General features: G+C 59.6%; 6 protein-coding genes and 1 long non-coding RNA gene across 22 annotated transcripts in view; 3 read left to right on the forward strand and 4 right to left on the reverse strand.

Annotated features, from left to right (window-relative positions):
* Positions 1-3,359: 3,359 nt before the first annotated feature.
* Positions 3,360-7,525, reverse strand: Reep6 (receptor accessory protein 6). The gene is made up of 5 exons (XM_027952764.2): positions 7,327-7,525; positions 4,674-4,767; positions 4,459-4,597; positions 4,059-4,227; positions 3,360-3,496 (listed from the first exon to the last, which is right to left on the reverse strand). The coding sequence occupies exons 1-5, from the start codon at positions 7,439-7,441 to the stop codon at positions 3,459-3,461; spliced, it is 555 nt and encodes a 184-aa protein (XP_027808565.2). The 5' UTR covers positions 7,442-7,525; the 3' UTR covers positions 3,360-3,458.
* Positions 7,526-8,006: 481 nt separating this feature from the next.
* Positions 8,007-14,470, forward strand: Pcsk4 (proprotein convertase subtilisin/kexin type 4). Of its 2 annotated transcripts, none has more exons than XM_027952760.3 (15): positions 8,007-8,548; positions 8,811-8,915; positions 10,183-10,275; positions 10,352-10,480; positions 10,578-10,654; positions 10,742-10,830; positions 11,043-11,215; positions 11,289-11,501; positions 12,014-12,114; positions 12,196-12,299; positions 12,369-12,486; positions 12,707-12,886; positions 13,020-13,144; positions 13,432-13,554; positions 13,706-14,470. In XM_027952760.3, the coding sequence occupies exons 1-15, from the start codon at positions 8,348-8,350 to the stop codon at positions 14,032-14,034; spliced, it is 2,160 nt and encodes a 719-aa protein (XP_027808561.1). In that variant the 5' UTR covers positions 8,007-8,347; the 3' UTR covers positions 14,035-14,470. The 2 variants fall into 2 exon arrangements, with proteins under 2 accessions (XP_027808561.1, XP_027808562.1); XM_027952761.3 differs by having other exon boundaries at positions 13,764-13,892.
* A 1,259-nt stretch (positions 14,471-15,729) lies between these two features.
* C1H19orf25 (chromosome 1 C19orf25 homolog) lies at positions 15,730-19,168 on the forward strand. Of its 3 annotated transcripts, none has more exons than XM_027952766.2 (3): positions 15,730-15,921; positions 16,008-16,139; positions 17,575-19,168. In XM_027952766.2, exons 2-3 carry the CDS (start codon positions 16,010-16,012, stop codon positions 17,799-17,801), a joined length of 357 nt encoding a protein of 118 aa, XP_027808567.2. In that variant the 5' UTR covers positions 15,730-15,921; positions 16,008-16,009; the 3' UTR covers positions 17,802-19,168. The 3 variants fall into 3 exon arrangements, 2 of the variants coding, with proteins under 2 accessions (XP_027808567.2, XP_071460652.1); XM_071604551.1 differs by having other exon boundaries at positions 15,738-15,790; XR_003585125.2 differs by lacking the exons at positions 15,730-15,921; positions 16,008-16,139 and adding an exon at positions 16,251-17,465 and having other exon boundaries at positions 17,575-17,663.
* Positions 19,169-21,810: 2,642 nt separating this feature from the next.
* Positions 21,811-36,111, reverse strand: Apc2 (APC regulator of WNT signaling pathway 2). Of its 2 annotated transcripts, none has more exons than XM_027952724.3 (14): positions 35,956-36,111; positions 35,742-35,832; positions 35,472-35,652; positions 34,520-34,628; positions 34,302-34,415; positions 34,011-34,088; positions 33,716-33,814; positions 32,854-33,244; positions 32,317-32,412; positions 29,343-29,482; positions 28,857-28,934; positions 28,624-28,740; positions 28,189-28,403; positions 21,811-26,860 (listed from the first exon to the last, which is right to left on the reverse strand). In XM_027952724.3, the coding sequence occupies exons 1-14, from the start codon at positions 36,094-36,096 to the stop codon at positions 21,811-21,813; spliced, it is 6,900 nt and encodes a 2,299-aa protein (XP_027808525.3). In that variant the 5' UTR covers positions 36,097-36,111. The 2 variants fall into 2 exon arrangements, with proteins under 2 accessions (XP_027808525.3, XP_027808523.3); XM_027952722.3 differs by having other exon boundaries at positions 34,302-34,418.
* Positions 36,112-46,083: 9,972 nt separating this feature from the next.
* On the reverse strand, positions 46,084-47,329 carry Rps15 (ribosomal protein S15). Its single transcript, XM_027952573.3, has 4 exons — positions 47,250-47,329; positions 46,834-46,919; positions 46,319-46,553; positions 46,084-46,233 (listed from the first exon to the last, which is right to left on the reverse strand). The coding sequence occupies exons 1-4, from the start codon at positions 47,250-47,252 to the stop codon at positions 46,120-46,122; spliced, it is 438 nt and encodes a 145-aa protein (XP_027808374.1). The 5' UTR covers positions 47,253-47,329; the 3' UTR covers positions 46,084-46,119.
* Positions 47,330-47,935: 606 nt separating this feature from the next.
* LOC114105942 (uncharacterized) lies at positions 47,936-50,564 on the forward strand. Of its 2 annotated transcripts, none has more exons than XR_003585116.3 (3): positions 47,936-47,995; positions 48,096-48,148; positions 50,361-50,564. It is a non-coding gene; the product is annotated as an uncharacterized lncRNA (long non-coding RNA). The 2 variants fall into 2 exon arrangements; XR_003585115.3 differs by having other exon boundaries at positions 48,099-48,148.
* Positions 50,324-66,121, reverse strand: part of Dazap1 (DAZ associated protein 1) — a 26,883-nt gene continuing 11,085 nt past the window's right edge. For 3 of the 11 annotated variants that reach the window (XM_027952665.2, XM_071604567.1, XM_027952670.2), the window contains exons 5-12: positions 65,016-65,126; positions 63,598-63,646; positions 60,024-60,106; positions 57,174-57,327; positions 55,838-55,867; positions 55,434-55,574; positions 53,283-53,459; positions 50,324-51,268 (exon numbers count right to left, since the gene is read on the reverse strand). In XM_027952665.2, the coding sequence (XP_027808466.1) occupies positions 51,093-51,268; positions 53,283-53,459; positions 55,434-55,574; positions 55,838-55,867; positions 57,174-57,327; positions 60,024-60,106; positions 63,598-63,646; positions 65,016-65,126 (921 nt within the window). In that variant the 3' untranslated portion in view covers positions 50,324-51,092. The other 8 variants (XM_027952667.2, XM_071604571.1, XM_027952666.2 and 5 more) reach the window with 5 other exon arrangements.

A 66,121-nucleotide genomic window follows, 5' to 3' on the forward strand; every position in this document is an offset into this window, starting at 1 on the left:
CAAACTTGAAACAAGACAAGGACACAACTAAGGACACCAATTAATTAAAAAGGGGAGGCTGGGCTTGGTGGTGAGCACCTGGGTCAGTCTCTACACTGACAATACGTAAGTAGACCCAGACAGGGACCATCCATGAAGATGGAGATGGACACTGGAGCCACGTGGCTGCAAGCCAGGGACGCCTGGAGCCCCAGAGCTCAGGATCCTGCTTGGAGCCTCGGGAGGGACACCCTGAGCACAGCTGGACCTCCAAAGCTGGCCTCCAGGATGAGGGGAGGGTAAATGCCCCTTGTGGTCATCGTGGCCAAAGAAGACTCAGACGCAACAGCCCCTGACAGGTGTGCGCCCAAAGGAAACAAGCCCTCAGTCCACCAAAGGACATTTCTAGAACATTCCTGGTAGCGTGGTCACAGTGGCCAAAAGTGAGGCGTGACTCGGGTGACCCTCAAAGTGGCCCAGGATGAATGGACATGGCTGGACTAGAGCAGGGACATGAAAAGCCCAGGGCAACTGGCCGTCTCCTCACTGTGTCGAGTGCCAGGGGTGCTGCTGGGGAACCACAGAGGAGGACAGGGACGGCTTTGGGCTCCGGGGAACGTGGTCTGCAGGGATGGAGGGAGAGGCGAGACCTGGGGGCTAGTCCCACGGGGGTGGCCGGTGGCACCCCATGTTGAATTAGACAGTGAAGCTCACCACTTCCACCTAGAGGGAAGGCCACCTCCTCGCCACCTGTGTGCCTGCCCAGGTGGACACACCTGGCCATCCTCTGAGGGGCAGAGCTAGGGCCCTTTCGAGGCCTGGGCTGAGGGGTGCCAAGGGGCTCAGCTCCTGTCCTCCCAAGTGGTGCCACACCTCATCTGGAAACCCCCCCAGCCACAGATGAGTACACCTGTGGTCCTGTCCCCAGTGCCCACGTGGACGAGGGTCAACTCACGACCGCCCTGGTCCCTCCATCCTGGTGAACCCTGCCTCCCCTGAGAAGCCTAGAGTCCACTCCAGGGCACCCGTCCAGCCACAGGGCTCCTTGCTGCTGGCCGCATGCCAGGCTGGTCCTGCTGCAGGGCCTGGGACGCTCTGCAGTGTCCGCAGGTCTCCCGTCCACTCCGGGGCTGCCGTGGGCCTTTCTGGCTGAGCGCCCACCTAACCGCCTCACACAGCCGCTGCCCCACCCTTCCCTGCTGTCTTCTCCCCGTGACGCGCTTGTCACCTTGGTCCCCTGGCCAAATTCGCAGGCGCAGGAACATTTCTTTGGGTCTTTGCTGGCCCCTGGGCTCCTGGGACAGGGCCGAGTTCAGAAGGTGCTCCTCAGGTGTGTTGAGGAGATGAATGCCCGGCCACCGTCCCCACCAAGCCCGGCCACCGTCCCCACCAAGCCCCCACTGAATGCGCAGACAGAGGACGTGCGGCTGTTGGTTGGCGGCTCAAAGTCGCCCTGTTCTCTGGAAAAGTGTCTGGGTGTGTGGGGCCGCCAGAGCCCTAGCCGGTCACATGGTAAGGACTGCAGGAGTCCACTGCTGTGCTGGACAGACAGCAGGGTCCCCGGGACACATGGCCCACTGAGCACGGCAGTCACAGCCTGGAGCACGGTAAGGTCGGGTGGGCCTGCAGCCCTGCTTCCACCTGCGGGCGAGCACCGAGCTGGCCACCGCCCTGTGGCCAGGAGGGTCCCCGGGGGAGGCGGGCGTCCCCCAGGGCACCAGTGTCACCCTCGCTGTTCTGCGCTCAGCTTTCTGCAACACGTCTGTCCCCTGCCTGCCGCTGCCTGGGCCTGGGCCTGTGATCTGGCCTGTCCCCCCAGCGACCCAGGGGCCCGGAGGCTGGGGTGCGAGTTCAGAGTGGTCAGGTGCCCTGGGACTTCTTCTTGTCCCCAGAACTCAGACACCAACAAGACAGCCCTGGCCAGGGCCCACTGATGTCCTCACACTGCCCTTGAGTGCCAGGCCCTGGGCTCCCTGCTGGGGGCTTCGCCCTCTCCCTGGCCCTGCACAACTGCAGTGGGCGGTGCCTGGAGTTCACGCCCCCCACCCAGCCCACAGCCCAGGTGGTCATGCCCAGCACTCGGGCCACCTGGGCAGGAGAGTCCCAGGTGTGCACTCAGCAGCTGCTCCCCTCCCCTGCCCTCCGGTCCTCACTGTGTGGGCATCTCCTGGCGTCCCCTTCCCACATCTCTTGGGGGACCGCGGCCAGGCCAGGGGCATGCCCGCCGCTTCTTTGCTCTGGAGGAATCTTGTTTTTAAATGAAGAGTGGGCACGTGGATGCAGCTGACCACAGGCCCGCGACACGGGGACGCAGGAGGGGTCCGGGCTTGCACCTTCCTGGTGGGGCCCTGGCTGTCCTGCCACCTGCGCCCAGGGAAGGGCTGCTCTGCACAGTGGGCACTCGTGCCCGGCACCCGGCGCAGCAGACACACGTGAGCTGGGGCCGGAACTTTATTGGGCACGTCCAGCTGGTGCCTAGTAGGCCAGGCGTTTCAGGAGCCAGCAGGGCCGGCGGCAGGGCAGCTGGTGTCGGCAGTGAGGCCAGCTGTAGGTGATCTCGGTGGTGGACTCCGAGGAGCACTCCAGCGAGGACTCGGAGTGGGAAGGGACGGGCGACCTGGGTCCCGAGGTGCTGGTGGCGGCCTCCTTCTGCTGCCGGAAGCTGCCCTTGGAGGCTGTGTTCCGGGGCCCACTGGGCAGCTTGCTGGGGGGCTGCGAGGGGGTGGTGGTGCTACTAGGAGACTGGCCAAGGGACGGGTCCTGGTTGGAGGTGGTGCTGGGGCCCCGCCCAGTCCCTGAGGACCCCGGGGCCTGTGGGGAGGGCACCGGGGCCGAGTTGGAGAAGCCAGTGCACGGCTGGGGCTGAATCTGTGTCTTTCTGGCCACCTGGGAGCCACTGGTAGAGCCAGAGACTGCCTGGCCCTGGGACATGGAGCTGGGGGTGGTCAGCGAGTGAGACTCTGTGGAGGCAGCAGAGAGGGGGCTCCCGGTGGGCCGGATGGGACTTGAGTGCCCCGTGCGAGGCTCTGCCTGGGAATCTGTGGAGGGCTCCGTGGGGTGGTGGGTGCCTGCTGTGGAGTGGTAGGTGCCTGATGTTGGGTGCTGGGTGCCTGCTATGGGGTGGTAGGTGCCCGCTGTGGAGTAGTAGGTTCCTGCTGTGGGGTGCTGGGCGCCTGATGTGGGGTGGTAGGTGCCTGCTGTGGAGTGCAGGGTGCCTGATGTGGGGTGCTGGGTGCCTGATGTGGAGTGGTGGATGCCTGATGTGGGGTGCTGGGTGCCTGAATTGGGGTGGTAGGTGCCTGCTGTGGGGTGCTGGGTGCCTGGTGTGGGGAGCTGGGTGCCTGGTGTGGGGTGCTGGGTGCCTGGTGTGGGGAGCTGGGTGCCTGGTGTGGGGTGCTGGGTGCCTGGTGTGGGGAGCTGGGTGCCTGGTGTGCGCCCCTTCCTGCTGGACTGGTCCGTGCCAGAGCTGGAGGGCGGCTTCACTTGTCCTTCAGCTGCGGGCTCTGGCTTGCCTTGGCTGTGGAGAGGGCAGGGAGGGGCAGTTGGGTGATTCCGTCCACCACCCCCAGGGCTCTGCCCAGCTGCTGGGAGCAGGACTTAGGCCGTTAGTGATGGAGTCAGCTCCTTCAGGGGCCAGGTGGTCACCCGGGCAGTCGGGCACACACATCCACCCTGTGCCCGCTGACTCCCGTGTGGGCACAGGGACAGGTGAGGACCCATGTCCTACGCACAGCGCCTGCTCACAGCACACTGGCACACAGGGTGCTCACACTCACACGCAGGCACACGTGCGTCCAATGTACATGAGTGCCACCGGCATGCACCGGCCTTGCCCGCCCCGGGTACCTACGGGGGGCTTCCAGGGCCACCGGAGGCTCCGCTGCCGGCACTGGGGTGACGTGCGCCCGGCCGCGGGCCAGGGCCTGAAGCACTGGTTCCCGAGAGCATGCAAGAGAGAGGTGTGTGAGGGGAGCCCCAGAAGCGTGGTGGGGACCCCAGAGAGTGGCCGAGGCCCAGGGGAGGCAGGCTGGGAGGCAGCAGGCCGGCAAGCCGGCGGAGACCCCGGCCCCAGCACCTACCGTCCCTGGCTATTCCGCCTGCCGCGTCCAGGACTCGGCCGCTGAGTTGGCTCACGGCGCTGTCCACGGCCGCGTGGTGTTTTAGGAACACTGGACGCACCACGCGATGATACAGGACTAGAGCCCCGTTCCAGGGCCCCGGCGTCATGCAGAACAACAGGAAGGCGCACTGCAGGGCACAGCCGTCACACTGGGGCCTGTCTCTCAGTGTCCCTGCCAGACACCCACCTGGGCAGGAACTGGGCCTCCACCCTCAGACAGCCCCTGGGACGGTCCGTGTCCCTGTCCAGCCTGGAGGCAGGCCCCAGACCCCACACACCCTGGACTCTTGGCTGCCCCCTCTTCCCCAGGGTGGGTGACCTGCTTGTCCTGGGGTCCCCAGGAGGGGCCGGCCCCCCACCTTGCCCGCGTAGTAGAAAGGGAACCAAAACAGGAGTAGGTCGCTGAAAAACTCCATCAGCCCGAACACAGCATACACCACCCAGTAGGTGAGCCACACGGTATCGTCGTCTCTGCTTGGGCTCTCGATGGCTTTGACTCTGCGGGAGGCGCAGGAGGCTCAGGGGCCACGTGCACCCCCAGGCTCCCCTCCCACGGGGCAGCCAGGGCACTCACGAAGCATATGCGGGGTATACAAATCCGATCAGGTTGCACAGTAGAGATGCCCCGTAGCCGAACAGAAGGTACAAGCTTAGCAGAATGACGACTCCTACAGGAGACAGGGACCATCCAGTAGCACCCGGAGGCCAGCACCTCCTGCCAGAGCCCCAGCAATGCCTCCAGGATGCCCGAGCCGCCACTGGGGCGCTCAGCCCCAGGGCCACTAGCCCTGAGGTGTCTGTGTGCAGATGGTGGGCATGTCCTTCTTCCTCATGGGCTGTGAGCACCCCAAGGGCAGGCAGGGACCTGGGCTCTGAACCAGGGCTCAGTTGTGCAGTGAGCACAAAGCAGTTGCCCAGAGAGCATTTGTTGAGTGAATAAGTGACCATCTGCAATTATAAGAACTTCATTCCAGGTCCTGTGGGAGGTGCTGGGAATAGGAAGGCAGTGCTTGAATCTGAGTGATGCAAAAAAATGTGAAAGTAAGACCCTCTGTCACCAGGACTTGATCCCTGGGGAGCTGGGAGAGCTGAGTGGCTATGACCTTTGTAAAGGCTCCGCCCTGCTGATGCGGGCACAGTCCGTTCACTGGAGTGGCTGTCCTGGGCCCTGCACAGTGCTGAGCAGCACCTCTGGCCTCCACTCACTCCAGGCCAGGAGCTTCCAGTGGGACAACCACAAATGTCCCCAGACAAGGCTAAATATGTATGCATGGGGCAGTGTCGGCCCCTCTGAGAACCCAGGTCTTCCCAGAGCTGGAGGAGCCTGTTCCTTTCCCTGCCACCTGCGGCAAGCCTTTCCTGTGGAGTCTCACTCCCACCTAGGTGGCTGTGGGTCAGGGGACCCTTACTTCCTACACCTTCTGGCCACTAGAACATACTCCCAGCAATGGAGGTTCAAAGACAAATGAGGGAGGGGGACAGGAGCTCAGCCACAAAAGAGTGATGACTGTGGCATCTGCCAAGCGCCCACTGTGCCAGCCTCAGGGCCTCCTCTGCCTTATCTCATTCGGCTCTGAGGCCAGGGGAGCAGCTTCCCAAGCGCACACAAGGAACCTTGGAGCCCCTGGACAGCTTCCCCCCTCCTTCCCTGAGGTTGTTATCGGCAGAAAGAGATAGAGGCCACTTCTGGACCAAAGGGCAGAGCGCCAGATCACCCCACCCTTTCCTCCACCTGCATTAGCCTCTGTCCTCCAGGTCCCGAAGTCAGAGCAGTCAGACAGGGACCCAGGTGGCCCCAAAAGGCCATGTGACCTCTAGGTCACTGCCTCCTCTGAGTTGTCTTATCTGTCACCTGGGGGCATGGAATTTGGCAATCTGGGGTCGGTGAGGCTCAATGTTCCCTATATCTAGGTGAGGTTCAAGGGGGATAGGACTCCTTCCTTGGGTTTGCTAGTGGGGAAGGAGGGGCTCTTGCTCCTAAATCCCTTTAAACCTGCAGTCTCAGCAATGAAAGGATGACCTTGGACATCAGGGTTGTGGGGGGAAGGGACCCAGAGATCAACAGATGGGGTTGGGGCAGGGAGGGGGGCCATGCTCCAGACAGAGGCAGCCTCCCCCAGTCCCTGCCTCCCTGTGCCTGAGTTTTCTCCCTGAAGATACCCAGCCCCCTCCCCTCAAGTGCTCTATGACCTACATTCCCCACCCACTGGGACAAGGCCTGTGGAAAGCCAGGGCAGAGGCCGGGACCTGCACTGGGCAGGCACAGCACACACGTGCCACCTGGCTGAATTGCTGGGGTGTGGGGCTGGGCACCTGCGGGCATCCAGGGTCTGGACAAGGATTTCAGACCCTCCTTGAGCTGCCTGCATGGGAATCCCCCAGCTGGTGGGAAAATGGGAGGAAGGTGGTCTCCCAGAATCTGCCCACAAAAGGTGATCAAAGAATGTGGCACAGCCCTCCCTGCGGAGGCCTCAAGACCCAGACAAGTGTCCTTGTGGTCCAGGGGGAGGGTCTCCTGGAAAAGGCAGTGGACCTCTGAGTACTACAAAAGGGGGAGAAGGGCACTTGAGCACTGACCATAGACCTACTGCACAGGTTTGAAAAGGGGCAATGGAAATGGAATGGAGCTACAGTCGTGTGGGCGGCTTCTTCCTGCCCAGGGAACCAACACAGCTCTCCACAACCCAACTCAACACATAATAAGGACACTAGAGTAAGTCAGGAACGGGGGTACAGGAAGAGGGCTCCAGGAGGAGGACCTGGGCTTCCCCTCGGACAAACGGGAAAATGTCTGTACCCACTGCCAGGTTCGGGTCCACTCAGGAAGGGGTTGGGGCAGACACACAGGTCGTTGGCATCAAGACTGCCCCCACACCTAGTTAGGCAACTGGAAGAACTGGACTCAGCCTGGCAAGTGCCCAAGGCCCCGACGGAAGGGGCAAAGAACTGTTGGGACCACGGCTACAGGGGAGCCCGGCAGGAGCCGAGAGTTGCCCTCACTCAGGTCGCCGGGCGGGCACAAGGCAGGGGCTGCAGGCAGACCCTCCAGATCCCTATCCTAGATCCTCTCCCTCCCCAGGATCTGGGTCTCTATGCTGAGCAGCAGGACGCGCGCCTCTCCCGGACCGGACCCCGCAGCCGGGGCCAGTCGGAGAAGCGTCAGGTCTCGGTGCCCAGCGCTTCAGTGTGCCCGTCAGTGCAATGGGGCAAGCGCCCCGACGGCTCACCCGCGGCCAGATACCGCTTCTCGACACCGGTCTTGGCTTCGAGCGCTCCGAGCGCTTCGGTGACAAAGTTCTTCTGTTCCAGAAAGCGCTCGAAGCGCTGGCGCAGGCCGTCCATGGCACCGGCGGGCCCGGGGCTGGCAGCTCGAGCTGGAGTTTGCCTGCTGCCCCACGCACCGGCCCCGCCGAGCGCGAGCAGCCTTGCCCCCGCTAGGGCTGCCCGGCTCCGCCCCCAGGCTGCTGGTTTCCTCCCCTGTTCTGGGCTCCGCCCCTGTTCCCCCGCTCCGGCCAATGGGAGGGCAGGGCGGACAAAGGAGGAGGGGCCTGCCCCCTCTCCCCCGCCGCATTGCCCTCTGGCCGGAGGCGGGCGGAGTGGAAAGGAGGCGGCCGCGAGGGGGGCGGGGCGCGGAGACCGAGGGCGCTGATTGGCCGAGCAGGAGTGGGACGTAACTGGTTGGAAGGTGTGGCGTCAGGGCCGGGGATTATTGGCTGCATCGCTGAGGAGGGTGGAGCTAAGAGAGGAGAGGAGCGTGCTGATTAGGGCAGCGCGGGTGTTAGGGCCAGAGACAGGGGCGGGGCTGAGCAGAGGAGAGGCGGGGTAAGCTCGGGATAGGGCGGGGTTAAGAGAGGAGGCGGGACTTACCCAGAGAAACACTTCTGGTTGGAGAGGACAGGAGACGGAGCTGATTTTCGAGAAAGGGGTGTGAAGAAAGTGGGTGGGGCCAAATAAAGGCAGCTTCCCCTTCCCCTATGCAACAATGAACCTGCTCCTGTGGGCCGGAGTTGGGTCCGCGTACAAATGAGGAAACGGAGGCTCCAGAGGGCTTAGGTCTGTGGACACGCGTACCCTCCTACGGCTTCGGTCGGGCCTTCCCGCCCCACTTGGGGGAACCGCAAGGCCCCCTGGGAGTTGAAGCCCTCGGGTTGCTATGGCGCCGGCAGTCCGGCGGGCGCCGGGCCGACTAGGCGGTTTGGCCAGAGGGAGGGGCTTTCCGGAGGCCCCGCCCCCGGTCCCGCCCCCGCCATGCGGCCAGCCCCGACTGCGCTCTGTCTGCGCCTGTCCTTGGCCCTTGCCCTGAGCCTGGGCTTCGTCCGCCCCCTGGCTGTGGCCTGGGCCACGGCCCCGGCCCCCATCTACGTCGGCAGCTGGGCCGTGCGGGTGACACAGGGTTACCAGGAGGTCGAGCGCCTGGCACGCAAATTTGGCTTCGTCAACCTGGGGCAGGTGGGTGGGACCCGGCTGGATGGGAAGTGTGGGGCTCGGCGACCCCCAGACCCCAACAAAAAGGACCCGGGTCCCCAAGGCCCCCCAAATATCAAGAACCCCCAGCATACCCCTGCCACGGCCACCTTAGATTCTGGGACTCCCAGAAGCTTCCACCTGGGCCCCTGGTTGGGAGCATGCAAGCAAGGGGGCCGGCCTGGTTGGGGTGGGAGTCCCTCCATCAGGGAGCCGGTCCCAGCAGAGCCGCTCGGCACGCTTCCAGATCTTCCCTGACGGGCAGTACTTCCACCTCCGGCACCGGGGCGTGGCCCAGCAGTCCCTGACTCCCCACTGGGGCCACCGCCTCCGCCTGAAGAAAGACCCCAAGGTGAGTCTGGTCTGGGAGGCTACTTGTCTGGGTCTCAGCCACCTGGGGCCAACCAGCTGCCTTCTGTTATTCTTGTGATTGCTATGGTGGCCGTGTGGCCTCCAGCAAGTCACCAACTCAGCAATTCGCTTTCCACTTGGTCCCCACAGTGGGGACCAGATGAGGAGGTCTGTGTGAGCATGCCACCCCCAGGACCTGGTACAGAGTAGGCACTTATTGCCACTCCCTCTTCCTTCCTAAAAAATGAGGGGCCCAAAACACTCTGGTAAGAAGGGATGAATGGTCCTTCCTTTCTCCCCACCTCAGGATGGAGAGATGGGAAATGGCCCATTTGACCAGCATGTAAAAAGTTGCAGAGTAGGAAGCCAAAGCTGCCCAGTGATCTGGGGGCTCAGAGGGGTGTCTGCTCCCAATCAGTCCCTATCCTATCAAGAAAAGGTCTCAGATGCCCAGATGCAGAATTAGGATGGATTCTGGGGAGCCCTGGGTGCTGTGAAGTGGGGTGGGCTGCACTGGAGGGCTGCTTGCCCATAGCATTGGGGACTGAAAGATGTGACCTATACATAGTTTGCAGGAGAGCAGCCAGGGCTGGCAGATGGATTGGAAGAAATCAGGAGGAGAGAGAGAAATCAGGGCCAGTTCCCAAATCTGGAGCTAAGCAACCAGAAAAAGATGGCCCAGACCACTGAGATGGGGGCTGGGAATATAAGCTGAGTTGGGGGTACCAAGATGGTAAGAAGCAGGGATGGCAAAAGCCAGAAGAAGAGCATAATAGTATGTGCAAAGGTCCTGGGGTGGAAATGGATTCACAGGCTCTTGGAACAAGAAGGCAACCATTGTTAGTGAGCAGTAAGGAGGCTGGTAGTTGGCTAGACAGGTAGGGCTTGTGGGCAGTGGACAGGGAAATGGAGAACCAGAAAAGAAATGGGTGTGGACATTTTGGATGGGGAGGTAAAAGTGGCTGGTTTTTGAAGTGATGCTGAGGGACCCAGGGGGACCTTGACACAAGGATCTAAATCTGGGAGGGAGTAAGAGGCAGCTGGGATCAGAGGGGCCCCACTCATCCTCAGCTTTGGCCCTGGGTCTGTGGGACCTAAGAGTAGGTGTTCTGAGAGCTTTGGGCAGACAGAGGACAGAGGAGATGGGCCTGAGGAGCAGCAGCCCCAACAGACACAGAACCTCCCCAGAGGTCCTCAGTCCTCTAGTCCACCTCCCACACCTGTAAGGCCTCAGAGATAAGCCCTGGACGGTCCGGCTGTGTCCCCAGGTGCAGTGGTTTGAGCAGCAGACGCTGCGGCGGCGTTTCAAGCGCTCCTTTGCAGAGCCCTCGGACCCCTGGTTCTCCAAGCAGTGGTACATGGTGAGCAGCTGGGCTGGGGCAGGCGGACAGGCAGGGCCAGCCAGAGCCCCGCTGACCAGACCCCTGCCTTATGCAGAATACCCAGGTGCAGCCGGACCTGAACATCCTGCAGGTCTGGAGCCGGGGCCTGACGGGGCAGGGGGTCGTGGTCTCCATCCTGGACGATGGCATCGAGAAGGACCACCCGGATCTCTGGGCCAATTACGTGAGACCCTGGGTGGCCAATGGGGGCTGCCCCAGATTCAAGGGTGGCCCCGCCCCAGGGATGCCTCAGACCCTCTCCTGTCCCCACCTGCCTCCAGGACCCCCTGGCCAGCTACGACTTCAACGACTACGACCCGGATCCCCAGCCTCGCTACACGCCCAGTGATGAGAACCGGTGAGTCCTGGTCCTGTGGGTGAGGGGACCCACTGTCCACAGGGCCAGGTGGGCTCTCATGGGTGCACTTCTTGGCCCTGGCACCAGGCATGGGACACGCTGTGCTGGGGAGGTGGCCGCCATAGCAAACAACCACTTCTGCGGGGCGGGTGTCGCCTTCAACGCCCGGATTGGAGGTACACAGGGTCCCCTAGAGCACAGCCCGGGACAGAGGGGAGGGTCAGGCTGGGACATGCGGGCACACAGGCCTTGACAGCTGCGCAGTGCCGACCCCAGAGTGCAGTGCACGCATGGGCGGAGCCCCCAGGGAAAGGGACGGTGGGCGGCAGGCCTGGCGGGTGGCAGGCCTGGCGGGCGGCTTGTGGAGAGGCCCACGCCCCCCGCGCAGGCGTGCGCATGCTGGACGGCACCATCACCGACGTCGTGGAGGCCCAGTCGCTGAGCCTGCAGCCTCAGCACATCCACATCTACAGCGCCAGCTGGGGCCCCGAGGACGACGGCCGCACGGTAGACGGCCCAGGCATCCTCACTCGGGAGGCCTTCCGGCTGGGTGTGACCAAGGTGAGCAGGGGCCCACCCTGTGAGGGCCAGGCCTGGGCGCCAGGCCAATGCCCTGCCCCGTCCCTCCCCACAGGGCCGCGGCGGGTTGGGCACACTCTTCGTCTGGGCCTCAGGCAACGGTGGCCTGCACTATGACAACTGCAACTGCGACGGCTACACCAACAGCATCCACACGCTGTCCGTGGGCAGCACCACCAAGCAGGGCCGCGTGCCCTGGTACAGCGAGGCCTGCGCCTCCACGCTCACCACCACCTACAGCAGCGGGGTGGTCACCGACCCGCAGATCGTGAGTGCCCGTGACCCTCCCCTGACCCAACCGCAGAGGCCCCCGGCTCTGAGGCAGCCGCTCCAACCCCGCCTCGGGCCACCAGGCTGCCTCCCAGCGCCTCTGCAGGACCTCCCTCTCCACCTTCCCAGGCTCCTGAGGCGGGCACCCAGCCCTCCTGCTCTGGCCGCTTGGCCACCCTCCCTGTGACCCAGGCAGGACAGCTACCCAGGTGCCCGGCCGTACCTGAGCCTGGCGTGCCCTCTGACCTGTGCCTCCAGACCTTGGCCATCTGCCCCTTTATCTTCGGTGGCCTGGGATGGAAGGCAGGCCCCGCAGCCAGGGAGCACTCTGCCCCGAGCCACGTCTGAGACGTGAATCTCGAGTCAGGGTCTCGTCAAGTTGCCCAGGCTGGGATGACAGACGTGGCCACCTGGTGTGCTTTTTAGCGCTTTTTGAGTGCAGTTCTTGGTGCGTGTGAACAAGGGCTGCGTCCTCCCTGTGCACTGGCCCAGTCCACCCCCTGCCCCCAGGTCACCACGGATCTGCACCACCAGTGCACAGACAAGCACACCGGCACCTCCGCCTCGGCCCCGCTGGCCGCAGGCATGATCGCCCTGGCTCTGGAGGCCAAGTAGGTGACAGTGGGGGCCCTGCCCACCACCTGGCCCGCAGGCCCAGCCCCCTGCTCACTGCCCCTGCCCTCCCCCTGCAGCCCGTTTCTGAGCTGGAGGGACATGCAGCACCTGGTGGTCCGCGCGTCCAGGCCGGCGCAGCTGCAGGCTGAAGACTGGAGGGTCAATGGCGTGGGGCGCCAAGGTGCGATGGGGCCCGACGGGGCGGGAATGCTGTGCCCACCAGGAAAGTGACAGCCGCCTCTCCACACAGTGAGCCACCACTACGGCTATGGGCTGCTGGACGCTGGGCTACTGGTGGACATGGCTCGCACCTGGCTGCCCACACAGCCCCAGAAGAAATGTGCCATCCTGGTTGTGCATGTCCCCACGTGAGGGAGGCCCCTCCAAGGCCCTGCACACTGTGCACACCTCCCCCTTCCCCGCCCCCACACCAGCCACCACCACCCAGAGAGCGGGAGCCCCAGGGAGGCAAGCCCTAAGGCTTCACCCATTTGTAAAGGAGAGGGTGGCCCCCTCATCTTGGATACCAGACCCTCCTGCTGGCGCCCAACCCACAGGGGGCCAACTGGAGCGTCCTTGCCCCTGCAGCCCCATTCTGCCCCAGATGCACGTGAAGAAGGAGGTGTCCGCCTGTGCCGGCCGCCACAACTACATCCGCTCCCTGGAGCACGTGCAGGTGCAGCTGTCCTTGTCCTACAGCCGTCGCGGGGACCTGGAGATCTCTCTCACCAGCCCCATGGGCACCCGCTCCACGCTGGTGGCCATCAGGTGTGCGCCCACCCCCACCCACCAGGCCCCGGTAGTCACTGCTGCCCTCTGGAGGCCCTCCCAGGGGGCTCTGGCCGCGTGGCCCCAAGCCCGCCTGAGAGGGGCCCTTCTCCCCCTGCCGCCACCTGCCCAGGCCCCTGGATGTCAGCGGCCAAGGCTACAACAACTGGATCTTCATGTCCACCCACTTCTGGGACGAGGACCCGCAGGGCGTGTGGACCCTGGGCCTGGAGAACAAGGGCTACTATTTCAACACCGGTAAGAGCCGGGGCTGAGGTCGGGGGCTCCACCGTCCAGCCCCACCTCGGTACCCCATTGCCACAGTGGCCCCGGGTCTCCCTGGAGAGACCATGTGCACAGGCCTGTCAGGGCCAGCAGGGGTCCCCTTCCTGGGGAGGCCGAGTCCAGGCCCTGCACACAGGGGTGCTGATCAAGCCATCTGGTCTGGGCTCTGGGTGGCAGTGGCTGAGCAGAGGGGGCCAGGGCCTGGAGTACTAGGCCCCAACACCCTCTCCCCTCCCCACGCCACCGTGACCCCTGCCCAGGGACGCTGTACCGCTACACGCTGCTGCTCTACGGGACAGCTGAGGACATGATGGAGCGGCCCTCAGACCCCCAGGTGACCAGCAGCGCGTGTGTGCAGCGGGACACAGAGGGGCTGTGCCAAGGTGAGTGGTCAGCGCCGCATGGTCCACTTGCTGGGAGGCGTCGGCCGCAGGGGTGGTCAGTGTGCGTGTGCGGCCCAGGGCAGGCTGGCGGCAGGTGGGCCCACAAGGCAGGCAGCACCTCACACCCTCCGCGTCTGTGTCCCTCGTGCAGAATGTGACGGCCCTGCCTACATCCTGGGCCACCTCTGCCTCTCCTACTGCCCGCCCAGGTACTTCAGCAGCACCCGGCCGGCAGTGACCGCGGGGCCTGGGCGCGCGGCCGCGCCTGCCCTCCGCGTGTGCTCCGGCTGCCACGCCTCGTGCTACACCTGCCGGGGCGGCTCTGCGCATGACTGCACCGCCTGCCCCCCGCCCCACACTCTGGACGAGCACCAGGGCTCCTGCTCAGGGCCGCCATCCCCAGTGGCCACCAGCAGCCCTTGGACACCGCCTGCTCCAGCTGTTGCTGCCGCTGCCAGGCCCAAGCCATGGTACTGTTGACGGTGGCCTTTGAGCAAAAGTCTCCTCCTCTGCAGCGTCCAAGAGCTGCCCACTGTGGGCTGGGCTCCCAGTGCTGGGGGCCTTGCCCACCACCACCCCAGCCCCAGCTGCTGCTGGAACCTGGGGATGTCCGTCTTGGAGCACGGAAAGCCACCTCCGCCTGGGCCCAAGTGGGCACTACTGCCCTGCCTCAGAAAGCCTTGGCTGGCCACCCACAGTCACTGGCCAGGGTGTGGGCTGCATGGAACCCTGTGGCCTGGACCCAGCAGCTCCGAGTGAGAAAGAGAGAGAGAAGTCTTGGTGCAGGGGTGGGGTGGGATGAGGTGGGATGAGCAGAAGTCAGACCACAGCCACGGGTCCTTCCCTGTTGGGTCCAAGCAGCCCCGAGCACCACATTCGACCTCAGAGTTCGCAAATAAAGGTTGAGTCAAAGGTGCCAAGCTTGGGTGTCCTTTGGGGCAGGGCGGGCCTGGTTGGGGTCCCCCCAGCCCTGCACTGCATAGGGAAACTGCCTTCCTGACGTCAGCCCTGAGGATCAGCGGACGACAAAGGAGGAATCAGCCCCTGGCTCTGGGGACCTGAGGCGGGGTTCAAGGTGGCAAGTGATGCTCACAGGCTGTGGATGCTGAGCGGCCCATCCCGGGCCAAGGCCTCTCCAGCCCATACTCCTCCTGAGCCTTCTCTTGCCCCACACGGTGAGCCCCTATGCCAGCCAGCTGGGCATCACCTTGGAAATCAGTCTGGCAAGTCCACAGACGAATACGAGTTGGCCTCTGACCCAGCAGTTTCACTCCAAGGTGTAAACACGAAACACCCCACAGAAACCCCTCGGGCTCACAGCAGCGTGGTTCCCACAGCCAGACTGCGGCCAGCTCCACGATGCACAGACAGACACAATGTCCATCCACCTGGAGTGTCCCTCAGCCAGGGCAGGAGCCAGGGGACACACGCTGCAGTATGGATGGACCTGAGGACCTCATGCTCATTGAGAGCCAGACACACAAGGCCACAGTGTGTGACAGTGACAGGCGAGTCCAGAGACCGGATGTGAATCATGGGTGCAGGAGCCAGGCTGGGGAGTGGGTGACTGCTCATGGGGACAGGCTTTCTTCTGGGATGATGAGAATGTTCTGGAACCAGACTGTGGGGGTGACTGCATGACTCTGAATATACAACAAAAAACCCAGCACCCGAACCCTGAATCAGAACCACTACAGACACTAGGTGAGTGAACTTTGTGGTGTGTAAATCACGTCTTCATAAAGCTATTTAACACAACATCCTCCCTCTGCTGCTCTCGTTCTCCACCCCAGCCCTCACCGGCCCAGGTAGGGAGGAGGCTGTAGAAATTTGAGGCCAGCAGCCTGTAGGCACAGGCCTGTCGTCCCAGTGACTCGGGAGGCTGGGCAGGAGGAGACCCTGTCTCCTAAAGGGCTGGGCTGTGGCTCCGGGATACTTTGGCCCTGGGCTCTACCCCCAGGGGATACGAACATAAACCCGAGTCCAGATGATTTGTCACCCGGCAGAGGAAACTCCACTCTCTCCCATCCCGTCCGGTCGCTCTCGGTCTCAGATCACACCGGCATCCTCAAGGGTGCCGCCCCTTTAAGAAGGGGTGGGCTCTTGCCGAGAGCCCGAGTCCGAGGAGGCCGGAAGCGCGCATCACGAGCGGGGTCGGCCGGAGCTCCGACCGGAAGCGGAAGTGCTGTGGTAGCGGCGGCTCCGGCGCCGGCAGGAGCGTTCCCGGGCGGTGGAGGTGGGCGGCCAGGTTCCGCGGGGAGACGGAGGTCGAGGTGGAGCGGAACCCCGCGGTGCCGAGCCGCGGTGTCGCGCGAAGGGAAGGCCAGAGCTGGGCGGCCCCGGAGGGCGCGGCAGGGCGGGCGGCGGGTGCGTGCGAGCTGTCAGGGCGGGAGGAACGGTCCGCGCCGAGCGAGAGGTGGACGCCCGGCCAGTGCTCCCTTCTCCGCCTCCAGGGATGGGCTCCAAGGCCAAGAAGCGCGTGGTGCTGCCCACCCGCCCGGCGCCCCCCACGGTGGCGCAGATCCTGGAGGACGTGCGAGGAGCGCGGGCCCAGGACCCCGTCTTCACCGCGCTGGCCCCGGAAGGTAGAAAGAGTCCGGCCCGAGAGGGAGGGACGGTCCCGGGCCCCAGCGGGAGAGGCCGGGTCTGCACGAGCTCCTCCTCGCCGAGCCTCCCTTTCCTCGTTCGAGGTAGAGTGGGTGCATTTTGCGGTCGTCTAAGTCTGTGTGCAAACCAGGCCTGCACCACACCGCCCGCGCCGCCTGTCCGCTAAGGCCGGGAGCGAGGAAAGGATCTCCACTTTATTTATTTTTCATGCTGGGGATGGACCCCAGGGCCTTTTTGCACCTAGGCAGTCGCTCTACCACTGAGCCACATCGCAGACCACGGGTTTCAGTGGGGGTGAGCATATTTCGAGATATGTGGAAGTAACGTGAAGTCATCTTCAGTGTCCGTAAATAAAAGTTTTTGGGTACGCAGCCAGTTTTTCCACTCCTGGGCCAGTAGCTGCTCTCACTGTAGACAGGGGTGGGAACAGACCTACAGAACTGTGGGGCACTCCCCTGTGCCTGCACACCTGTTAGCCTATCCCAGTAGCTCAGGAGGCTGAGGCAGAAGGTCGCAGGTTCCAGCCAACCTTGGCAATTTAGCAAGACTCTGCCTCAAAATAAAACTGCCGGCGTGCAATCCAGTAGGAGCACGTGTGAGGCCCTAGGTTCCACCTAGCACACACAGGAGCTGAGGTGCACCATGTTCAAGGGAGAGAGAAGGGGCGCTCTGGGGCTCACTGGAGGGAAAGGGCATCTTCTCCTTGTCCCATCCTGTTTGCATGTGACCTACCCCCTTTTTATCTAAAACAATGGTGAAAAAGTGATCTGTAACCAGACGCTAGTGTTCCTGGCCTGCGGTGGGTGTTGGAGCTGGAATCCAGACGGTTATGGGCAGGTGAGGGACAGGAAGGATTGGAGGGAGTCCTGACGTGTCGCATGGTACCCAAAACCTGACCTTTGCAGTCCTGCAGCCATGGTCTTGTACCTTCTGGGAGCAGGGGAGTTTTATGTGCTGCTTGTGCGAGGTGCCCTGGGAAATGTGTCTCCACACCCGCAGTTCTGGAAGCACTGGGTCCTGTGGCTGCAGAACCACACAAAGCATCTGCAGGAGCTGGCATATTGCAGCTCAGGCTTCCAGAGAGAGCAGGCCCAAGAGCCCAGTCTGAAGACAGAAATCGGAGCCCACCCAGGGAGGCCCACCCAGGGAGGCCCACCCAGTGGCCTGGGTTGAGCTTTCCTGCGGGCCTTTCTGCAACCAGTCTGTTGCCAAGGTGAAAACCAAGAGGTCTCTCCTAGCCAGGGAGGGAGCCAGCTCAGCTCCCTCCTGCCCACAGCGTCTGCATCTGCCGTGCAGTTAGCTTGGTGAGATGCAGACGCCCACCTGTGGCTGCCCTGTGCGTGGAGGCCCATAGGTATCACATTCTGTGATTTGGGGCTCCTTGGTGAGTGAGGCTTCTGTGTCTATCCACAGACCTGCCAGGCCCCTCCAGGAGGACCGAGGACTCTGAGGATCAGCAGGAGCAGCTCTACCAGCAGAGCCGGGCCTATGTGATCACAAACAAGCGGCTGCGGCAGGCTAGGGAGGAGCTGCGGCAGAAGCGCGAGGACCTCCAGTTAGCCGGACAGGAGCTGGAGTGGGACATCAGCCAGGTGACCCAGGCAGCGCTGCTAGGGACCTCAGCTACCTCCTCAGGCTGACCTGGGCCTGCAGGTCTAAGGCGGCACCTAATGCCACCACCCCTGGCTCCTCCCTGGGGACCTGAGTGCCCCAGGCTGGCATTCCATCTGGGTTCCGGCACCGGGGGCCACCCGTGCTTCTCTCCTCCATTGGCAGCTACAGGTCGTGGTGTCTTCCCATGACACTGGGCTGGCAGGACCCACACCGTGGTCTCGGCTCTGCCTGGATATAGGGTGGAGAGGTTGGATGCTCTCTGGGGTTCTGTCCCCTCCTCCACTCACCACGGCCTCTGCTTGGACATGAGCCTCTGGGGCAGGGCCACCTCCTTCCTCCTTCAGGTCACTGCTCAGGGCACTGTGAACCTGGTTGCAGGAATGCGTGCTCCCCAGGAAGGGCTGGTCTGTCTGTTCACCTGGGTCCAGGTGCTGGCCAGGGGTCGGGGTGCAGGGCTGACCCGGTGACTGTGTTGGTTCGGCCAGGTGGGCCCCCACCCTGCCTCATGTGGCCCAGGGGCCAGCCTGAGTTTCTGGCCCACCTCCTTCCCATGTTCAAGCTCCTGCCACAGACCATGGTGGTCTCACAACTGCTCTGGGCTGCTGAGGTCACTGGCTCCCAGAGAGAAGCCTGAGACTCTAGCCACACTTGGACTATGTCCCTGCGATCAGGGGATGTGCTGGCCACTCCTGCCCAGAGCCTGGCTGGGTCCTTCGGCCCTGTGCCCCGTCCCTTCTGGCCCTGTCCTCTGGGGGCAGGTGGAGGCTGGGTGGGAGGGTCTTGAAAGGAGTCTTCGTCCTCAACAAACCGGCAGAGACCAGAGGAGCCACGGCCTGTGAGAGGTGGTCCACGGCCAGGCCCCAGGGATGAAATCCCCTCTGCAGCGACTGGGCTGCTCTTGTTCAGGGGCCATCCTCAGAGGGGCCTGTGTGGAGCTCTGAGTGTGGCACCGCCACAGTCCCGCAGGGGACACTGCTGGGTGGCTGGAGCCTGGCCTCGTGCCCCTCCTCCCCGCCATTCCCCAGCGGCAGGCTGTCTCCTACACCTCTCCCTGTGAAGGGTCACTGCTGAAGCCAGAGACTCCCTGACCGGACGCCGTCTTGGGCCCACACTGAACCTTTGGGCTTTCTTGTGGATCACCCACCCCAAAGCTTGCTACCTGGACAGCTGAGGACAGTTCTGTTCACCTTCATGGACCCCAGCCCACCTGGGCCTGCCCAGACCTCTGCCCTGCGGCACACTGGAGCTGGCAGCAAGGACTGAGAACCAGAAACAAAGCCCCAGGTGGGCCACCTGCCTGGGGAACTGTCCCCAGGGGACCAGGGCACTCAGCCAGCCCTTCCCTGTCTCTGAATAAACATCACCACGCTTTGGTCCGGCTTCCAGGACCTGACCTGAGATGTCCACTCAGCTCATGGCTCCTGGCTCAGCACAGGGACCCATCGTGGGGCCTGTGGTCGGCACAGACAGCCCCCTCCCCCCCATCCTCGGCACAGGAACCAGGGCAGTTGAGGGCAGTTCACAGCGCAGTTTATTCAAGACGCAGAGAAGCGGACGCCCGGTGGGCATTGTCCTGCCAGACAGATGGCTTCACCTGTGGGGTGGGCAGGGCTGGGCCGGAGCTATTTACAAGTGTGTAACAGGCCTGCTGCTAGAACCCGGCTGGCAGCAGCAGGAGCCGGCAACCAGCTGCAGGTTGGGGAGGGGGGTGGGGGTGGGGTAAGCACCCAGGTGGTGGTCATCCCCTCCAACTGTGGGCCCCGTCTTCAGTTCTCTGGGGCTGGCCCCAGAATGCTCCAGAGGCCTGGGGTTGATTGTCCACGCCACCAGCTGCCCTTCTGGCTCTTGCCTTCACCTCCTGCCTGGGCAGAAGGATGCCCTGTGGCTGTTCCTGCCTCTGAAGGGGACACAGAAAGCAACAGTGGCCGCTTGGTAGGGGGCCCAGCAGGAGGTAGCAGCTGGCAGCACATGGCCCCTTGTGTACCAGCTGTGGTGGGAGCTGTGTCCAGGGCTGAGGACAGCCCCCGGGAGCCTCCCATCACAGTGGCCACTGCTTGCCTGAGAGGTAGCTCCGGGAGCCCCCCCAGGGCCCACATGGAGAGACTGAGGCCCAGGCGGCCCTGTGGGCACCTGGCCTTTGAGCTGGGAAGGCTGCAGTCCATCTGCTGCTGTCCCCTCACCAACAGGCCACGCCAGGGCAAGTATGAGAGGACAGGTAGGCTACAGCTGGGGACAAGGTTTCCGACGCAGCTGGGGACAAGGCTACAGCTGGGGACAAGGTTTCCGACGCAGCAGGCCGAAGTCCCCTCTCCCAGCCACCCCGGGGCCTTTGCTCCAGAGACTCAGAAGCCTGGCCTGGCAGGCAGTGTTCTAGGGGTGGGAATTGCATGTCCCCAGCACCTGCCGCTGGGACTGCAGTTCGGGGGTGTGGGAGCACGGCCATCCTGCCCAGCATCCTGGGTAGGTGGGCCGTGCAGGGTGCCGTGTTTTGGAGAAGGCGCTGGTGTGTGGGGAGGACGGGGTGCCTCATCTCCAGGGTGGGGTCTGTCAACTCCCACAGAGGGGCATCCGGGGAGACTGATGTCTGCCTCCTCCCTGACCTCAGCCAGCTGTGCTGAGGACCTGCCAAGGAGGGACCATGGTGCCCATGGTGGGCAGGGGGTTCCTTCAGAGTGCCTCCCACCCAGCTGCCCAACCTGCTTCCCTCCTCCCACCCGAGGGACTTAAAACCAGCCTGCGGAACAGCACCTGCCCCTTGGGACCTGCCACCACAGATGGCTCAGCAGCAGGTCCTCTGGCAGAGTCAGGTCCTGCAGGAAAGAGGTCGCTGGCTCTCTCTGCAGGAAGATGCCCAAGCTGGTGGAACACCGGCCCCCACAGGCCTTCCTGGTGCCTCTGCACACACTGGCCCAGGTCCCCCGAGGCCTGGCTCCTGGGGCACCCTGTTAGCTTCTCTGACCACCAGGCAGCTGGGGCTGAATTGGAGCAACTGTGGCCCCCAGGCTCCCTGTACCCCCCGACGCATCTGGCACCTTGGTACCCAGGCTCCATACCCCACCGCAAAGCCCACCTGGACGTCGGGCCCAGCCTAGGGCTACCCCTGCATGCGTAATGAAGGAGAGGAAATGGAAGGCAGAACCAGCAGGGGCAGCGGCCATCCTGGAGGAAGAGCTCCCAGTGACCACCCCTTTAAAGCACAGGTTGTAAGCCACAGCCTCCTCCAGGGACTCTCCCCTCCTCATCCATTAGGGCTGGTTCTGACTCCACTGACCACCAGGGCCGCTCCGAGGAGTGGAAAGGACCCCTGACGGTTGGCAGTGGTGGAGACAAGAGGTCAGCCCTCCCCGGCACCTTTTCTGTCTACAGAGGCCTGCCTGGCCCCCATTGTCATCCCCCACGCGGTGCAAGGGCCAGGCTGACCTGGCTGTCCTCTCGTGGCAGTCCCCAGGATGGCTGCTCCCAGCTTCCAGAGCTGCAGTCTGTGGGGCTCCGCCGCACCCTCACCCGGGCTCCCTCACAGCTGGGCTCGGAAGGCAAACAAACAGCCAAGCCGTCATTAACACATTACCCGAAGCAGTAATTACAGGCCTCGCCCTGCAGGCAGATGCCTGGGCCCCAACTGGTGGGCAGTCAAGCCACCCTCCCCCAGCTGGTCCCCACGCTCTCCTGAGGATTGCCCAGGTGCACAGAACAAGGCGACCCAGAGGCTGTCCCACCTAGCCCCCAGGTGAGCCTCCGCACGGTGGCTCCGCCGAGGCAGCTTGAGGTCTGTGCTCGTGACCGGCTTCCCGTCCCGCCCGACCTGGGCTGAAGGGCCCAGCGTGCGCTCGGCGGTCAGGGCCGAGCCTTTCCCATGGAGCCCGCGGTGCACAAGCAAGGTCCTGCCCTAAGCGAGGCTGATGTGAACCCGGGCGGCAGCGCTGAGGGCGAGGCGGTGGCCCTGCACAGCCTGCTCAGAGCATCTACGGAGCGGGCCGCGGGGCAGCCAGACCGGCCGCAGGGCCAGGAGCGATTTCTGGACGCCGGCCCAGGCCGTTATTCCAGGAGGCTGGCAGGGGCGGTGGCCGCCGCTTTCTCTACAGCCGAGTCGTTGGAAGCTGCCGAGGCCATGGGGCTGGGCACGTAGTTGAAGGGTGGGACCCGGGCGGCGCGGCTGGGGGAGCCGTGCCGGCTGGCGGGGAAGCCCCCGACAGCGACCCCCGGGCCCTCGTGGACGAAGGGGACGGAGGCAGATGCCTTGGCGGAGCCGGGCCCGTCCACCTCGCTGCCCAGGCCGGCGGCGCCTCCCGCGGGGACCTGCGGTGGGTCTCTGCTCTCCAGACTCGGAGAGGTGCTGGAGTTGGTCTTGGGGGCGGCCACCTCTTCCGTCTGCACCACAGCGTCGCTGGTCTTGCGCTGCGGGGTCCCGACCGGGCCCTCCTCGGGGGACGCGCCCCGGAGCGGCAAGGCGGTGGCGGGCAGGGTGCTACGCAAGATGTGCGGGACGTCCTCGTCCCGGATGCGCCGCCACGTGGTGCCCGGCGCCGCCACCCTGGGCAGCGGCCTGGCCTCCCCGTCGCTGCTGCGGCGAGTGGCGTCGGCGGGGGCCGGGCACCCGGCGACGCCGCCGTCGGACCTTCGGGCCACGCTGATGTGCGGCAAGGAGGCGTAGCGCTTGACCGCCTCGGGCCGCGGGACGGGCGCGCGCACGGGCAGGCGCGACGGGCTCTCGGAGCTGGTGCGTCGGGGCGCGCGCGGGCCGGGTCCGGGGCTGGGCCCTGGGCGCGCGGCGGGGGAGCGCTGAGGGGCTGGGGGCTGCCGCGGGGCCGCCCGCAGCTCGTCGCAGCGCGAGGAGCAGAGGAACACCGCCGGGAGCGCGGGCCGGCCGCGGCGGGGTGAAGCGCCTTGGGGGACGGAGGCTGCGGACTCTGTTGAGGACAGCTCGGAGCGGCGTCGACGCAGCAAGCCCGGCGACTCCTTGATGAAGGTCAGCTGCCGCCGGAATCCCGAGCGGTCGGAGGACTCGCTGCCGCTGGAGCGGGCCGAGGCCACGCGCACCAGGCCCAGGCGGCCCCCGCGCGTCCCCGGGACTCCCTCGGCTGCCGCCCGGCTCCTGGGACCCGGCTCTGGGGTGGCCCTGGCTAGCGGCGGCGGCCCCCGTCTAGCCGGCCTCTGCATGAACGGGATCCGCACGGGCGACTTCTGTGTCTTGTGTTGCTTGGCCAGAAGGGCCCGAGCAGGCGTCTTGGGTAGCGGGGTCGCCTCGGGGCCAGGCAGGGGACCTGCAGCCGAGGTGGCCAGAGGGGACTTCCTGGGCAGGGGCTGGGAAGCAGGAGAGGTCTGTGAGGAGCTGGAGGATGGGGTCTTGGCCAGGCGGGCAGGTGGTGTGGCGCTCCTAGGTGGGCGGCTCAGTTCTGCCAGCTCTGAATTCTTGCCAGGCCGGTGCAGGCTCCGGGACCGCTGCTGCCCAGGGTTGGAGGCTCTGGCCTTGGCCTCTGGCTGTGTGGGGCCAGGGTTCCCCATTTTCCTGGGTGTGGCACGGGGGCCAGGGATGCCTTTGGGCTGGGCTCGATGGGCAGGACTGGGCACATAGATCACGGTGCGACCCCGAAGGACAGCAGGCCCCTCAGGCACAGTCTTCTGAGCGAGGTGCCCCTTCTCAGGGCCTGCAGGTGAGCGGGGGCTCCCACTGCTCTTGCTTATGGCCAGGCCCCGTTTCTCTGGCCGCTGGGCACTGCCCACCTTGGCCCCTGCTCCGGGCTGTCTCCCCTTCCTGTGCTTGGAGGGCGGCAGGGTGGGGCCCCCTGACAGCCCAGACACCAAGGACAGGAGGGAGTCAGATTCTGAGGAGGCCTCCATGGTGGCCGCTGCCGCCGCCTGGTGCAGCCACGTGACAATGGAGTTGGCCCCGTCCTGGATGGCTTGCCACTCCACGCTGTCCAGGTCCGAGGCTGGGTCTGAGCCTGCCACCTCCTCACTGCACCCCTGAGGTACCTCTGCTGGCCGGATGTCCAGCCGTGTGACTCGGGGCTTGCGACGCCGAGGGCCCGAGGCTTGGGGCCGCCGCCGAGGCATGGCTGAGCCAATGCACCTCCGCAGTAGCTCCTCCTCAGCCCGTGGGCTTGGGGAGCTCTCTTGTCCACTGCTCGGGCCTGGGTCCTTGGTGACTGCTGGCTCCTGACCTCGTGGACCACTGGCTGGCCGCTCGGAGAGCTCGGGCTCACTGAGGGAGCTGGCCGAGGAGCTCAAGGAGTAGCAGGGGGGAGTCTCATCCGCGATCAGCCTGGGTTGGGCCCTTGCAGGTGGCGGGACAGTTGAGGGGAGCTTGGATGGGGCCCGGGCCTCCTTCCTACCCATCAGGCCCTCCCGTTTTAGAGCGCGGGGTATAGCAGATGCCCTCTGGGGGGCTGGAGCTGTGGCTGCCGGCTCCAGGTCCTCATCAGAGTCGCAGAAGCAGTACACAGCCTCCTGGGTGGGCGTCGTGAGGCACAGCGACTGCAGCCCTCCGTCCCCGCTGGACCGGCCCTGGCGCGAGGCCTCTCTGTCGGAGTGCGCACTCAGGGGCCTGCTGAGGGGTAGCTCCAGCCCTGCCCGATTCCTGCCTGTGCCCCAGGACTGCTCCATGCTCTTGCCAATGCCCCCTGCCTTGGTCTGGTGCCCGGCTGCCTGCCTGGTAGGGGCTGCAGGACCTGTGGGTCTCTGCCTGTCTGCCGCCTCCCGGGACTGGGCCCTGGGGGGACCCTGCAGGGTCTCATCGCTGAGGGAGGCAGCACTGGAGAAGTTGACAGGTGTGCCCTCAGCTGAGTCGGTGCCAGAGTCGTCGTCCCGGGCTGGGGCAGGCAGCAGCATGTAGACGGGCACTGGCAGCGCCCGGCGGCCAGGCACCAGAGCTGAGGCTACCTTGCGGAGCCGAGCTGGCACAGCGGCCCCCAGGCACTCTCGAAGCAGCTCCAGCTCCTGGTCAGCAGCTGCACGGGCTCGAGAGCCTCCCGGTGCTGGTCCTTCTGGGCGGCCACTGGCCTCATCTCGGCGGCGATGGCCCCCGCCCCCACTCCGGTCAGGGCAGGCGGGCGGCCTCAGCCGCAGCTCCACGTCCTGCTGCACGTAGAGCTCATGCAGAGCCAGGGCGCTGAGGCTGGACGCACAGGAGAAGTTCTCGTCTGGCTTCTCCACGGTGAAGCGCACACTGCCCGCGTCCAGCTCAGAGGGCGGCCGGCAGCGCTCGCGGCAGTCGGCAATGTCCAGAAAGCGCTTGACGTAGCTCTCCCACTGCAGGCTGAACTGGCTGGCCTCGGGCTGGCCCGACGGCACCGGCGGTGTCTTGCTACGGCTGGGTGGCATGGTCTGCCCGGGGCTGTCGGGCAGCTCACTGGGGCTGACCGTGCCGCTGCCCAGACCACTGCAGGGGTCACTAGGGATGGAGCTGGCGATGGAAGGGCTCTCAAAGCTGCCCAGAGAGCTCACTGAGCTGCAGCGGCTCAGCACCAGGGGTGTCTCTTGCACGCAGTTCTCTGAAGAGCTGGAGGGTGTGGCATCTTCCACCCCCAGGCCCCGGCCGCGGCTGTGGCGGGGTGCGGGAATGGCCACTGGCAGCGAGGTAGACCCAGGCCCCCTCCATGACCCATCCAGCTCAGCCTCCCCAGGGCCAGCTTCCTCCAGCCCCTCCAGGGAAGAGTCACTATCATCCAGGTGGCCACCCTCACTGGGGCCAGGGTGGCCGGCTGAGGACAGTGAGGACAGCGAGCTGCAGCGCGAGAGGGACAGTGGCCCCTCCTGGGCCACCAGCTTCTGCAGCACCTTGCTGGCCACGGGCACCGGGGCAGCCGCCAGCTTCTCGGGCACCGTGCTCAGGCCGTCTGCCGGCACCCAGGCTTGCTTTCGAGCCCCCGGGGAGGCCCCAGGCTGAGCCAGGGGCCGTGACCCCGTCCCGGCTGCCCCTGCAAGCAGTGGCACATGCTGATAGGTGGGCGACAGCTTGATGGTTCTGATGCGGGCATCAGCAGCTGCGATGTCCCTGGCAGGTGGCTCAGCCTGGCTCCCTGGCAGGTTGAGGTCCAGCCGGCTGGGCCGCGCCTGCCCGTTCAGGGGGTCCTCACGGTGCTCGGCCAGTGCAGCCAGTGGACAGGGCTGCAGGTGCTCCCGTGGGCAGTACCCGTCGCTGGTGCTGCCGCTGTTGAGGCTGTCGTTGGAGAGGCTGGCGTGGGCTGCCTTGAGCCGCAGCAGCGGGTGGGCCCGGCTGCTGGCCTCCCTCCTCCCACCCTCGGGGACCCTGCCAGGCGAGCAGGATGGGGCCCGGCCCTCCCTCGGCGCCTCCTGCCCTGGGTCCCCAGAGCTGAGGCTGAAGCTGTCATCGGAAGAGGTGTGCAGGGCGGAGATGTCCTCCACCAGCCGGTCGATCCGGGCCACCGCCAGCGCCAACTTGGCCTTGGCTTTGGCTGCCACCGCGGCCTCCCCACCAGCCTCCTTCTCGGGCTCCCGGCTGCTGTGGCGGACGGGCGGGGTGCGGGCCAGGGCCTGTCCCTGGAGGAGGGGGCTGCCCAGGAACAGAGACAGTACGGCTGGGCTGGCAGGCTCGGCGGCGGCGGCCGTGGCCGCCAGGGAGGGCGCATCGTCGTCGTCAAAGCAGCCCGAGTCCGAGGCATAGTCCTGGGCCAGGCCGTCCAAGTGACGCAGGGACGGCAGCGGCTTCGTGGAGGTGGGCTCCGTCTCAGGCTCAGGCAGGCCCTGCTTCTCCAGGTGACCAAGGGCCTGTGCCAGGTGCCTGGTGTCCAGCTCAGCCTCCAGCGCCCGCTGCTTCCGCACGTACAGGCTGGGCACACAGGTGCCGGGGGAGACGGCCGTGGCCGCTGCCTGGTACTTGGCAGGCCGGTGGGCCAGCAGGTTGCGCAGGGCAGCCGCGCTGCCCATGGCGATCATCTTGTGCTTGGAGTGCACCAGGTTCCGCAGCATGCCCACGGCCCCCAGGTCCCACAGGAGCTCCTGGTCTCGGGGGCTGCGAGCCGAGAGGTTCCAGAGCGTGCCGCAGGCGTTGCTCACGATGGTCAGGCTGTGCGAGGTGAGGTGCTGCAGCAGCGTCTGCAGGCAGTTGTGGTCCCGCAGCACCTGCCTGAGCGGGAGGGAGGGAGGTCAGCCCTGCAGGCCCCGCCCGGTCCTCGGGACCAGAGGGCACTGAAGGAGCGACTTTTTGGGGGAGGGAGTGCTGGAGACTGAACCCCGGGGCACTCAACCACTGAGCCACATCCCAGCCCGTTTTTTCCTTTAATAATTTTAGTTGTAGATAGACAAGATACCTTTTTTTTTTTTTATGTGGTGCTGAGAATCGAACCCAGTGACCCACATGTGCTGGGCAAGCGCTCAACCACTGAGCCACAACCCCCAGCCCTTTTTATATTTTATTTTGAAACAGGTTCTGACTATATTGCTTAGAGCCTCACTGCTGAGGCTGGCTTTGAACTCGCAATCTGCCCCCCAAGCTTCCAAATAATACATTTTGGTTTTAATAGTAGTGTAAGTATGTACCATCCAGTATTTAGGATGTACTAATGTCGCTAAAATTAAATTTGGTTTTCATAAATAATAGGTATTTTATTAATATTATTTATTAAATACTGATGTTATGGAGATGTCACTTATTCATATGACTTAACAAGTAATACTTTTTAGTTTAATGAATATTTTAGCATTTTAGTACAAGTATATCCCATGCAGTATTTGTGATATACTAACATAACTAAATATGTATTCTATTTTCATAAATAATAGATATTATTTATTAAACAAAGAATATTTGGGGTGGGGTAAAGCTTACTGATAGAGGGCTTTCCTAGCATGTGAGAAGCCCTGGGATTGATTCCCAGCACCAGAAATAAATATTTTGAAATAATTAAATATTTCGGGCTGGCATAGTGGTGCAGGCTGAGACAGGAGGACGCAAGTTTGAGGCCAGCCTCAGCAATTCAGTGAGAATTTAGTATTTATTATTTTTCAGTCGGACACATTATCTTTATTTATTCTCATGAGGTGCCCAGGATGGAACCAGGGCGAGCTCTACCGCTGCGCCACCGCCCAGCCCCATAAAAGGAAAAATCCTAAACGATGAAAGGAGCTGAGGCCGTGGCTCAGTGGTAAGGCTGGTCGAAATCCCCGGTACCAAAGGAATGTCGTCCCTCCTTAACGAGGAATGCCACCCTTAACTCTAACAGGAGATTTCAAACGTTCATTTTGTCGTCGGTTCATGTTTGCGCGGTGCCGAGGGTCGCGCCAGCGCCCGGGCTCCCCCAGCTCAGTGCGTCGCAGCGGGAGGACACCCAGGTCACGCCGGGGCTCACCTGCCCTGCGCCCTGGGTCCCTGGGGCGTCGTGGGGGCGCCGATCACCTGCCCTGGTTCTGTCCACCCGCCCCGGCCGCACCCCCGGACCGCGGGGCGGGGCTGACCTGTAGTCCTCGCGGGTGGCGATGAGGCTGGACACGTTGCGCAGGATGCCGCCGCCGCTCTCGATGACCGCCAGGGAGTTGCCCTGGCACCGGTAGGTGAGCGTGCTCACCAGGAAGCCCAGGGCGCCGTCCACCTGGCAGATGGCCGCCTTGTTCTCGGTGCTGTGGGCCGACAGGTTCCACAGGGCGCTGAGCACGCTCTTCAGGGTGGACTCCTGGGCACAGGGAGCGGGGTCAGCACGGCCAGGGCCCCGAGAAGGGGCCGGTTTCCAGCCACAGTCAGATTCCTAAACTCAGCTCCATGGGCCTGCGAACCACTGGGCTGGCCACTCCAGGTCCAGCTGCGGCTGGACCACCTGCTGAGCAGGTCTGGCTTGACCCACCCGGCCCAGGCCAGGGTCTCCCTGCCCCGCAGGGGCCCTCCCCAGCGCCCACCTTGGAGGCCCGCAGGACACACTGCGTCAGTGCGGTCATGCTGCCGACCTCCCGCAGCACCTTCTTGCTGTTGATGTCCGCCCTCCAGGACAGGTTGCGCAGGATGCTGGACACCACCTGGGGCAGATGAAGGCAGGGGTGGAACCCAAGCAGCCCCACACCCCAAGCCAGGTCAGCGCCTGCCCCGGGGCCGGCGGAGAGCCCCAGCCCCGGCTCCTCCAGGCTCCACCCACCTGGTGCAGCTCCTCACTGTCCGAGTCCAGCTGGGCCACGATGGCCTCCATGCAGCCCCGACGGGCACACAGAGTGGCCTGTTGGGGGTGACATAGGACAGTCACCATCACAGCGACTGGGCAGAGGCATGAGGAAGACCCCCCCCCTTCCTAGCTGCACCCCACTGTAGGGACGATTTACCTAGCTGTTGGGGCCAGGAAATTGGGGCCCAGACAGGGGCAGGCACAGGCCTCGCAGAGCCAGAGGCCCCTGCTGTGCCATGAGCGCAGGCCTCCGGCAGGCGTGGAGGCTGGAGTGGAGAGGACACTGCCTAGCCCAGCATGCCCCTCAGCCCTGGCCCTCTCTGGCCTCTGTCTCCCGTCTGTAAGTTGGGAGTGACCATCCTTACCCTTCTTAAGGCTGGCCAGAGGTGGGAAGAGGCCAAGATAGTCCCTGGAACCCTGGCTGGGACAGCAAGGACCCCACCGCCCACCATCCCTGGGTACCTTGTTGGCCACGTCCCCGAAGGTGAGGTTGGTGAGGGTCATGCCGGCATAGCGGCGCAGGGCGAGGTTGAGCGGGTCCCGGGTCATCTTGTGCATCTCATAGTCCACCTGCAGCAGCTCTGCTACTGCCTGCAGCCCACCTGCAGGGACCCAGCGAGGCTGGCCAGTGAGGCCACCTGGCTGGAAGCCCAGCACCCCCACCCCCTCCCATCCCTGCTGACAGGCTGGTGGGTCCCTGGGGCCTCAGTGCCACACCTGCCTGTCTGCCCCCAGCTCGGGGCACAGATGCCCCAGTGGCTGGCCCCTGAGACAGAGCCACCCTCTGCGGGGACCACTCCTTCCTGCCTGCTTGCCAAGGTCCCCAGCTCCTCCTGGGAAGGAAGGGAGCCTCCCTCTCCCAGAGAAGACCCAGACCACAGGTGGGGAGCTGCGTCCCAGAACCCCGGTGGGGTGACTGTCCAGCCCCACTGCCCCTCACCAGGAAAGCAGGTTCCGCTTCACAGGAGACTAACTGGGCATGGGGGGCAGTCCCTGGGAAGTAGGGAGAAAGCCTTGCAATGAAACCCAGAGCCTTCCCCAGTGCCCAGCAGGTGGGCATTCTCCAGCCTTCGGGGACAGCCTTTGAGGGAATAAGTTAAATAAAAAGTCTTGAAGTGAAAGGTGTGCCCCGTGTACACGGCAGCATTGTCCAAACGCAATGACAGGCGGCAGCGCCAGGCCGCCATCCACAGGGGAACTGCGCACCCTCAGACCCACAGACGGAATGGCTTGCTGGGGGCCGGCTGGGAGGGGCCCTTGGAGTTGAAAGGGACTGCATTCCATTGGGGAGGGAGCCGTGGGGGTGGTGGCTCTGCAGCCCTGTGGATGTGCGTGACAGACAAGCTGAGTTGTTTGCTTAGAAATGGGGAAAATGGTACATTTTATGTTATGTATCACAACTTACAAAAGAAGATATATGTATTCGAAATTGGGAAGGGGGAAGCTTCTTAAGCCTTTATGATATTTAATCTGGAAATCTCACTCCAAGGAACTCATATGAAGGAAAGAAAATACAAATATGGAAAAAGCCTCTGATCTGGGCTGTGGGTGGCAGTGTTATTGCTGGTGCTAACCTAAACATCCAGCTGTTGGGGATTAGCCTCATACATGGAGTCCTAAACAGAACAAGAGGCTAGGTTCTCATTGCCTTACCCCGGCGGCAGGCCAGTATCTTGGTCTCAGTACCCCTATGACTCATGATATTTTTTGAGGATCCAAACAAATTTGTTATGTGGTTTATAACCCTCAATTTTTACGGTACTAAATATTAAAGTGGATTTTAATAAACCCCAGAACTCACAGCCCAGTGGTTATCAGGACAGGAGCTCCCAGAGAGCCTTGCTGAACACCGTTGCAGCAAAAGAGAAGAGTGTAAAGGAAAAGTCCTATCTCCATGTTACTTCCCAAATAATGAGGCCTATGGACCTCCCAGAATGGTCTCAGGAACCTCAAAGAACCCCACTTTGAGAAATGCCCCCCTTTTTTGTATCAGGGATTGAACCCAAGGGTGCTTAACCACTGAGCCACATCCTCAGCCCTTTTTATTTTTATTTTGAGACAGGGTCTGGCTGAGTTGCTAAGGACCTCACTGAGTTCCTGAGGCTGGCTTTGAATCTCCTGTTCCAGCCTTCCGAGCTGCCGGGAGTACAGGTGTGTGCCACTGTACCTGGCGAGAATTTTAACAGCTGAATTACGTGCCATGTATTTAGCCAATCTCCTACCATTAGACACTCAGTTATTTCTGGTTTTCTGATTTTATTTAACTTGGGTGTTGCCTTTGTTTTTCGGCAACTTGTACATCCTGGCTGGGAAAGGGACGGTGATTCAAAGGGTGAACAGACTTTATCATGTGTCTAATGTTGCCAAATACCCCTCCAAAAAGCTCACCCCAATTTCCTTTAACCATGAGATTTTATGAAACACTTGAATGTCTGAACCATCTGCAGGTGTAAAGTTGTATCTCACTTTGTAAAACATAGAGTATAACTGAGAAGGCCCTTGGGATTTCTGACCTTTGATATTTTCTGTTCTGTTTCCATCAATCTTAATCTTTTTCTTTCTTTTCTCTTTTTTTTTTTTTTTTTTTGCAGCTCTGGGGACTGAATCCAGGGATGCTCTACCACTGAGCTCTCATGTTATTTGGAGACAGGGTCTCACTGAGTTGTATGGGTGGTCTTGAACTTTCCGCACTCCTGCCAGTCTCCTGAGTGGCTGCGATGACAGGCCTGAGCTGTCACACCCACCTACATGACTTTTTCTTTTTTCTTTCCTCCTTTTTTCTTACTTTCTTTTCTTTCTTTCTCCGTCCCTGTCCCCCCAATGCTGGGGATGGACCCAGGGCACCTGCAGGCTGGGCACATGCTGTCCAGCTGAGCCCCAGCCCCCCAATTCCTTTGCTGTTGACAGAGAAAGCTGTCATGCCCCAGAGCTGACGTGCGGGCTGGGGACGTGGTCAGTGGTAGAGCACTTGCCTGGCACATGTGAGGCCCCGGATTTGGTCCCCAGCATGACAAGTCAGGACAGAGAAGAAAGCAAGCTAAAACTGCACACAGTCAAGACCCCACTGGGTCCCAGAGCACACCTGCCCCGACAGCTCCCACTGTGTGCACTAACTGGGGTCTTTCACCTTTGGACTTCCTTCAGACCCCGGATGTGAACCCCAGGACAGTTCCCACTGAGACCCTGCTCTGGGCAGGAGGCTGAGAGGCCACCGGCTAAACGGGAAGAACAGCGTGACAGTGTGCAACCTCATGGGGACAAGGACCCAGGATGACTGCTCAATCACAGCAGGTGCTTTGTGAGTCCAGGGAGTTCTGTCCCTCTCTGGACCTCACTGTCCAGCTCAAAGTAGACAAACATAGATGACCCAGCCTTGGTCCAACAGCTATGCCGGGGCTGGACGAAGGCTCCCAGACAAGGCCTAGGGGACACTCACCCAGCTCATTCATGGCACGACGGTATTCCTCATCAAAAGACAGCTTCATCACCGCACAGGTGGCCTGGCAGATCTGAGGCTCGATGGGGACAGGAGCTGTAGAGGAGGGATGGGGTCAGAGAAACGCCCCCAGGTGACCCCTGAAGGTCCCCGCGTGCCTGCAAGAATCCTGGGAGCTTGGCAAACTGGACATGCTGGGCGCTGCCAGAGCGGCAGTCCCTTTGGCATCCACTCTCAGATGCCCAGGAGGTCGCCCGTCTCACCAGGCCTTGCGTAGGAACATGGATATGCCTGGCGCTCGCCACACCGTTGTAGCTGCGCCTTTGTCCTATGCTAGCTTTGCCATCGGCTGCAGAAAATAGCAATCAAAATGTGCCCCTGACCTGGGGGATTATCCACCCTCCGCCCGCTCGGGGTCTCCGTCCAGAGTCCGAGTCTTCTTTCCCAAATTGTAACAGGCCCCTTAAGGCAGAGCCTGCGTAAAGAAGGGCCCCCGCCAGTTGTTCCGTGTTGTGGAAACCCGACGCGCACACTCACTGCTGCCGGGGCCATCTCCCTCGGGCGCCGCGTCCCGCGCCTGCAGCCAGTCCCAGCAGGTCTCGCAGTAGGCGCGGATCTGCTCCAGCACATGCAGGACGCGCATCTCCTTGCGCGCCAGGCCCTGGTCCGGCTGTGAGAAGACGATGTTGTGCAGCGCGGCATTGGCTCGCATGCGTGCGTCCTTGGCACCCAGCGCACCAGGGGCCCCGCTGTGACCCCCGGACGCTGCCTCGGCGCCATGGAGGATCTGCAGCAGCAGCGGCAGGCAGCCTGAGCGGCGCATGGCCACGCAGCTCTCGGGCGAGCTGGACATGGCCAGCAGCGTTCGAGCTGTGTCCTCCTGGTCGCGGGTCGCCAGCATGGACAGCAGCCAGAAGACCACCTCCACCTAGGGTGAGGACCGGGCAAGGGTAGCGTCATGGTGGAGATCCAGTTGCCTCCCGCACCCCAGACCGTCCACTTGTCCACTCTCTGCTGTATGACTCCCCTAAAGAAGCTGGAGTCCTGGTACCCCGGCCAGGGGCACTGCTGGCAAAGCCACATTCCTCCCGCCTGCAGGCACCCAAACACGACCTTGGGTGTAGATGGAGGACATGCGGGGCACACACACCCGGCAGAGATGCCCTGGGTCCAGGAGAGCCAAATGCCCACCCCACGGGCCTCCCTGGGCAGTCTTGCCCCCACCTCAACAGGCCTGCAGCACACATGCTGGCCCCCTCCAGCTTCACCTCAAGTGCCACTACGGAGCCACTCTCCTGACTGTACCAGAGGGACGGATGGACACGGGGAGGGCTCCACCTGCTGGGTCCACCTCAGCCCAACTGGCTGCCCAGCCCTCTGGTTTCCTCTTCCGACTCACCTTGCTGTTGCCTGGCTGAGGGTTGCCGTCCTCAGGGTGCGTGGGGACCTCCGTGTCTGGGTCCTCCTCCACGGGCACTGACTTCACGGCCAGCAGCGCCTGCAGGGAGCACACCAGGCCGGGGTTCAGCCTGGGTGCACCCCACAAAGCACCCAGTCTGCTGATGCTGTCTTCTCCCCCATGATAATGTGGGTGGGGTGCAGACTGATTCCTGTGCTCCAGAAGGGTGCTGGGGGTCCCCAGGCAGCCTGGAGCCCCCCCACCCGCGGGGACCCTGGCTTCCCTCCTCCGGTACCTGGGGCTCTGTCTGCTGCACCCGGTCCTGTGCCTCCAGCAACTCCCTGTCAATCTGCTCCAGGCGTGAAGCGCGGATCTGCAGGGGAGGAGAGAACACGCTGCCACCGGCACACGGGGCGACCCCGCCTCCAGCCCTGACGCCGCCTTCTCCCTGGCGGGACCCTGACCCTGACCCCGCCTCCTGAGTCAGACCCCGCCCTCAGAAGTCCGATCTGGGGTTCCTCCTCTGGCAGCCCCGCCCACTCGTCTCTGCCCCGGATCCGCCCGCCGGCAGGTGGCCCGGCCGCACCTGAGCGCGCTGCACCATCTCGTCCGAGGTGCCAAAGCGCTCCTCCATCAGCGAGCGGATGTGCTGGGCCTCGAACTCCAGCTGCTGCCGGATCAGGTCCATCTGCATCGAGAACTGCTGGGAAGGGTGGGCGGGCTGCCGTGAGGGGTGCCCAGGCCAGGGCCTCCCCCTGCGGGCCCGCCGCGGGTGGCCCTCACCCCAGCCCCAGCCCCGCTCACCGTCTCCACGTGCGGCAGCTCGTCCAAGCGCTTGGACAGGCCCTGCAGCTGTGAGTAATACCAGAGCTTCTCCTTCTCCTCCTTCTCAATCTCACTCAGCAGGAAGCACCTGGGGGCGGTTGGCAGAGGGGGCTGTACGTGAGGTGTTTCTTTTAACTTTTCAACAAATCTTTTTTAAATTTTTTTTAGTTACACATGGACACAAATTTAGTTATTTTATTCTTACATGGTGCTGAGGATCGAACCCAGGGCCTCGCATGTGCCAGGCAAGCGCTCTGCACTGGGCCCAGCCCCAGCCCCAGCCCCAGCCCTGTTTCTTTTGATTTTATCATCACTTCTTGGGCACTGAGATGAAGGCAGTATAGCAATATCTCCCCGAGGGGCTCCCAGGACTGGGTTGGGGTGCAGAAAACTGGCTAAGAGGAGAGAAGGCACGTCCTCCTAGACTCCCGGCCTTGGGGACACGGCTGGGGCTGCCTGGGGCTGACGGGGCTCTGCCCCTCTCAGATGCTTGCTCATCTCCCTCCAGCTCACCGGCGGATTCCCATTTTACAGGGAAGTCTGCCGCTGGGCGGGCTGGGGGCTCTGAGCTCATCTGAAGGCTGCTCGGACAGTGCCCCACCTGACTCCCCCAACCCAGCGAGGCCAGCTGGGCCCGGGCCCAGCTTTCTTGGGCTGCATCCCTCTTTGTACAAGGACTGCCTTGACGCACCCTGGCTGCAGGCCTGATTCTGAGCCCTGGCATGGGACACATTGGTCCCTAGAGACGCCTGACTGTCGGGGACCCTGGGGGCATCTGCCAGGAATGCCACAGCCTCTGCCCTCCCACTGAGGTCTGCTGGGCTGGAGGAGCCACACTGAGGAGGCCAGGTACAGAAGCCGTGGGGCTCTGCAGGCGGGGCGGTGGACAGAGTGTTGGCGGTGCCCAGGTCAGGTTCCCGCAGCCTCTCACCGCTCCCGGTCCAGTTCCTCCAGCAACCTGATGGTGGCCCGGCTCAGCTCCCCGAAGCTGTCCTTGGATGGCCCAGAGCCGTGGACCGGGCTTCCCTCTGGGGTCCGGGCAGCGGGCTCTGGGCCCAAGGCAGGTGGCTGGAACTTGAGGTTGTACAAGCTGGCGATGTCCATTTGGAGAGCTGGGTGGGCAGGAGCACCAGGACGCAGGTCAGAGCCCCTCCGGCCCCAAGGCCCAGCTCCCTGTGGGCGGGCCCAGCACCACCCTCACCTTTCAGCTGCTCCAGCACCTCGGTCTGCCCTGAGGACACCAGCACCCGGGCCTCCTGCTCCAGCTTCCCCTGCAGGCGCTTCAGGACCTCCTGCGGCAGGGATGACAGCCTTGGGCAGAGCGCCCACCCAGACCACCCAGGCCCGCCTGCCTCCCGGGCTCTGGTGCTCCTGCTCTTCCTGTGACCCAGCCATGCCCTCCGTCCAGCCCCCACCTTCATGCCTGAGGTCTCCGTCTCCAGCTTGGACAGGTGGCTCGAGTTGTCCCGAAGTTCCTGCCTCAAGTGACTGTTCTCGGCCTTCAGGGCCTCCACCTGCCGCACCAGCTGCTCATAGGACGCCATCGAGCTGGTCATCTTCAGCTCCTGCAGCACCTGGGGCCACAGCATCAGAGGGCTCAGCCTGTGTGCCCTGTGGACAGCCCCAGGGCTGAGCCCCTCCTACCCATGGGGGTGTGGATCCCTGGTGGGAGGGGCTGGCCTGGGGCATCTGGGGGCAGACACACAGGGTGAGAAGAGGAGAGGGAGGGCAGGGCCATTCCATGGGTGCTCAGACACCCAGAACACCTGCCCCTCCACTGCAGTCTTCTGGACACCTGTGCTGACCGCTAAGCAGATAGACAGATGGACACTGAAGGTGCTGACAGTCCAAACCAGTAGGTGGACTAGCCAGCCCGAGGCCACAAGCTCACAGACACAGCCAGAGAGACTTCCAGACAGGACTCTCCTCTGCAGAAATGCAGCCTGCCCAGAGGCTGATCGCCAGAGCGATAGGTGGACAGATTAGCTGGCCCAGCTGACGGACAGTGAGAATACCATGAAGGTCAATGAGCAATGCATAAGAAAGCCATGGGCAGGTGCTGGTGGGGAGGCTTTTGCAGCCGGACCACAGGGCAAATTGGTTCCAGCCCTCCAGGACCTTTCCAAGGGTCTGGACCCAGACCCCTGCAGGCCACCCACCCCCCTCAGTGGTAGCTACCTCCCTGGCTGGGCACCCTCCCCTCTGCCCTTGGCCAGCCTCAGTGGCCCCAGAGCCCCTCCCCCTGGCTCTGCCACTGCCATCTACTCCTTTCTGCCTCTGGCTGTCTTCCCCAGGCTGGTCTGGCCACCCCTCTCTGCCCAGTGCCCCCTCCTGCACTCCCTCTCCCTCTTTGTTCCCTTCCCATCAGCGCTGCCTGCCCCTCCTTCCGCCTTTGTCTGAGGAGCACCAATGGCGATCCATCCCTTCCACCAGCTCCTCCTTGGAACCCCTCCCCTGCCAGCCGAGCCCCCGTCAGCTCTGCCCGCTGGGGGCATCTGTGCCTGTGCCCCTGCCTGGCCCTGCCTCTTCATTCTCCTCCTCCTCCACCCCAGTCACCCTGGGTACAGCCGCCTGGACGAGGGGCGGGTGCCTCAGCCCCAGATGAGGGCTGTGCTCAGGCGCCCAGCCTGTGGGGGGCCTACTGTGTGCCCGGCCATATTCTCTGACTTCTTCCTTGTCATGGTCCCACACCTTGGGGACCATGGTTAGGCTTTCCCAGGGGAGACAGAAGCAATGAGGCAGTGGGCAGGTGACTGGAGCCCAGACCCTGTCCGTTTAGAAGTCCCAGCAGTGCCCGAGGCAGGACAAGACCCTGTTCCATGTGAGGGGAGCCCGGGCTGATGGCAGGGTCAGGTGGGAGGGTCAGAGGGCAGAAGGGCCAGTTGGAATGGAGACAGCCAGGGATGACAGCTTCACCCTGCAGCCCAGCGTGTCCCAGACCCATGGGGGTCAGCTGTGGACCAGCCCGGGCTGGCTCCAGCCACCATGCTGTGACCAGCCGAGCGGAAGCCAGGCGTACAAAGCCTGGCACAGACCCTCGCACACCCCGGCCACACAGACGGCTGCAGAGCTGCTCCTCACTCCAGCCTGGCCCTGCCCAGCTGGGCTCTTGCCCCAGCCCCAGCACTCCTCTCACTCTGCCTCTCACCAGTCCACTCCTGCACGTCCAGAGGGAGCTCTGGAAATCACAGACGCTAAGCCATCCCTCCTGGGCCCCCACAAGACCTTCGCAAACACCCGTCACCAGGAGACACTCTACCTTCTTCCTTCACTTGCACACATGCTGCCTGCCATCCCCAGGCACAACTTCCTCCAGGAAGCCCTCCTGCCTGCCCCTCACCGCCAGGTTGTGTCAGTTGGCCTCCTTGGGGCCTGAGACCACCACAGGGAAACACCAATAACTAGGGTGGATGCAACTGAGCCACCTTCAGGCCAGGGCCACACAAGTGCAGAAGCTAGGCCCAAAGGGGCCCATCTCATTTCTTTAATCCAAACCCCAAAGAGAAAGGTGCAGCAACACCCCCAGGACACACAGCAGCCTGCTCAGACTCTTGCCCACCCTGGCCTCTTGTCACGTCGGGAGGTCTGCTGTGAATCCCCTGAGTGGGTGTGCCACTGCGCGCGCCTCCCTGGGACTCCGCTTTCCCTCCAGCTCCCACTCTGGAGTAGGAGGTTTGAGTGTGCCCTCAAGGCCGGGCAGAGGGAAGGCTGGGGACTGACTCCACGCCAGGCGGGATCGCGGAACCTGCCCTCCTCTGGAACACGCACCGCTTACTTGTAGCTGGGTTGGTGGGGCTCCTGGGCCCCGGGCCTCTCCCTTCGCACAGCTCCGCGGGCCCCGCCAGAAATCTGGGGCTGGGGTGGCCACTGGGCGTGGGCTCCGGGACGGCGGGGTCTCCGCAGCACGGTCAAGGGGCTCCCCGGGCGGACAAAGCCTGATCCAGGCCTGGCCAGGCGGTGCCGCGGCTCCCAGCGCTGGGCTAGACCACCGCAAGCGGGGGAGGATGCGGGATGCGGGATGCAGGCGCAGCGGCCAATGGCAGCGCGGGAAGACGGGCTGATGCCATGGCAACAGCCAATGGCGGCCTGGGGCGGGGACCCGTGATGGCCGCGGGGCGTCGGGCCTCCACTCTGGCTGGGGGACTGCGTGTAGGAAGGGTGGGGTGGGTGATCCCTTCCCCAGGGAAGGGGGCGTCCCGAGTACCAGGACTCCAATGTCCCCCGAATTTCAGGGAGAAACAGCCTCTCAAACCCCACAGCTGCTGGATTCGCAGAGTTTGAGTCAAACACCAAAGCTTGGCTATTATATCAGAATCTTGGTGTGTGTGTGGGGGGGCAGTGTCCTGGGACAGAGGCAGCAGCCAGCCCAGCCTCGGCAGACGTGTGTGGGCAGGATGGGGACCTCCGGGCTGGAGCTCCCCCAGGGTCCTGGCTGGGGTGGGGGCGGGACTGGGAAGGGCAGGTATGCTGAGGAATGCCTGGGCACTCCTCCCCATTCCTGTCTCCTCAGCAGAGTGCAGGGTCTCCGTATGTCGTCTTCTGGGATGGCCCCCCCTGCACATCTTTCCGTCGCTGTCTCTTTCTATGTCTCTGTCCCTCCCCCAACTGAATTCACCCCATAGACTGGAAGGAGGCAGGAACCAGAGGTCCCAGTAGCCCATCCCCAGCTGTGGCTGACCCTCAACGTGTCCCTGAAGGCTACTTGAGGGCTCAACACCAGAGCCAGACCTGCCACTTGAGCACAGTCCTTCCTAGTGCCGACACCGCTGACAGGAAAAGACGAGGCGGCTGGCACCAGAAAATGTGGATTTGGGGTGCCAGGGGGAACTACTGACCTCGTCCCTCAGTTTTCTCCTCTGTGAGGTCCCTCCTCTGCAGGGATCACAGGCAAGGAGAGAGGTCTGCACCTTTGCAGGCTGCAGCAACCAAGGGCACTGGGCCACCTCTGCTGTGAACTGCTGAGTTGAAGCCCCTGAGTACCCTACCCTGGGCCAGCAATGCCAGGAGCCAAGCAGGCCCAGGTGCGTGGGGGCCTCCAGAGCTGAACACACCTGTCTCAGAAAGTTGGACTTTGGCAGGGGCATGCACTGGGCAGAGGGGCTCTTTCTGAAGGCTGGGTAGATTGCCCTGAGCAGGGCCTTGGGCAAGAGTTGGCCAGCTTAAGGCAGGGGGAGGGGCATCCCAAGCTGGGGAAGAGCAGTGCCCATTCAGGGGATGGTTAAGTGCTGTTGGAACCACAGAGTGGAGGGGTAATGGGGCCTGACCAGGGCCAGCCATGGAGGGTTGAGAGCGGGGAACCCCCTGGGTGACCATGGGGGACCCAGGAGCCCACAACAGAATGGGCTGGGCTGGAGCTGGGTGAGACCAGAACCAAGGCCCCGGCTTAGCTCTGCTTCCCGCTCCTGCTGTGTCCTTGGACGTGTCTGTCTCTCTCTCTCTCTCTCTCCTTTTTCCAGGACTGAGGATTGAATCCAGGGACACTCTACCACTGAGCTACATGCCCAGCCCTTAAAAAAAAAATTTTTTTTTTTTTTTTCAAATCTTGAGACAGGGTTTTGCTAGGTTGTCTGCTGCTTGTGACCCTCCTGCCTCAGCCTCCTGAGTTGTTAGGATTGCAGGTGTGCACCACTGTGCCAGCTCATGTCACTCTCTTGCCTGTGGGGGAAACAAGTCCCACCTCCTCTACCCCGTCTCAGAAGTCACAGCTCCCCAAGGTTCTCTCAAGTAGAGGATGATAGTGACGTCCAGTGGCCAGTCCCCCGCTGGTACACACAGGGAAACTAAGGCTGGGGCGAGGAATCAGTTGCTGCTACAGTTCATGCAACCCTCCCTCCCTCCCTCCCCTCTTTGGGTGTGGCCAGGGCCTGGAAGACTGAGGGAATACAGGGGCTGACACCCCAAGGCAAGATGCTCTTGGACCTGAATCTTTAGAACACCCTCGCACAATGCCTGGCCCTATAGATCTTGAGCCACAGCCAGATGTGGGCATCGTTGGTCACTTTAGAACCATAGGAGTCTTGGGGCCCCCACGGTCCCCAGGGATTTCAGGCCCAACATCTGTGGGACCAGAGAAGGCCGCCCTCCATTGCACAGTGTGTGGGACTGGGGGGCTGCCTCCAGGCTTTCTCCATAGTGCTTGTAGGGTTGAGGGAAATTTTCTCCCCACCCACCTGGGACTCCAACTAGTAGCCCCAGTCCAGGATATTGCAGGGGTTGTCTCAGAATGTCATGGGGCCTCTCGAGTCTGACCGGACTGTCCCTGTCCCCTGGGTGCCCAGTACTTCCCCCCATCTCCTCTGTGCCAGGAACTGAGGAGAGGATGGCAAGTGGGGCCGAGGGAGGACATCAGCAAGCACAGGACAGGGCCCTGACCAGTGATGAGGAGCTGCCCTGGAGGAGGGCCAGCCGGTCAAGACACCTCTGACACCGGACCTCACTGGTGGTCTGTTTCCCAGGGGCGAGCCCGCATCGCCTACTTCGTCAGCACCGCGGATAGCTCCCCGGACTGTGTCCCCTGCCAGGGTCAGTGCCCGCCCTCAAGCCCCGGCCTTGCTCGAGGCCTATGACCTTGGACTCATTGCTGTACCCCAGCCTCAGTTTCCCCTCAGATGGGGATGTTAAGCTTTAGAACTCAGGTCACCACGGAGGCCGGCAAGCTCGGCCTGGTGGGATGGAATGTTCTGAACGTCAGCGTTGGTGAAGGTCCAAGTGGGCCCAAGTTGGGCGCCCAGAGGGGAAACTGAGGACTAGGGAGGTGCAGGGCGTGGCCAAGCCCCTCCATCCTGCGCCTGGCTGTCTCCATATCGCGCGCTCCCACCGCTGCACCCTGATGGGCCCTTCTCCGCGAGCGTGTGCGCGCAATAGGGAGGGGTCAGAGGGTCTTCCTGAGGCTGGGGGGCTGCCCCCCACCGCCCCGCAAAGCCTGCGCTTGCGCAGATCGGGTTTGGGGGTTCCCTGCAGTGCAAGGGAGGGGCTCCCCGCGGCGCGAACTCCACTGCGGTTTCCCTGACAACCGTCTCCTGGGTAACTGCGTGAGACCCCCGACCCGTCAAGTCTGTGCGCTAGTCCATTAGCCCCTCGCTGAGGGACTGCGGTTCCGCAGGTCGGACCCCACCCTGGTCGCGCCCAGGACAGGACCCTCAAACCCAGCCCGGACCCCATACCCTACCTGGTCCCCGAAGAAGGATGAGTGCAGCAGGCTCAGGAGCCCCAGGAGCCCCATGGAGCCGTGGCCGTCCTGGACAGCGCGCACCCGCCCCTCGGCGGCTGCAAGGTGGGGGCGGGGGCCGCGGCCGGGAGCCCTGCGCCTGCGCGAGGAAGGGCCTGGGAGGGGTCACTCGGAGGGGACAGGGCGGGGCTCCTCCGAAAGGCGGCGAAGGAGGGGGTCCAGTGAGCTCTGGGGATACCTGGTGAGGGTTGTCTGAGATCCTCCCAATGGAAGATGAGAGGATGGAGACCCTCGTGGGCAGAGGGCTGAGGGGCAGGGTCCAATGCGGCCGAGGAGCCCTTCAGTGTTGAGGGGGGCCAGGGACTTGGAGGGTTCAGGGAGGAGGGCTTCTATGGCGCCTGGAGGTCTTGGAAGGGGCAGAAGAAGGAGCCGCCCAGTGGCTTTACTCTGTCCAGCCGTGCACAATCGCCGCACAAAAGCTTGGGCAGTCCAGAAATTCACCCAGGCCCTGACCAGCGCGCAAGCTCATTAGTCATTCAGCAAACAGTTGCTGTATGCCAACTCTGCCAGGCTGGGAAAACCGGCGCTTGGTATGGAGAAAGCCCGCCGGACGGGGGCGACACCACAAGTGGAGAAACTTAACTGTTAAGCACCCACTGTGCCAGGTGAGTGGCCCACGCCTGTAATCGCAGCGTGCCGGGACAAACCAGGTAAAGTGCCCCGGAGGTCTGGTCCCCAGTACCAAAAGGAAACAGAACCACCCCAGCTGCTGTGCGCAGTTCCCCTAAGTACGATGAGCAGAAGGGTAGACACCTGCCCAGGGAAGCTGGCAACGGACAAGGGGAGCGCCCACAGCAGAGCAGGAGTGGGGCGGGAGGGAAGGGCCCGGATGTCTAGGGGGGGAGGAGCACGCCTGGGCGGCAGGGCTGGGAATGGAACCCAGGCCTCACCAGGCCTCCCACCGAGTGGAGGGAAGCAGGAGCAGGGCGCTGCACAAGCCAGGCTCCCATGCAGGGAAGGAAGGCAGGGAGGATGGGCACAGAGGGCACATCTCAGAAGAGCACTCTTAGGAAAGCAACAAGTGCCGGACAAGCAGGACATGAGCAAGGAGCCCTGGGAACAGCCTTCCAAGGCCATGCATGGAACCAGGTGAGAGGCTTCATGGGACTCAACATCCAAGCCCCACAGGAGCAGTGCCTGACTGGGACCCAGGGCAGGGCTGCGAGGCCTCACCTGCATGAAGACGCACTACCTGTGGCTGAGGTGTGCAGGTGGAGGGCTCTGGGCAGTAAAATGCCTCCTCGAAACTAACAAAAGCTCCTTCCCACCCCCAGGAACCTTGAAAGTGCTCCTGCAGCAGGAACACCACTTACAGGGGCACAAGCTGGCCCCAGGACTCTCTGCTCCCAGCATGGAGCTTTGGGCAGTAAGATGGCCTAATTGCTCATGACAGGCAAGCAGAGTCACGCCCCAGACCAGCTGACCATGTGATTCCTTCTTGGAAAGTGACCTTCACAAGCCATCCCAAACCAGCCCAGGGACCACGTGCTCACCAGCTGGAGTGCCTCCAGGTCAGTGTGCAGGGTACCTGGGCCACGGAGGGCCTGTAGGGACCCAATATACTGTCAGTCTTCAGTAGTGTGGGTTGGACGGGGGTGGGGTGGTGCTGCGCCCCTCCCCTGACTCCCGAAAAGGCAAGGCCCTACTGAGGTGGAGGGCACAAGGCGTCCATCCTCTGGAGGAGCGCAATGTTTCTGGGAACGGGCTGGTTTGTTTTTTGTATTCCTGCTAATAAGTATAGTTGCGACTTGTCATATAACCATTACGTATGAAGGAAAAAACATGAAATTTCCAATTGACGCAACTACTTCTAAAGAATAAATCTGTTTGCTCTAAATGCAAGGATTCAGCTGGAACGTAAATTGTTAATGTTTAATGAGAAACCCCCTGTTGAAAAAACAGGGAAGTTTTTGAGAAATTGAAATCTAGAGAAGAAAAAATTAAAGAAGAGAGATTAGTGCTTGGTACTGGGCAACTTTTTCTTGTACCTGTGCACAATGGTTTGATGCTCTTACTCTTGATTAAAATTAGAAGCCTCTCTTTTCAAGCTAACCACTTGCCATAACTGTGGCGCCACTTTTAGTAAGTCAAGGAAGAATAGCCAAGGTGTAGGCCAATAGCCTGGGACATTTCTATTATTAAAAGCTAACTAAGCAGAAACAGCTCAAAGCAAAACACGAACTTAAAGTAAAAATGTTTGCTTATGCATAAGCCAAGATACATTCTTATCTAATTGTAACTACGTGAGACTTGCACCTTCACTCGTCTGTTGTTTGTCCGCTCCCTTTCATCAACTCCTCACCATCCCTGTCTCCTGGTGCAGTGAAGTGCAGCTGTGCCCATGGCCCACCGACTCCACAGGGAGCCCCTGGACCTGTTGCCACCTTGCTGCCCCCCCCCCCCTTAGGGGCAAAATACACAAGCAGCCCGTCCACGTGGCAGACACCTTTGTTCCTGTAGCCTGGTGGCTCAGAAGCTCTGGCCCCCAAAAAGCCTTCTAGGAGAGTGGCTGAGTGGTAGGACATTTGCCCAGCAGGTACAGGACCTGGGCTGAATCCCCAGAAGCACACACCACCAACCAGCTGCCACAAAATGTGCTGGAGCAGGATCTCCTACCTACCCTACCACTCTGGTGTGAAAATGGGGGCTGGGCTCAGTGGCAGAGTGCTCACCTAGCACGTGGGGGGCCCTGGTTTCAATCCTCAGCACCACATAAGAATGAAATAAAGATAATGTGTCCAACTCCAACTAAAAAATGTTTTTTAAAAAAATGGGTTATTTCTAACATTTTAGCCATTTCATTTAAAAAAATCAGTGCTAGGTGTGGTAGCCTGTAGTCCCAGAAATTTAGGAGGCTTAGGCAGGAGTATCACAAGCCCAAGATGAGACCCTGTCTCAAAAGACTGGTGCAGGGCTGGGGATGTGGCTCAAGCGGTAACACACTCGCGTGGCATGCACGGGCAGCACCACATAAAAATATGTTGTGTCCGCCGAAAACTGAAAAACATTAAAAAAATTCTCTTGGAAAAAAAAAAAAAAAAAAAGACTGGTGCAGTGATAAAGCACCCCTGGGTTCAATCCCAGTACCAAAAAACTAAACCTCTTAAAAGATACTGAAATAATAATTTAAAAAGCCCTCCACACATCCCTTTTCTTAGGGAGCCCCCAGTAGGTGAGTGAAGCTGGGTCACATGACAGTTTCCACTTCAGCAAGGCCTTCCTTGCTTGTGGCCAGTGTGCTGGCAGGTGGGACTGTGCTCTGGGTCCCCATGAAGCCCAGTGAGGGGAGTGCAAGAGCATTTTCAAATGTTCAGTCTGTCTAGGAGGCTGCCAACCACAACCCCCTCAGCTGATCACCTGTGGGCTCCGGCTCCCTCCAGGCCATCCTTCCTCAGTACCACCCTCTGGGGCCACCACCTTTCCAGGGACCTGGCCCACTAGAAGCCAGTGGAAACCAGAGGCCACCCAGGGCTGCGTCTTGAAGCCTTATCCACCTCAGGCTGCCAGAGTGAAGCAGTGACCCACACTGCCCTGCTAACAGCAGCAGGAAAGGCGGATGAGGCGGAGGTGTAGCTGGCTGAGCGGCCCTCGCCACCTGGATGGTTCTGGCCTCCTACCCACTGCCCTTTGGAGTCTGCCCAAGTCGTAGGCCTGGCTCACTGGCCACCTGGACTGTTCTGCAGGACACTTTCGAGGAATCAAGGCCACTATATCCTCCTACCCACTTTCTTACCTCCTGCTTGCGTAGGGTAAGGTCTGAGCATCCTTCACTCTCATACCACCCATCAGCCCAGCTTAGAGGCCCGCCACAGCCCTGCCTGTCCCCCCTCCTCCCCAAGAGTCCTACAATGCATTTTTTGGAGCATGGCTGGGGCCTGACAAGGGATGGCGTGATGCTAGTCTGACCTGGGCCATCAGAGGGGCAGACAATAGCACGATGAGCACCCACCAAGAGCCATCTGAGGACTCTGGGCAAATTTAGGAGATTAGGAGGGTATGAGGTCCTGCTGCTCACGTTCTCCACCTGCAGAGCCACCCCCCAAGTGGAGGGCCTGAGTCTGGCTGGGACAGCTGCCAATCAGCACTCCTACCCTCCTTGGCCCTGAGGTGATGGCCCAGGTGCAGTGAGCAGGGCTACCATCCTCAGGAGCCACTGAAGGAAACCAGGGGCCCACGCTGCCCATACCCACCCAGTCCTTTATATCCAACCCGAAGCACATCACAAATCTGCACCAGCTCAGGGCCCTTCTGGGAAGAATCCATGGAAGACGGAGCCTCCCCAACCCCCTGGCACTTCAAGGATGAGCGGCACTCGCACAGGAGCTGGGTGTGCCTTTATTGCCCAGGCAGGCTACTTGAGGGGGATGAAGCGGGACGAATGGGTGGCCCCAATGCCAGGCCGGCCGTGCTTCACGGGCTTGTAGGTGATGGAGAACTCGCCCAGGTAGTGGCCGATCATCTCGGGCTGTGGAGGTCAAGAGCAGGGGTCAGGGTGTGTGGGCAGACAGCAGCTTATCCGCGCACCCACACCCAGGGCACACCATACACACCTTGATCTCCACCTGGTTGAAGGTCTTGCCGTTGTAGACGCCAACCATGCTGCCCACCATTTCAGGCAGAATTATCATGTCCCGCAGGTGTGTCTTCACCACCTCTGGCTTCTCCATCGGGGGCGCCTCCTTTTTGGCCTTGCGCAGGCGCTTCAGCAGCGAGTGCTGCTTCCGCCGCAGGCCGCGGTTCAGCCGCCGCCGCTGGCGTGCGCTGTACAGCTGCATCAGCTGCTCGCTGCGGGGGACAAGGCGGCGGGTGGGTGGCCTGCCCCGCCACACAGCTGCCCGGGGCTGCACGCCCCTCCTCTGGCCCCTACAGCGCAAGGACAGCAGGGACATACCCAGGCCAGGCCCCGGAGCAGCCCGCCCTTCCCTGCGGGCGAATCCCTCTAGTTCAGGGTTCACTGCACCAGGCGGTCTAGGGGACACCGGGCCATCGGAGCCCTGGGCACGCAGCCACGGCCCTCGCCCACCCGGGCCCTCTACATCAAAGGCGTCTCCCGCCGGCTCCTTACTAGGACATGTCCAGCAGCTGGTCGAGGTCCACGCCGCGGTAGGTGAACTTGCGGAAGGTCCGCTTCTTCTTCTGCTCCACTTCCGCCTGCGCGGGCGCGGACGGGGTTGAGTAGGGGCTCGAGACCCACCCCGCGGCCCCACGAACGCGCTCACAGGGCGTCCGGCCCCAGTACGGAAGCCCGCGGGCACACGTTTGTCCCGGGTCACCGGGGCTCAGCCGAGAAATGCGGGCCCGGGGCCTTCCGCACCCCGAGTGGTCCTCACACACCGGGACCGTCCCGCGCCCCCACCCGCGGCCCCGGAGGCTTGGAGCAGGCCGTCACAGCGCGGGGCAAGACCCCGGCCCCCGCGGGACGGCCGGAGATCGGATGGAGTTGGATAGGGACCCACAGGGGCCGGGACGAGCAGCACTCACCATCTTGCCGGCTTTGCGGAAAAGACCTCCCCGCCCCGCGCCCGCGAAGTTATCGCGAGGCCTCCTCGGACCCCGCCCCTTGGCCGTGCGCGCATTTCCGCCTTCCCGCGGCAGAGGCCGCCCCCTGCCGTCCGGAGGGCAGAACACCGGCTTTGGGTATCAAAGGGGCCGCCGCCTTGGGCCGAGTTGCCTTTTCCAAAACGCTGGTCTTGTTTGAACCTCAGGTGCGTGCTCTGTAATCAACGCCAACGAATCCATCTCAAAAGAATGCAGCGCCTACTGTTTGTGAACAGGTGTGATTTAGAGGTTCAGGGCCCGGTGGCAGGAGGCACAGGCATGGATGGACATTGTACCTGTCAACTGAGAGAAGAAGAGATTGGCTCTGGCCTCCCTGAAAGAAACCACTCAGGCTTTAATTAACACGTTCTTGGATGCCTGTTGTCCCCACTACTGGGGAGGTCCAGGCTTGAGGCCCAGGAATTGGAGACTGAAGAAAGGAAGAGGGGATGGAGGGAGAAAGGCACAAAATAAGGGGAGGAGAGAATAGAGATAAGCAGGAACAATGTTTCTGTCTTGCTGGATTTTTTTTTTTTTTTTAAACCGGGGGTTAAACCCAGGTGTGCTTAACCATTGAGCCATACCCCTAGCCACTTTTAAAATATTTTATCTAGAGACAGAGTCTCTAGATAAGCCTGGCCTTGAATGTGATTCTCCTTCCTCAGCCTGCCGGGTTGCTGAGATTACAGGTATGGCCACCAGACCTGGCTTGTTAATGTGCCTTTGGAGGCTGGGTATATTCCCAGAAGTATCAGATTTGAACAGGTACTTATACGCCCTTGTTCACAGCAGCACACCACACCACAGCCTGGATGTGGGAAAGAGCCAAGCTCCTGTAAGCGGTAAGTGGATGGATGGACACACAGCATGGGATATGCTCACCTAGAGGGTCACTTGGCCAGGAGCAGAAGCGAGGTGACACACTGCAGCGTGGATGGACCTCGAGAACCTTGTGCTCTGTGAGAACCAGAGACTAAAGGACACAGGGTATGGCTCCAGGACAGGAGAGTTCTGAGATGGGAGGTGGATCCGTGGGTACAGGGCTGGGGAGGTGCTGGGAAGTTGGTGTTCATGAAGAAGGTTTCAGTTTGAGAAGATGAGAAATTCTGGGGTGTGGTGGTGACAGGTGTACAATGACAGGAATGTGGTCAATGCAACAGAACTGTGCCCCCAACATAGTTAAGGTGATGGGCTGGAAGTGTAGCATGAGGCTCTGTCTGATCTCTAGCACCACACACACACACAAAGATGGTAAGTGTTATGTGTGCATTTTACGGATGGGGCAGGTGCGGGGGGTACTGGGGCTTGATCCACGGACACTCTGTGAGACACATCCCCTAAATTTTTTAAACTTTTGAGACAGGGTCTTGCTGAGTTGCCCAGGCTTGTCTTGAACTTGTGATCCTTCTGCATCAGCCTCCCAAGTTGCTGGGATGACAGCACGTATGTGTATGTGTATGTCTCTACCTATATACCTCAGTGGTAAGCCCTGAGCATCCACTCAGTCAAAACCATGTGAGAGGAAGCATTAACTGAGGAAAACAAAAGGCCAAGGGAAATGGCAGGTGTGAATCCATCCATGACAATGCCGGAGGCAGGCAGTCGGAACAACCTGGCTATAGCTCAAATGAAAGGCTGGTCTCCCCCATCTGACTCCATGGTGCCTGTTTCCCTGCCTTCACCTGAGCTTGGGGCAAGCTGGACCCTCTGTCCACTTGGTACTGTTTTTTGTGGCCAGCAGCCCAGCAAAGGTCAGGATACAGGTTGGGCTTGACAGAAGGCACTGCCTACAACAGTCAAAGCAAGGAGCCGGGAGTCCAGCAGTCTCCAACTTCAGCCACAGCATCACGTGTGTGGAGGAAGGTGCCGGCTCCAGGCCTGTGGCTGGGTTCTCCGCCTACACAAGCCTCCAGAGCCCTGGCTGGGTGAGCCTGCAGCTCTGCCCGTGGGGGCAGGGGATGCAACTACATGGGAGCACAGGGCCTGTCTGGGGACAGCAGAAGCTGCACTGTCAGGTTTGTTTTTTTTTTTTTTTTTGTGCCACCGTGGAGCTCTTTTGGCTGGGTAGAAACCTGTTGACTTTTTTTTTTTGCAGTTGTAGATGGACAGAATGCCTTTATTTCTATGTGGTGCTGAGGATTGAACCCAATGCCTTAGGCTTGCGTGCGCTTTGCCACTGAGCCATGACCCTGCCTGAAACCTCTTGACTTTCTGCATATCATTTCCTTGCTAAGGGACTTGAATTTTGCAGGAATTCAATGGAAGGCGCTCGCACATGTGATTACAAGGGGTGTAGACGGAGGGCCATTCAGGAGCTGGTCCCCAGGTTCATGTAGGGGCTGGCTCAGTGGGCACCTGCCCTAGAGGGCTCAGGGTTACTCCAAGGCAAGCTGAGCTTTCCCTGCCCGCAAAAACCGAGTTGGGGATGAGGGCTTCTGGCAGTCTCAGTCATTTTTGTCGGTACCCAGCGTATTTGGATTTTTTTCCCCACTGATACCGGGGATTGAACACAGGGACACTGTACAACTGAGCCACATCCCCAGCCCTTTGTTTTACTGAGACAAGGCTGGCTCTGAACTTCCGACCCTCCTGCTTCAGTCTCCTGAGTCACTGGGATGACAGGCATGGGCCATCATATCCCAGCTAGCCTTGTTACATAGGCCCCCAAAGGCAATCTCATCCTTAGCCAGAACTAATGGACGTCAATTGCCATGGCCAGAGACAGGATACAACAAAACTCAAGGCAGGGAGATGGCTCCTGACCTAACTGCAGCCCCAGGCTCCTGGTGTGTGCCTCACAACCCACAGCCCAGGGACATCTGTAGTCACATCTGCCAGAACCCACAGGGCCCAAGGCCCACACCAGAATAATAGATCCCTGTGTCAGGTCTCTCTGCCCCTAAGTCCACAAGGAGGCCGGAAGCTGGGGCCCAGGCCAAGGGCTCGTCTGGGCTCCAGATCTTTCCCAGACGGGGAAGGAGGCGCAGGCGATGGAGAAAGAAAGCACACGACCTGGGTTTCTAATCCAAACGCACTTCTCTTTATTCAAACCAGGGTCAAACTGGTCAGTGGGAAACGCCCTAAAGCCATATGCCAAGGAGGTGGGCTTCCAGCAAGACCCTGCCTGCTGCACAGGGTCCAGGCTGCGGAAGTCAGTGCTGCCACGCGGCCAGCCAAGAGTGACCCACCTCCACAGCGCACTGCAGATGCTACCAGGCAGGCCGGCCGACAAAAGCAAGGAGTAAACAAAAAACAAAACACACTCAGTAGATTTCTTTAGCTCCCAGAGTTTCTGGACCAACAAGTCCCAACCCCCAAGCCAGGATCGAGGGGACCTAAAAACACCCCCCCTCCCACCAGTGCCGACCGAACCCTGTTTTTAAATTAAAAAATAAGCCAGTATACATCGTAGAAAATTTTCTCTTAAAAATCTCACAATTTGTAAATGTATATTTTTTCTTTAACATAAAAGTTTACAATATACGGTAAAACAAAAGGCTCAGGAAAATAATTTCGAAAAAAAAAAAAAAAAATGAAGAAGAAAAAGAAACCTGAAGTTTTTAATTAAAGCTGAAGACATTTTTTTAAACCCTGTTGTTGAACCAGTGACTTTTTTTTTATTGTGCTGATGGGTCAGAGAAAGAAATATATTTAAAAACTTCAGTCCAGTCACCCACAGCCAGCTCCGAAGCCTCTGCCCTCCCCCCTCCCCCCCAGGTTGTGATTGTCACAGTCCACGAGTCTCCAATCCTGGTCTCGGCCGGGGCGGGTTGTGTGGCGCTGCGGTTAGCGTCGGTAGGGGTGGAATCCTTGCACGTTGTGGTTCTGACCTCGTCCAAAGCCACTGCCACCGGCGGGGGGGCCCCCTGACCCTGGCACTGAGGGGCCCCCGTAGGAAGGGGGCTGCTGGCTGGGGTCGGAGAAGCCCTGTCCAAAGCCGCTCAAGTCCTGCCCGTAACCTGCTGGGGGAGAGAGGGTGTCAGCTCAAGATGCACAGCCCAGCCTGCTTGCTCTGCTTCTGAGCAACTCTGCTCCATTTTCTGAGGAAGGGTGATGATGTCTGGGCCTTGGAGCCCACGGGTCCCAGAGGGTGGGGGCACCAGTGGGGACTTGACCCAGGTGGGGCCACCCCGGCAGGGACCCAAAACCTGGGAATTTTTATCTTTCAAGACCACGTGAGCAGGACCCACACAAGAGAGAAAAGCAGCTTTCAGATCCTTTGTGGGTCTGGTGATCCGCCCCATTTCTACCTTGGCCCCATCCCCACATACCTGGAAGTCAGGGGGCAGGTGTGTGTCTAACTGGTTTGGGACACACCTGGAGACCCAGGACTACTACAATTTGCTTACACAGGATAGGCCTATGGTGCAGAGCATAGCCCTCACCTCCCTCATGGTAACCCTCACCACACCTGTGAGGCTGTCCCCACATCCCATGCCCACACAGTCCTCCCTTCAGGGCGGCCAGGAGCTCCAAGCTACAGACTAACTTGGCAGTGTTTAAGCCTCAACAAAAGCCAGACACACCTACACTACTGGCCTCAGGGGTGTAGGAGGTTCTTCTGGGAAAAGGGATACACACCATCCTCAAGTGGACAGAGATGGGCCCTGCGCCTGCCCACCCCACCACAAACTTTGAAGACCCATCCAGGCCCTCTGGGTTCCCAAACAGGGGTGCACATGGACACAGGTGGGCCCTCTGGCTCTGGGTGCTCCTGGGGCCAGCTGTGGTCAGTTGAGATCCTCAAACTGGCAAGGGGACCGTCCCAGAGGGCACCTCCAAGTATCCACCCCCGCCCAGGATGGCAAAGGAAGCCATGTCTGCTTCCCAGGTGCAGGCAGGTGGGAGGACCGTGTAGAAAGAGGCGGCACCTACCTAGGCCACATCACTGCTCAGCCTGACCATAAGAGTGTAAACAAAGAATGGGCCCGAAGCCCGACGGGTCTCGAGAATAGGTACCCAGGCCTGGCGAGAGACGAGACCAGGGTGACTAACCCACTGCGGCCAGGCAAGGAGTGAGCGGCAGACACGCACACTTGCACACCCCGCGGGCGCTTCGTGCTCCCCCTGCAGCTTTGACACATCAGGGCCTTGTGGTGGGCCAAGAACCAGCGCTGGCGGGGGTGGGGGGGTGAATGCAGCCAGGGCCTGGGCCCTCCAGAGTCATTCAAGATGGGCCAGTGCCTCAGACGGCTCTGGCTCAGTCCAGGCTGAGAGAGCACCTTTTCAGGTGCCCTGGAAGCCAGGGCCTGCCTTCCTCAGGACATGAGCTTAGACACCTTGGGACAGGGAGGCCCACATTCTTGGGATCCAACTGTGCAAATGTCCCTTGAGGAGCCAATGATGAGCAGAGCTCCCTCCACGGGGGTCACGGTACCAAACAAGGCTGGTCTTGGCACTGAGCTCATGCAGGGTGAGAGTGAGAAAAGCACAGACCAAGTCCTGTCTTGACCCAGTGTCCTCCCCTGAAGCCACCCACAGGAGTGACAAGCCGTGGAGTCCACCACAATGCCTCTGTCTAAGCCAGGGCTTGCTATTGACTCAAGCCTGCTCCTGGAATGGGGTCTGGCCTGCAGGGTACCTAATGACACAGCAGAAACAAATAATCATGGGGCAGAGGGCCTGGATAGCCCTGACTAATGACCTCTAGCGAGGACACAGGAGAGCATCAAGCCCGGACAATGATCACAACATCCACACCATCTTTCTGTGACCCCAGGAGGCACCTCCCCCTGACCCGGTCACAGCCTCTGGTTGCCAAAAGTACAGGCTCTGGCCACCTGCTGTGGGACCACCACCTTTCTTGACAGGTTCCCCCCTAAGTTCCGCTAGGCCCCCGTTGCTGCCACCAGTTTTCCAGCAGCCTCTGCACACTGGCGATCTGCCCTGCTGCTGCTTCCTCCAGAGTGTGCTGGTGGCAAACACATGGAGGGAAGAAGACCAGCACAGGACTGGGGGGACGCGCTGACCACTCACCATACTGACTGTAGGGGAAGTCTGGCTGGGCTGCTGGGGGTTTGCTCATGTCTGGGGCGGCCTGAGATGGAGGTGGTGGGAAGGCCAGTGGAGCTGCCCCAGGAGTGGCAGGAGGAGGAGGGACCCCAGGAGGGGCAAACTGATCCGGCGGTGGAGGTGGAGGCCCATAGCCAAAACCTGCAGACAGAGAAGAGCAAGGCACAAGACACGGGGTAAGGCCACAGGGTCAGCTGGATGGAGACCCACAGACCAGCCCCACAGGAGCTGCAAGATGGGATTTCCATCTAAAACCTACAGAAGGGACTATGGATCCTTGCTCCTGGGACATGACCCTAAGGAAACAATGACTGTCGAGGCGATAATGGTGTGGCCACAGGACAGAGTACTAGGCAGGAATCCAAGCAGCGAGGAATTCCACTGCAGATCTTTCTTTAGAAACAGCTGGACACAGCTTTGGGAAGGTAAGTCATCTGAGCTGTCTCAAAGGTAGGGGCCAATGGCAAGTTTTCAGAACAGAGCAAAGGGGTGGAAATGTGGCTCAGTGGTAGGTATAGTGCCTGCCTCACATGGACAAGGGCCTAGGTCCAACCCTCAGAGCACCAAGAAAAAAAGGGGGAAGGGTACTAGAGAGGACTACCATCCCACACCCTGATGCTGGGCTTCAGACCACCCAATACTTCCCTTTTTTTAATTTCTTGGTACCAGGAATTGAACGCAGAGGTGTTCAACCACTGAGCCACAGCCCTAGCCTTTTGTTCCTTCTTTTCTTTTTTTTTTTTTTTTTTGTGGTGCTGAGGATTGAACCCAGGGCCTTGTGCATACAAGGCAAGAACTCTACCAACTGAGCTATATCCCCAGCCCTCCCCAGCCCTTTTTATGTTGAGACAAACCCTCACTAAGTTGTGCAGGGTCTCGCTAATTTGCTGAGACTGGCCTTGAACTTGAGATCCTCCTGCCTGAGCTTCCCAAGCCACTGGGATTACAGGAATGTGCTACCATGCCCAGTTTAGACTACCCAATTCCTGTCATTAAAAATAAGTTAGAATACTCTATATCAAGAATTGACAAATCTTTTTCCAACGGCTAAACTGTAACATTGAACTATCCAACCTGGGACCTGGCCACATGTGGCCTCTGATTCCCCACAAGATGTGACTGGTCCAAACTGTAATATATCCCAAGTATGTAACACACCGTATAAAGGACAACACAAAAATCAGATTATAGAACATTCATGCTGGATGACAGGGTCAGATAAGGTGACGTAATCTGAGAAATAGGTGCTAGAAAATCCAGTTGTCTAGGGGGCCTGAGTGCCCTTCTTTGGAAGGTGCCAAGTCCCCATACCTAGAGAACATGAGCAAAGTGCTCTAACATTCTAGGCATGGTAACTGATTTTACACCTACATCTTTGATTTAAAAAGCCAAGTATATGGAAAATCAATTAAGAACTAAAGTTTGGGGATGGAGATGTGGCTCAAGTGGTAGCGCGCTGGCCTGTCATGCGAGAGGCACTGGGTTCGATCCTCAGCACCACATAAAAATAAATAAATATATTGTGTCCACCTAAAACAAACAAACAAAAAAAAAAAATTAAAAAAAAAAAAAGAACGAACTAAAGTTTTATACCTCAAATACACCTCACTACTGTTTTTTTGTTTTTTAAAAAAAAAAAAAACAGGTGTATGAACCCAGGGATGCTTTACCACTCAGCCACAGCCCAGCCTTTTTAAAAATTTTTTTAAGGCAGAGTCTGGATAAATTGCTGAGGCTAGCTTTGAACTCACAATCCTCTTGCTTCAGCTTCCTGAGTTGCTGGGATTACAGGAGTGTGTCACTGTGCCCAGCTTCCCTCACTTCTAAATAAAGAAGAATGGAAGAAGTCCAGACACCTCACCTCCTGAGAAATGAAGAATGAGAGCAAGGGTGCAAGGTGCAAGGCTCAGTTTCTGCATGAACCTGAGCTCCGTCAGTGCCAGGAGTGGGTTCAAGGCAATTAGAAGCCACCTGTGCAGTCTCTGTGCTTCACACCCAAACAGGGACGGGGGCAAGTGTCATGGCCAATGTCCACATGAAGCACAGGCCTAGTCAGCTCCAGCGCCAGCTCTGATGGGAGAGGAGCCCTCCCGAGGGGGCCCAGCCAAAACTTACTGAACTGTGGTGGGGCACCATAACCTTGTGGGAAGCCCTGAGGAGGGGGGAAGCCGCCAGGAGGGGTGGACACGATGTAGGAGGTGAACGGCGGGGGCGGTGGGGGGGCTCCTCTTCCCGCAGGGGGTGGTCCGTAGCCACCTGGAACACACAACGCAGGGTGAAGGGCAAAGAGTGTCAGACACAAACCCCTGGCCACAGCCCAGACCCAGGCCTGCCAGGGCCTGTATCGGGCCCCTCCCCTTCTTCCTCACCAGGAGAGGAAGTAAAAGAAATGATCTCAAGGGCCAGAGAGACACTGACAACGGCTTTACCGGCCATAGACAAGACCAGACGTGAGCTCTGAGAGTCGGCCTAGGATTTCGGATTCTGCTCTTTCCCTTTCTCTAAAAACAAGGACTCACCAATTGCCTGTCCTGCTGGCACCCACATTCCTAGATGAGAAAACAGAAGAGAAGGGTTGGTGCCGAGTCCTCCCAGTATTTTGATGCCAAGTAGTTGCCACGAGTAAGCGCCACCAACTGGGGCTGACCCCCGGCCCCACCTGAGGCTCAGAGCCCAGGGACATGGGTGGCACCAGGTGAAGCCTTCCTCCTGGGTCTTCAACACAGCCCCCTGATCAGTATGCCTCCCAAGTGCCTCTCCACTGGCACCCTACCACCTGGTGGTAGTCTCCTGACTGGGTACATGCCTCCATGGCCTCTGAGCCTTGAGGAACACAGGGACAGTCCCCATGGCAGTCTGCATGCCTGGGCATAAAAAAAATGGTTTCCCTGGCTGAGGCTGGGGCTCAGTGGTAGAGCACACCCAAGGCCTGGGTTCCATCCCCAGTACCACACATGTGTCTCTCTCTCTCCCTCTCTCTCTCTCCCTCACTCACACACTCACACACACACACACACACACACAAAGAGAAAAGAAAGAAAGAAAAAGAAAGGTGTGCCTATTCCATCTCATTTCCAACAGGGAGAATTCTCAAAGAAACCCTCAGGCTCAAGGTGTGGAGGAGACCACAGAGAATCCTGATACCATGGCTCAGAGAACAAAGTCCCCCAGGCAGGCATGTGTAAGCTCACTTGCTCAACACCTCCTGTAAACTATCGGCAGCACCAGCTACTGGTGGGCCGTGAAGTGGAGGGCACACAGCTTGGCGGAGGTGAGAGCAAATGCACAGACCCAAGTCTGGCAGGTTTTCATGGTGCCCCTGGAAGTGCTGCCCAACTGCCATATTGCAGGCAGCAGAGAACTCTTCACACCAAGTAGGCCACTTCTGACCCTCTGACTGCCCACTCAGATCCACCACAGCCCTTCCTACACCCTTGCACATGGGCAACAAGACAAGGAATCTCAAAACAGATACTCCAAGGAAGGAAGACCCACTTGCCCAAACTGCAAGCAGCACCTAAGCCACACTCAACCACACCACCGAGGGTTAGGAAGATGGCAGAGCCTTTTGTGCCCTCTGGACGGTGACTATACCTATGCCTGCACCTCGGCAGGGCTTCTGAAACAGCTGCTCAGAACATGTGGCACTGACACAGTGGGGCAGGGGGAGCTCTCCCACTTTGGCAAGGCCTGCCAGTGCCCAGAGAGCAATGCTGCTCTCGTCCCACAGCTCTGCCCATCAGGTAGTTGCCTGAAGCCAAGGCCCAGGGGACCCATAGCCCTCCAAGCAACATAACAGTAGCCAGTTGATCCTTGAGCCCAGGTCTGGTCCCTCCAGGGCCCTCAGAGCCTTACCTTGTGGGCCGTATCCTTGTTGCCACGTGGGCGGGGGCTGGCCTGCCCAGCCGTTCGCGGCATTGGGCACGACACGGCTCCCCCACTGGCTGGCACCTGGCTGTCCGGGCGCTTGGCTTTTGCTGTCCCGAGGCTCGGCCCGTTTAACTTCCACCTAAACAAACCAAGCTGTGGTTTAGGGAGAAGCTACAGCCCAGCGCCCCTTCCCTTCAGACACACCCTCAGTAACTTACAACTACACTTAGCATCTTACGACTTAAGACTAAGTACTTAACTATAAACCTTATTTAGGCCAGTACTTTTTTTCTTAATTTTTTTTCCTTTTTAATTTTTTTTTTTTGTTTAAAAAAATGTTTCTCAGGTACAACAGATACAACTGTAAAGACAGCCTGTGCCCCACCCGCTATGAACAGCAGAAGGAGCCAGGAACCCTCAGGAGATCTGTGTACGCAGAGGTATCTCACTCCAGCTAAGACAGTAGCGCCTCCCTCGACAGGACAATAAGGGACCAGCACATGCCCAGCCCTGTCATGGGCCCAACTGGCCACGAGGGCCTCTTAGAGCCCACCCCATTGCAACTTTAGCGCATACCTGAGAAACACAATTGGTTTTGACTTAAATTTTTATTTAAAATGTCTAATGGAAGATAAAGACTTACCTTCCCCAGGCTAATGCTTAAAGAATCTCAATTAACTCAAAGGAATGTCAGAGGGAATGGATGTGATAAGAGAATCTTACATTACATCTAACAAAAAAAGTAAACAAACATGCAATAAAATGGACATTTGAATCAGTAAGCAATCTTCATACTGTGTTAGGCAGCAACCCAGACCTCTCCCCAGAACTGGCTGGAGCCACAGCCTCCGAAACAAGGACAAGGGGCTAGAACAGCATGAGCTAACTGTGCGTGACCTAGTTTTTCTGAGCACAGGGGCTGACCTGCTTCATGCATCTTTTAAAATATGGGCAGACCGACAATAGCAAAAACACCTCCCCCCCCCCCCGGATTCCAGGGCTGCCTCAGCTCTCAGGATCCCAAATCTTTCTTATTTTTATGATAAATTTTAATAATAATGAAGAAACAATGAGTCCACCTTGAGGGTTTCAGTCTGGAGGGATAAGCATTATGCCTTCAGAATTCCTTCAGAGATAACAAACAGGAAGCGCAGCAGAGGCACAAAGTCCCCCCACCTGCCCACCGCCCCAAGGACGCTCTGTGTGATGGGAACAGATCCTGTTAGCTCAAGGCAAGGCGATGACAGGGCCACCCGGCCGCTTCAAAAGACTCAAGTTAATGAGTCTTCACAAGCGCTCCTTATGGGAATTTGATTCCTGCTACAGAGCAAAGCAGTCCTTGTCATTCAAAAAACTCCTTTACCCTTTCCTATCAGAACAAGGGATGCTGTCACCTGGCACTTGGGCTTTAATTACCTTGTGCATCCCAAACCCTTTACAAATGGAAAGCCCCACCAAGGGTTCAATGGTGACCAGTGAAGGTCAGAGACGGCAACCTGGACTCCTGTGCATCCATCTAGCTTGTAAAATGAGTACCACCAAGGTCACCGCAGCCAAGTCATACAGGGCTGGGGGGAACCCAGGGGAGGTGCCTGAGGACAGAACAGGGACATGTACTGAGCTGCCCTTCCTGCCCTACATATCAAGGCCATACTTTCTCCAAATTCTCAATGTCACAGGACCTTAATACACTGCACGCAGAATCCTTTAAAACTTTTCACAGCAGTCATGCCCCTTGCAACCTGCATGCCAATTTTAAACTAAAAGCTGCAAGAAATGTCAGAACAAGGTTTGTCTCCTTCTTTAGTTAGGTCCAAATGGAATCCATGAAGTCTGCAACCAAAGCTAAGCCACTGGGAACACAAAAACAACCACTCACTCCTCTGCTGCTAACCAAGGCTCTGGAAGGGAGACTTCAGAGCAGGCAGGGCAGAAACCCCCAGAGGTGACTGTGGTCTCACCTGGGGACAGAATCTGAGAGAGTAGGAGTTATGCAGCATGAAAGGCCACATCAGAACCACAGGCCAGGAGGCCTGGCATCACAAGGAGTAGGCGTTCCAAGCACCAAGACGATCCTGTAAAGATGCAGGCCCCTGAGCCTTTGTGAACCCTGAGAAGCCCACTCCATGTCACAGGAGTCCTCCTACCAGATATTCTCAGAAAGCGCTAAAGGTCCTGGTTAACCACGGTGAGAGGCCACTCTGACACCACCCAATGAGGACTGGCTGTGCAATAGAATGCTGGGGGCCCTGTGTCCTGTCCCTGCTCGGCTGTGGCAGCAACACAGTATGAAGATGAAACAACCAGAGGTCACTTGACTGCACGGTGGTTAAATAAGTACTATCGAGAGCATGTGGCTGGTCCCGGAGTTTCACAGTAAGTGACCCAATTTAAAAAACCAATCCTTCATGATGTTTTCGTGTTTCTTTCAGTTTTAAGTGGAACCTCGGATCTCAGAGGCCCTTGCTCATCACATTACAGGTCAGCATTACACAAAGGGGGCTGGGGCAGACATCTGAAGGAGTGGTCGCTGAAACCAAGCCTGAGGCAACACTGCGATCTCACTGGAGGCCAGCCCAAACACATCAGGGCGCTCCCATCCCCAGTACCACCCAGGCCGCCCAGGGAAGGGGCTCCAGGAGCGAAGCCAGATGGCCACCCTGCTCAGGAAGCATGAGGCTCCATGGTAGAACCAGGTCCAACTTCACAGTCAGCAATCCCAGATGAACTTGTCCGATCCTCTTTTCTACTAAGGAATTTTCCTTTCCAGTGAAATCCCTCAGTTGCCTAAGACTTGGTTTGGTCTTAAGGTAAAATAAAACTACAACTACACACTTTTTTGCCCATGATGTCGTGAAAATGCATGTTGACAGCCTGGTCCACTGATTGTTCGTCCTCGAAAGTAATAAATCCAAAACCTAGCCAACGACGAAGAGTGAATCAAGGTAGCAGGGTGTTGTGACACAAAACAGGATGATGAACAGTATTAGGGAGGGACCAAGGGATCGGCCCAGGGTTTCAGCTAAGCCCCGTGTAGAGAAGGTACAGCCAAGGGCCACGGCTCCCAAGGGAGCCATCGACCCAACAGAGTGGACAGACAGCGACGTCTGCACTCTGCACCAGCTGACTGAGGTCTCTACCCGACACTGGGCGGGCTGAGTAGACGCGGGCTCTGTGTCAGGCACACTCTGGGGAGGAGAGGCACATCTCAGAGAGCCTCAGCCAGTGAGGCAAACAGACCCCTGTCGTCCAAGGCCTGGGCCACTGTCCTGGCTCTCGTCCATGAAGACGACTGTGAGCTGCCCCTGCGAGAGGGGAGACCTCACCAGGAACCCACCTCAGTCAGGGGTGTGCGCATGGGTGCATTTTTGCTTTTCTGAAACCCAGGATTCTCCCCCTTGGCTTGCAATTTGCTTTGCAGCTAGTGCTGACAGCAGCCATATATCGTTCTAAAGCGTTAAACAAAGTACAGAATCTACCACAGTGAGTGCCTCACTAAGCTTATCCAACACTGTTGGGTAAGCCCAAGGAGTCCTACCAGAGGTAACATATGTATGTTTATATGCATATATGTATACAGGTAAATAAATAGGTAATACACAAAGATACAGGCCACAACGGGTTCCAGCAGGTCAAATTCTGCTGTCAGCAGCAAGAGCAAGAGGCACCATGTAATCAAAAAAGAAAATTTTAAAGGAAAAAAAAAAACAAAAAAAAACAATTTAGCATTTCCCAAACACAAGAAAGTGGCAGTATAAACGAAGTTTGGTTGGTCTGGGGTGAGCACAGCCACCCAGCTAATAGAGTGTGTCTCCTCTTCTATGGGTAGGAGTGACCAGAGTCTCCTGTCTGGTCTGAGTAGAATGAGACCGCAGAGCACACTGGCCTCCAAGGCGGCCTGATGAACACTACTACCTCCCGATGGCCTGGTACTTGGGCACTGAGAAGTGAGCAGCAAACTGCTACCCAAAGACCTCAGAAGAACAAAGATGGACAAGGGAAAGCCAAGAACCAGGTTGATAGGGGCTGTCATCTACGCCAGGGTCACAGGGCTGCTACAGAGCATTGAATGGCAGAGGGACAGCGTGATACAGGCAGCACTGTGCACCAGGAGAGAGGCACGAGCTGGTGGAGAAGGGACACAGGGTTTGAGCAGGCAAGGGGCCCTGGTAAGGAGCAACTGTGGACAGGGCTTCTCAAGCTTATGGACTGTGGTGCTGGAGCACTAGGTAGAGAAGTTCTAAGCAAAAACTGTGGGTAGGAAGAGGAGGGAAATGGGGAAGAAACGGCAGCTCAGGAATTGGAGGTGAAAAAGACCACAGCAAAGGAACCAGGTTCGGGAGTCTTCTGATTTGCCCTATGTGTGCACACGTGCATCTGAGCATGACTGCACACCCGCACGCACCTGCAGGGGTCAGGACACAACAGGAGAGGAGAGGAGAGAAAGTGAAACCATGAGGGCAAAGCACACAGAAGGGAGCACAGGTTGGAAAGGAAAAAAACCCAAGAACAAAGGGAGTGTGAGGTGAGCGGATGCAGCAGGCTGGAGCGAGTGTGAGGCCAGAAGTCAGGAACACGGGGAGGGCCAAGTGGGGACCATTGCGCAGCAGCAGGAATTTTCACACCAGGAGATGGTGTGTTGGGAACACAGGGACGGTCTCGCATACCGGGACATACATGTCCACTATTTTAAGTAAACCGAGACAAGGAACAGGGAGAAGGGAGACTGGAAGGGAGGCAGACTAGTTCTTAAAAAGATTCAGCAAAGCCAAGAAGACAGGGACTTGCTGTCTGGGAGGACCTGCTAACCTGCCCTCTGATAATCTGGCAACCCAGGGACAATTCCCAAGCCTGATGGCTGAGTGAAGCAGGAAACATGGGTCCCATGCCTGCCAGAAGCTTCCTCAATGTCAGCCCCTGTTGCCTCCCACCAGCTGGGCTCAGCGACCCTAGCTACTTCCAATCCTGATCAGACAAGCACAGTCAGAGCAGGCGGACAGCTCTGCACAGCTGCATTGGGACCAGGAGCACCCAAGAGCAGCCCTCAGATTCCCAAGCACTGGAGGTTCACAAGATCAGAGGCAATATTTGGAACACAACATAGGTGAAGAACGACATATTAGAAAGTTGACATTTTCTCAAACATCAGGAGTGTCTGAAGCCACAGGGCTGGCTCGGTCCGTGTACAGTACAAGAGGCGGTGGGCCGTGGGTAGGGAGCCCAGAGCAGGCTTTCTAGGAACGATCTGTCTGTCAAGAGGCGGCAGCGGGACAGAAACACACTGAAACTTCGTTTACACCCCACTGGAGCAAAGCCGCTCCCTCCTCTGACTGCGGGACGGGCCTGTACCTGTGTGATATAATTTAGCACCTGGAGAAGAGAAATCTAAAGAGATATCGTTAATCACAAACAATTCACAGAGAGAAAAGGAAAACAGCTTACTTAACATTACTGTACTTTACTACGAAACACTTAAGTACATCGCTAAGCACATATGTCTACGTTAAATTAAGACTTAACAGCTTAATCACCAAATGAGCAACACGTTCCTTAACCATGGATAAGAGGAGGATGGAGGTTCAAATGGCAAACTATTCTCCAGCATGGCGGGCACATGCTGCGGGCTAGAGCCGCTTGGCTCTAAGGGGTTGCCTCCGCCTGACCTCAGGCAGATGGTGCGTGAGGGGACGTGTGACATGGAGCCACTGCACAGACCTTGAACTGGCAGGTCTGCTCACGTGGCTAGTCCAAAAGCAGCTGATGAACCAAAAACATGGGCAGCAACAAATAGCAGCAGCCACAAAAAAAGAAAAAAAAAAGGGGGGGGGGGATGAAAGTGGGCACCCTCACCCACTCAGACCAGCGCAGACATACAGGTGTGGGAAGCTTGGGGAAGGATGCAGGAGGGCATGAGGCAGCGCCTCACCCCTCCTCCCACCTGCCCCTCTGGCTGAAGGGATAAAAACGAGGGGGTGGGAGAAAAGCATGGGATGGACAGAGGGAAGCCCGGATTCCAAGCTGAGCTGGGTGGGTACAGCTGGCACATGAGTGGGACTGGCCACACTGGTGAGGATGGGATGACACAGGTGTGAGAGAGAAGCTCAGTCTGCAGAACCACACTCCTCCAGGAGACATTTAAAACAGAAACCACATCAAAATTCATGTCAGGTCATAAAAACTTCACAAGAACGAGCCAAAAACAATGTGTGATGTCTGACCTTGGGAAGCACAGACAGGCTGAATGGAGCTGCGCAGGGGAGAGCCTACATTTTAGCGGTTAGGTCTCCAATTTGTCCTTACTGAGCAATGTTCCCTACGACCACCACCTAGCCTGTGTCTAAGGGGGTGAGATAGTTTGCCATCTGAGGGGGAAGGGGCACAGGTCAGGACAAACTAGATTAGCCGTTACCTCGAGGCCTCTGCTTTTCTGCATCATAGATCATAACCACCTCGGTGACCTGGAGAGGAAGAGAGCAAAGTGAGGTGCAGGTACTATTTCTCTTTCTAGTAAGAGCCCCAAGCTCCAACTTTTGTGAACACCACGCTTGAGCTTGGGAAATTTTAGGGCCAAGGTAAGCTTTATAGGGTCTAGTGTATGAGAGCCCAACGTTGATGGGGTGGACAGAACAAACTGCTTTGGCCCCAAGGCTCCTGGGTAGGCACAGGGACACCAGCCACCAGGCTCAGCCCACTGCCTAACAAAATATTTGCAGAGAAAGGTGAGGCGACCATGATCCCAACTGCATGTCCTAGCAGGGGATGTGACCTAGGAGAGTCCACAGGTACCCTTCCACTAAATATATTTGAGGGAAGTGAGGCTTAGTCAGGTGAAGTAAGCTTGGACCTCATCACTGCAGGCAGCTGTGGGCTCTAGGATTCAGGCAGCAGCACCCAGTCGGCCAAGGCTCTGTACTCTGCCCCTGCCCAGTACTCCTTCCTCCCTGGCCCAGCCTGCAGCACCCTTAGGAACACCTGATAAAAAGACTGCAACCAGAGCTCACAGGCAGTCAACAGCTGATCCGCCGGCCAAGCCCATATACCTCACTCCAAACAGAGCTGTGTCCCACCGCAGGCCCTCCCCAGTGTCAAGTCCCAGGGCTGACTGAACATCTCATAGGCTGCTCCACCAGGGCACTGAGTTCCCTGCAGGACTCCTCAAAATCTAAATTTCCAAAGGAATTCTCAAGGATTTCAGTCTTTCCCAGAAAAACCACTTAGGGGTAGCTTTGCCATCAGAGAAAACATCAAGGAGGAAATGGGTTAAAACATCTGTGATGCCAGAGAGGCCTGGAGGATAAGTGAACTTGCTTCCAGACTGCTGGGCTGTTTTGCCGATGCAGGACCCAGGAAAGCACCTCACCAGACCAGCCCACTGTACCTGAAGGCTGCTTCCTCACGGGCACCTGGTCTTGGGCCTTGGGGAGGGGAAGATGCTAACCTCAGTGTGGACCTGGTCTAGGGCCACCCCTCCAGCAACCAAGGGGCAGGATGACTTCTTGGGCACAGCTGGCTCCACAGCCAAGCCAAACACCATCCTCTTCACTACCATTATCTGATGCTTCAAACCATGATGGTCACAAGACAATCAGAAGGGCAATCGTGAAGTCCATCTAATTTAGCACTTGCTGGAAAAGTCACAGGAACATTCTGCTGGATCTCAAATGATCATAAAGAGAAAGGCTGGGTCTTGTTTTCTTTTTTTTGGGGGGGGGGTGGGGTGGGGATGGGGGACATGGGAATGTGCAGCAGATCCTCCAACTTTAAGGAGGCCAAGGATGGGAAGCACCTGCTGGGACCAGCCAGCACACTGAGGCACAAGGAACTTACCACTCCAAATTTCTTGAAGTATTCCCTGAGCTCTGTCTCACCACAGTTGTGAGGAATTCCACCAACGAAGATCTTGTTTGATTTACTGTTATCGCTCCGGGGTCCTTTCTGCTGTGTTGAGGAGGAAAAGGGGATTAGCTTGTGGTAGGACTTCAAACACTTCCCATTAGTTAGGTGTGACATCATCTTTGCATCTGTCCTAAGAGTCAGCTGAAAGCCAGACCAAACACACTCTAAAAATCCAAAGAGTCAAAAGAACACAAAAAACTGGGGCTGGGACTGGGGCTCAGTGGTGGAGTGCTCGCCTAGCATGTGCAAGGCCCCGGGCTTAATCCTCAGCACCACGTAAAACTAAATAAATAAAGGTTAAAAAAAAAAAAGAACACAAAAACTGAGCTGAGATGACCCACTTCTCTGGTCATATATGGAGACTGTAATCATGGCATTTCTGCAAGGCTGTATTTCAGGTAAGGGTGAACACAGCACACCTTACGTCCCACCTCAGCTATTCTAAACAACAACAGCCACAACCATTAAAAGCTCTGCAAGCCAGACTTGATGGTGCACGCTTATTGTCCCCGCTAGACAGAGGCAGGAGGGTGGCTCGAGGTGAGGAGTTCAAGACCAGCCTGGGTGACATAGTGAGACCTTGTCTCAAAAACTCCCACAGCTCTGCAATGCAAAGCTAGAGATTTTGAAGGAGTGAGGAGAAGGCAGCTTTGAGGATCATAGACAGCTGAGAAGCAACTGCAAGATATGTGCTCCTTCTTCCTGCCCCTCTGTTTCCAATCCCGACTTCCTTTCCCTATCCAAGGACATCATGTTTTATGTTGCCCCAACTGCTTTGGATTAAGAGACCAGACTTTGGGGAATGAGAGTTCACTGCCATGATGGGTGATGGTTTCGTGGGTGCACAGGTCAGTCAAGTCATCAAGTTACGCAGTTTATTTTTTTTTATGCCTAATACATCTTATAAAATGGCTAAGAGACTAAAATGTCTTAACTAGGGCTCAGTGGTAAAGCACTCGCTTAGCAAGTGTGAGGCACTGGGTTCGATCCTCAGCACCACATAAAAATAAATAAATAAATAGAAAGAATAAAGGTAT

This window comes from Marmota flaviventris, chromosome 1 (genome assembly GCF_047511675.1).
Source record: "Marmota flaviventris isolate mMarFla1 chromosome 1, mMarFla1.hap1, whole genome shotgun sequence".
Classification (NCBI taxonomy): Eukaryota; Metazoa; Chordata; class Mammalia; order Rodentia; family Sciuridae; genus Marmota; species Marmota flaviventris.

Excerpts from the sequence above, each read along its gene's own strand:
- Reep6 (XM_027952764.2), bottom strand. The coding sequence starts at position 7,441 with ATGGACGGCCTGCGCCAGCGCTTCGAGCGCTTTCTGGAACAGAAGAAC. Across the intron at positions 4,228-4,458 it reads CTTTCTACTACGCGGGCAAG|TGCGCCTTCCTGTTGTTCTG; the intron begins GTGGGGGGCCGG and ends TGTGCCCTGCAG. Across the intron at positions 3,497-4,058 it reads AGGCGGAATAGCCAGGGACG|CCAAGGCAAGCCAGAGCCCG; the intron begins GTAGGTGCTGGG and ends CCCTCTCCACAG.
- Pcsk4 (XM_027952760.3), top strand. The coding sequence starts at position 8,348 with ATGCGGCCAGCCCCGACTGCGCTCTGTCTGCGCCTGTCCTTGGCCCTT. Across the intron at positions 8,549-8,810 it reads GCTTCGTCAACCTGGGGCAG|ATCTTCCCTGACGGGCAGTA; the intron begins GTGGGTGGGACC and ends GCACGCTTCCAG. Across the intron at positions 13,145-13,431 it reads GGGCTACTATTTCAACACCG|GGACGCTGTACCGCTACACG; the intron begins GTAAGAGCCGGG and ends ACCCCTGCCCAG.
- C1H19orf25 (XM_027952766.2), top strand. The coding sequence starts at position 16,010 with ATGGGCTCCAAGGCCAAGAAGCGCGTGGTGCTGCCCACCCGCCCGGCG. Across the intron at positions 16,140-17,574 it reads CACCGCGCTGGCCCCGGAAG|ACCTGCCAGGCCCCTCCAGG; the intron begins GTAGAAAGAGTC and ends GTCTATCCACAG.
- Apc2 (XM_027952722.3), bottom strand. The coding sequence starts at position 36,096 with ATGACCAGCTCGATGGCGTCCTATGAGCAGCTGGTGCGGCAGGTGGAG. Across the intron at positions 35,833-35,955 it reads CGGAGACCTCAGGCATGAAG|GAGGTCCTGAAGCGCCTGCA; the intron begins GTGGGGGCTGGA and ends TCCCTGCCGCAG. Across the intron at positions 35,653-35,741 it reads GGTGCTGGAGCAGCTGAAAG|CTCTCCAAATGGACATCGCC; the intron begins GTGAGGGTGGTG and ends CTGCCCACCCAG.
- Rps15 (XM_027952573.3), bottom strand. Across the intron at positions 46,554-46,833 it reads CAGCTGCTGGACATGTCCTA|CGAGCAGCTGATGCAGCTGT; the intron begins GTAAGGAGCCGG and ends TGTCCCCCGCAG. Across the intron at positions 46,234-46,318 it reads TCAACCAGGTGGAGATCAAG|CCCGAGATGATCGGCCACTA; the intron begins GTGTGTATGGTG and ends TGACCTCCACAG.